At 49.1% G+C, this 72,089-nt stretch overlaps 1 protein-coding gene across 1 annotated transcript; it reads right to left on the bottom strand.

The window, feature by feature from the left end:
- Positions 1-16,357: 16,357 nt before the first annotated feature.
- LOC143801177 (uncharacterized) lies at positions 16,358-33,670 on the bottom strand. The gene is made up of 5 exons (XM_077281232.1): positions 33,063-33,670; positions 19,235-20,989; positions 16,934-17,217; positions 16,488-16,720; positions 16,358-16,437 (listed from the first exon to the last, which is right to left on the bottom strand). The coding sequence occupies exons 2-5, from the start codon at positions 20,081-20,083 to the stop codon at positions 16,358-16,360; spliced, it is 1,446 nt and encodes a 481-aa protein (XP_077137347.1). The 5' UTR covers positions 20,084-20,989; positions 33,063-33,670.
- Between the last annotated feature and the right edge of the window lie 38,419 nt (positions 33,671-72,089).

Below are 72,089 nucleotides of genomic sequence, written 5' to 3' on the forward strand. Positions count from 1 at the left end.
CTCTGCTGTTGCCGTGTGTAATAAAGCTGATATCTGGGAAAAAATAGCCACATATTGCTAGATACAGAGAATTTGTACATAACACTTCTGTGAGAGTATTTGTGAAAAATAAAGCCAGGAAATTATTTATACATAACGCATTCAATATGAGAAAGGGTGATGTTAAGGAACAGGGACGTGGATGTGGTGGTGCCCGCCAAGACCGTGTGACAGATCAGAAGGTGACTGTATCTCGTTCTAGCTTCCTGTTGACAAGCAGCACCACAAAGTCTTCAACACAGTCCAGTCTCAGTAGCCAAGAGGGTGGGACTCTGAACCCACAACCCGGTTCTCTTTCCTCCCCCCCATCAAGAGTCCCAGGAGACATATGACCCCAACGCTGGCCACTCTGAGGAACTGTTTAGGCTCCCTTGTAATTTGTCAGGCCTCTCAACATGTGCCATTAAAGAGGCCCATGAAGAGGTGGAGTGCAATGACGCCCAAACATTTGAGCACCCATGGCCAGGAGAAAGGGGAAGGTCAATTAATGTCTGAAAAGATGGAGGATAATGATGACGCACAGTTGCCATCAGGACAGTCTAAAATAGCAACTCAGAAGGAGGATCAGATTGAGGAATTGGAAGACATAGGAGTATAATACAGCCTGTGAGGCTGTATTTTACTCCTATGGGGGCTGCATTATAATTCTGTGGGGATGTATCATACTCCTATGGGGTGTCTGCATTATATTGTGTTATGATCTGGTGGCCTAAGAGCAGCATGAGACGTACTCTGGAGAAGGTGGTACCTGTACACAGATAACAGAAATTTAGGTTGTACAGTACTGATGGTAGCAGAACTAGCGATTCTCTTGGTACGCTTAGGGCAATCAGAAATAACATGAGCAGAATCACCGCAGTAAAAACACAACCTATTCTGACGTCTGAATCCTTGTCGTTCAGCTCTAGACACAATCCTATCACACTGCATAGGCTCAGGACTCCGCTCGGAAGACAACGCCATAGTGTGCACAACTCTGCGCTCGTGCAAGCGCCAATCAATCTGAATGGCCAGAGACATAGAATCACTCAGACCAGCAGGCGTGGGGAACCCCACCATAACATCTTTAACGGATTCAGAAAGACCCTTTCTGACGATTGCCGCCAAGGCATCCTCATTCCATTTAGTCAGTACAGACCATTTTCTAAACTTCTGGCAATATGATTCTGCCGCTTCTTGACCCTGACACAGGGCCAACAAGGTCTTCTCAGCATGATCCACTGAATTAGGTTCGTCATACAATAACCCAAGCGCCTGAAAAAAGGTGTCTACATTAAGCAACGCCGGATTCCCAGGTTCCAGGGCAAATGCCCAATCCTGGGGGTCACCACACAGCAGAGATATAACAATTTTAACCTGCTGGATGGGATCACCAGAGGAACGGGGTTTCAGAGCAAAAAACAGTTTACAGTTATTTTTAAAGCTCAGAAATTTGGACCTCTCCCCAAAAAACAAATCAGGAGTTGGAATTCTAGGCTCTAAAACTGGAGTATGAACGATATAATCGGAAATACCCTGTACTCTAGCAGCAAGTTGATCCACACGAGAAGCCAATCCCTGAACATCCATACCAGCGCCGAACTCCTGAGCCACCCAGAGGCAAAGAGGGAAGAGAAAAAAAAAACACAACAGACTACAGAAAAAACAATGGCTCAGCACTTTCTTTCCCTTCTTCTGAGATGCGGTTAACTCATTGTTGGCCAGTTGTACTGTTGTGATCTGGTGGCCTAAGAGCAGCATGAGATGTACTCTGGAGAAGGTGGTACCTGTACTGACCCTGAACCTAACACCGCAACTAGAAGTAGCCGTGGAATGTACCTAGCGCTCCCTAGACATCTCGACACAGCCGGAGGACTAATTACCCCTAGAGATAGAAAAGGGAAAACTATCTTGCCTCAGAGAAAATCCCCAAAGAACAGGCAGCCCCCAAAAAATATTGACTGTGAGAGGAGAGGGAAAAAACATACACATACTGAAATGAGAATTTAGCAAAGGAGGCCACTTCTAGCTAAATAGAAAGGACAGGACAGATTACTATGCGGTCAGTATTAAAACACTAGAAAATATCCACCACAGAAAATACAAAACTCCACAGCTAACTAAAGATATGGAGGGTTTATCTGCATCTCCAGAGATACCAGCTTGGCTAAAAAAATCCTTATACAGACCAAGCTGGACAAGACAAAACATAGAAAAGTACTGAACAATAAGACCACAGCATGTGGACAGCAAAATCAAGGCCAGAACTTATCTTTGTTGAAAAGAACTGCAAAGCAGAAGAGACCAGGCAGGGATGTAAATCCTCCAGGAACAATGGACAACTGGCACTGACTAAAGGGTGAAGCAAGACTAAATAGCCCAGTCCAAATTGCAAAAAGTGAAAACACCTGATAAATGCTGTGATTCAGAGACAGCAGCGCTACCACTTACAACCACCGGAGGGAGCCCAAGAGCAGAATTCACAACAATATTGTATGGAGGACTATGTTGTGCGTTCTACTATATGGAAGACTATAGCGTGCATTATATTATATGGAGGACTATGGGGAGTGCATTATACTATATGGAAGACTATGGTGTGCATTATACTATATGGAGGACTCTGAGGTGCATTATACCATATAGAGCGGAGGTGTCAAACTGCATTCCTCGAGGGCCGCCAACAGGTCATGTTTTCAGGATTTCCTTGTATTGCACAGGTGATAATTGAATCACCTGCACAGAATGATTCCAGCACCTTGTGGAATGCTAAGGAAATCCTGAAAACATGACCTGTTGGCGGCCCTCGAGGAATGCAGTTTGACACCTCTGATATAGAGCACTATGAGGAGTGTATGATACTATATGGAGGACTATGGGAAGTGTATTAAACTATATGGAGGACTATGAGGTACATGATACCGTATAGAGCACTATGAGAAGTGTATTATTATTATTATTATTATTATTATTATTATTATTTATTTATATAGCACCATTGATTCCATGGTGCTGTACATGAGAAGGGGTTACATACAGGTTACAGATATCACTTACAGTATACAAACTTACAATGACAGACTGATACAGAGGGGCGAGGACCCTGCCCTTGCGGGCTTACATTCTGCAGGATTATGGGGAAGGAGACAGTAGGTTGGGGGTTGCAGGAGCTCCGGTGTTGGTGAGGCAGTAGCTTCGGTAGTGATGAGGAGGCAGCGGGGTCAGTGCAGGCTGTAGGCTTTCCTGAAGAGATGGGTTTTCAGGCTCCGTCTGAAGGATCCGAATGTGGTGGATAACCGGACGTGTTGGGGCAGAGAATTCCAGAGGATGGGGGATATTCGGGAGAAGTCTTGGAGGCGATTGGATGAGCGAGTAAGTGTGGAGGAGAGAAGGAGGTCTTGGGAGGACCGGAGATTACGTGAGGGAAGATATATGGAGATTAGTTCAGAGATATATGGAGGAGACAGGTTATAGATGGCCTTGTAGGTCAGTATTAGTAATTTGAACTGGATACGCTGAGGGAATGGGAGCCAGTGAAGAGATTTGCAGAGGGGGGAAGCAGAGGAGTAGCGAGGAGAGAGATGGATTAGTCAGCAGCAGAGTTAAGGATGGACTGGAGAGGTGCAAGGGTGTTAGCAGGGAGGCCGCAGAAAAGGATGTTGCAGTAGTCAAGGCGGGAGATGATGAGGGCATGCACAAGCATTTTAGTAGATTGAAGGTTGAGGAAAGGACGAATTCTGGAAATATTTTTGAGCTGGAGGCGACAGGAGATGGAAAGAGCTTGGATGTGCGGTTTGAAGGACAGGGCAGAGTCGAAGGTTACTCCGAGGCAGCGGACTTCCGGTACGGGGGAAAGCATGATGTCATTGATTGCGATAGATAGGTCAGGTAAGGAAGATCTGGGGGCTGGAGGAAAGATGATGAGTTCAGATTTGTCCACATTGAGTTTGAGGAAGCGAGAGGAGAAGAAGGAGGATATGGCTGATAGGCACTCTGGGATTCTGGACAGCAGAGCGGTGACGTCTGGGCCAGAGAGGTAGATCTGAGTGTCATCAGCATAGAGGTGGTACTGGAATCCATGGGACTTTATGATTTGTCCCAAGCCAAGTGTATAGATTGAGAAGAGTAGGGGTCCTAGAACAGAGCCTTGGGGGACTCCAACAGAGAGAGGGTGGGATGAGGAGGTAGTGTGGGAGTGGGAGACGCTGAAAGTGCGGTTGGAAAGGTACGAGGTGATCCAGGATAGGGTGAGGTCTTTTTTGCCAAAGGAGGAGAGGATCTGTAGTAGGAGGCAGTGGTCAACTGTGTCAAAAGCAGAGGACAGGTCTAGAAGGAGGAGTACAGAGTATTGTCCAGTAGCTTTGGCGGTAAGTAGGTCGTTAGTGATTTTGGTCAGGGCTGTCTCAGCTGAGTGATGGGGGCGGAAACCATATTGTAGATTGTCGAACAACAAGTTAGATGAGAGGTGGGAGGAAAGTTCAGCGTGGACGTACTGCTCCAGAAGTTTGGAAGCGAATGGGAGCAGCGATATTGGGCGATAGCTGGACATAGCAGTTGGATCGAGGGTTGACTTTTTAAGGATAGGTGTGATTGTGGCATGTTTGAACGCAGAGGGGAAGGTGCCAGAAGTTACTGATAGGTTGAACATGTGGGTTAGGGATGGGATAAGTGTGGTGGTGAGGTTGGGGAAGAGGTGGGATGGGATGGGGTCGAGCGCACAGGTGGTGAAGTGCGATTTGGACAGGAGACAGTTAAGCCCCCCTTCAGTGATGTTGGATAGGGATGTTATGGGGTTTGGGCATTGGTCTGGTATACAAAGGGGTTGTGGTGGTTGAACAATGAAGACTTGCCTTGTCTGGTCGATCTTATTTTTAAAGTGTGTGGCAAAGTCCTCAGCAGAGATGAGGGAGGTTGGAGGGGGCAGTGGAGGGAGGAGGAGGGAGTTAAAGGTTTTGAATAACTGTTTGGGATTGTAGGATAGGGAGGATACGAGGGTTGTGAAGTAGGCCTGTTTAGCAGAGGTGAGAGCAGATTTGAATGCGAGTGTTGTATTATAGTATATGGAGGACAATGGGGTGTATATTACTATATGGAGGACTATGGGGTGTATTATACTATTTGGAGGACTATAGGGCACATTATACTTAACAAGCAAAATGCTGCCTATTCATCAAGGGATTGGATTGTTTATGTTGGAACAAATCATTGTTCTCAGCAGCACATCATCTGGTGAAAAACTTCAGACATGCTGCTAATAATATGATCCTGTATGTGGACAGATTGATCGAGTGATGGTTCTGTCCCCATCATTCTTCCTCAGCCGGTGTAAAGAGGCCAGGAAACAAGAGCCAGTGACTTCAATATCATTGATCACATTAATTAACGGCCTGAACTCAGCACATGTAAATACAACGAAATGTTTCTGTGTGATGGTTCAATGTGTCAGCAAATGGGGCCCCATTTTAAACTTTTGCCCAGGGCCCCACTTTGTCTAAAATTGGCCCTGACAGAGTGACACAGGGAAAAACACCAGGTTTTTACAGACTGTCTGTAAATTTATGTACATTTGGCAACCATTCTCCACAGTGGTACACTGCACTACATCTCCTCCACATCTCCGTCTTATCCACAGTGCTGTGTAAGGAGGTGGCGGAGACCCTCAGTGCTCCCTCTCTTCCATATGCCGGGCTTGAGTGACCCGTGCAGTGCCCTGATGTTTTGCCTACATTTCACTGTTTCATCAATACTATGTGTACTGTGTGATGCCCTTTTTTCCATGCCCTTGCATTGTATATACTGTGTTGTAATGAGCAGGTTAACATTAGGGTTTATTTGGTAGGCTGTGTCAGCAGCCTCAACGGGGCAGGAAGTTCCTGTCTCCCTAGCAGAGCCCGGGCAGGATTGCCCAAGGCAGGACGTGTGTCCCCATCTGGGACAGAAAGGACCCCCGGCTGGGGAAAAAATTGCCCCAGGACTGTTGGGCAATAAGAATGGGCACTAGGACTGAGGAGGTGCCCTCTAAGAGACTTTTAGCTCCCAGAAGCCGATTGGGAGCTTATGCTTCTGCTGCTGCTGTGCTGATGGAGCAGCATCTTTGAATAGGGACAGCTCAGGATTTGTTATCACATTTACTGAATTTACCTCGTGTTCATTAAAAGTTCAAATGTTGGGAAAGAACTGTGACTCCATGGTGATTCATGGACCAGATTACCAGCAGACACCGCGAGTACCCATTTCTCCATGCGCAAGATGCCGAGGTGGTCACTGACTGTTGCCTAATAGACTCGCCCATGACTACCACCCCGTGCCACCTTGTTACAGCTGCACCACCCTACATCTTCTCCACATCTCTGTCTACCACGCTACCTGTCCTATCCAGTGCTGCACTGCCCTACATCTCCTAATCATCTCTGTCTACCACCCTAGCCATCCTATCCACATTGCTGCACTGCCCTACATCTCCAAATCATCTCTGTCTATCACCCTACCCGTCCTCTCCACGTTGCTGCACCACTCTACATCTCCTCCTCATCTCTATCACCCTACCCGTCCTCTCCACAGTGTTGCACCGCCCCACATCTCCTCTCTATCTCTGTCTATCACCCTACTTGTCCTCTCCACAAAGCTGCACCGCCCCACATCTCCTCTCCATCTGTCATCCACCCTACCTGTCCTATCCACAGTGCTGCACCATCCTAAATCTCCTCCCCATCACTGTATATCACCCCACTTGTCCTCTCCTCTCCATGGTGCTGTACTGCCCTACATCTCCTCTTCTCTGTATATGACCTATACGTCCTCTCCACAGTGCTGCATTGTCCAACATCTTCTCCCTGTCTCTGCCTACCACCTTCCTGTTCTCACCACATTGCTGCACCACCCCAAATCTCCTCCCCATCTGTCTACCACATACCCATCCTATCCACAGTGCTGCTCCGCCCTACATCTCCTCCTCATCTCTGTCTACCGCCTACCTGTCCTCTCCACAGTGCTGCACCATCCTACATATACTCCTTATCACTGATGTTAGGATTGGTAATAATGTCACGCTTGGACACAGGTAAGTCCAACGCATGACACTGCAAACAAAAACGACTAGATGGAAAAGGGAGAGGAAGGCCCTAACGATAGGGAGTGAGGGATGGGACATCTCCTATCTACAACCTGTGCATGTCTTTAAGCTCCCCTAATGCCCTATGCAGGTCCTTTTCCCCACTGCCGTCACGTTCCTGGTCACTGATTGTCTCCTCAGTGTACCCTGTCTAGTGCACTGGCTAGCAAGGACGCTAGCCTCACCACTGCAGATGGTAAAACACAGGACAGACAAAGAAAAAGGAAAAAATGTTCAGCTACAGGCACTGCTGCTAAGCTCCACAGCAGAAGAGAATACGACACCAGGAATCTGCACACCCACAGAAGTCACACCACCGACACATTAGAGCTCCAGACTCCTAGCTGATCTGCATAGAAGAACTCTATAACCAACGATCAGCAGATGGGCCATGTGACTATTTAAAGGGAGGTGGGACTGGTCACCAAACAGCATCAGCTGACCAGCCTAAAAGCAGCTGCCAGCAAGAGACTGACATTAACCCTTGCTGGACCAAAAGGAAAGAACTACATTTAAATTTCAGCAGAACCAGAGCTGCCACGAATCCCATAATGAATCGTGACACTCAGCTGTTGCCGATTGCACTGGTCATGGTTTTTGGGGTTAGAAACGGAGAGGTGTCAGTCAGACTCTTCTATTACTAAGCAAGTAGTAAATATAAATTAACACAGAGAAAAAAACTTTCATTGATTAAATGCTTCCCCACTCCAGCTCGTTCAGTAATTTATTAATCAAATGATCCCACAACATCAACTACAGTCATGACATCACCTGCTCAAGAGATGACCACAGAACAAGCAGATCCTGCCCCATACAGGGGAGGACATACCATTGGTGCAACCTGAGCTGCCGTCTCAAACTCAAAAATATCTCCCGGATCCGTGCATTCCTTGACCGCGACACCACAAAAACACTAGTGCATGCCCTTATCATCTCCCGCCTTGACTACTGCAACCTCCTGCTCTCTGGTCTCCCCTCTAGCACTCTGGCACCACTCTAATCCATTGTACACTCTGCTGCCCGACTAATCCACCTGTCCCCCCGCTATTCTCCGGCCTCTCCCCTATGCCAAGCCCTTCACTGGCTTCCCATCACCCAGAGACTCAGGTTAAAAACCCTTACAATGACCTACAAAGCCATCCACAACCTGTCTCCTCCATACATCTGTGACCTCGTCTCCTGGCACTTACCTACACGCAATCTCCGATCCTCTCAAGATCTCCTTCTCTACTCCCCTCTCATCTCTTCTTCCCACATCTGCATCCAAGACTTCTCCCGTGCTTCCCCCCTCCTCTGGAACTCTCTACCCCAACACATCAGACTCTCGCTTACCATAGAAACCTTCAAAAAGAACCTGAAGACCCACCTCTTCCGACAAGCCTACAGCCTGCAGTGATCCTCAACCTACTGAACCGCCGCACAACCAGCTCTACCCTCTCCTAGTGTATCTGGAGCGCCCCCACACCGCCGCAGGGCCGAGGGGTACCCGGAGCCGGGCCTCTGAGTCTCAGTTCTGGGGTTGTCACGGTGGCTAGACCCGGTCCGTGGCCCTGTCTGTCAGTGGGGAATGTCCAGTGCAATAAGTGGTGATATGGTGCAGTTGTGGGGTGCAGGTCGCGATAAATAACGAGGACACCAGGTTGCAGTCTCTTTACCTCTTTACTGAAGATCTCTGGGTCCTCAGTCCAGAATACGGTTCACCAGGCTGCGCAAGTCCGGCCGGTCCAATGGCACCTCCAGAGTTCTCTTCACAGGTGGAAATCTGTGCCTTCCTGCTTGCGCTATGTGTTGTGGTCCTTCCCTGCTGTGCTTACGGAAAGTCCCCACAACTGTTGTGTCTGTTTCTTAAGTTCCCTCACAACTCGATTAGATGATGTTCTGCTAATCCTCCGTCCCTCCCTGATGTTCTGGTTGGAACGGCACCCGTTTGACGGGTAGGCTCGGAGCTCTTCTGGGACCCTAGAGTCGCCCCTCTCCACAAGTTGCCCCCCAAGACTGCATAGGTGATTTAGGTGAGACAGCCCGCCTTAGACTGACTGTCCTGCCGCTGTTTAGAGTATTGCTTGAAGCTGAATGTTATAATACTCCCTCGGCATTCCGGCCACCGGTTGTGCGCCTCAGTAGGATGTTGCCTCGGTCTTACAGCACGACTCCTACTGGTATTCTCCTATCGCTTTGATCTCGTTTCTCACTCAGCACAATCTATCTCGCTTCTAGTCCCTCCTTGGGCACCGCCGCTATCCTGAGCAGGCACGGACCCGTTACGTTCGCTCAAGTTGCCAAGCCTCTGTCAGGATCCCACCCCTGACAGAGACCCTACTGTATCTTCCCCCACAACACCCTCTGCCACAAGGTGTTGCCTGGTTCCAACCCAGTCAGCTTCTGACTAACTTCCTGCCTGACCCCCAGTTTACCCACTATGGTGGGGAGTGGCCTAGTGAATAGAACCCTTAGCTCCCCCCGGAGGCCCGGCTGTGAAATGTATTGGTGTCTATGATACCTGATCAGATGAACTTCTTCAGTGCCATCAGACGTACCATAGCTCCCCATAGTGGCGGAGCCACAGTACTGCAACGACCAGGACTCTGGGGCGCTGCACTCCCCCCTGGTTAAACACAGTACTCCGGGACTGGGAAGAAAACAACAATACAAGTTAGCAAAAAGACATACAGTTTTGTTGAGTGCAATAACAGTAAGTATACTTGAACAGGCTTCCCTTTATGGGAGGTGAGGACACTTGAACGTTACAAACATGGTTAAATATCATAGCAACATGCTATAAACAACTCTTCTTACCCAACCGGGTATTCTACTTAGTGCAAAATTGTTGAACAATAATTTAACTTTGCCTTTAAGGACATACACTCTAAATCCACTAAAGACCTTCCTATAATCACATTATAAGGTAATTTAACTTTTTCATCCTCCTTCTTTAATCTGCAGGACCGCCTGTCCTATCGGCACCAGACCTACTGCCTCTCCTTTCTTACAGGACCGCTCCTTTCAGCCCAAGCCTTCTGTCTCTCAACTACTATACACAGTATAGAACATAACATTACTTTCAATTTAAGGGCACTGAGCCATCTCTATATGGCTCCTATGAGGACTCAGGGTTTACCTTCTATCCTAACTATCTGTCAACATTATTAAACATTTTCTATTGACATTAAGCCTTCTCATTATCTTTCTCTTTCTCATGCATGCTGGACACCACGTCTACCTCTACGGGCCCACTGCATCTTTCTGCTATCTTTCATTTTTTTTCTTTTCAGGGAACATCATCAGCATTTTCTCACAATTAACCAGTTAAATACATATAACTTTTACATGTAAACAGTGTCATTTTCTTTTAAAGCATCATCATCACTTTACTGTTTTAAGGCAGTATTACTCATAAGTACGTAGATGAACATCCCCTTTAAGAGGGGATCAAGTCTCTATGAGGTAGCGTGTCGTCTCAAGCTACCAGTCCATACTCAACAAAGGTTCCAGTGTGGTATCTTCACAAAGAGTCCTTCTTTAAGTAAAACCAGTAGGGAGCACCTTTAATAAGGTGCAAACTATGTACAAGAAGTTTGTATCATGCTCTGTTCATGATTGCGGCAGTTTTTAAGACTTGTGCAAAAACTTAGAAAAAATAAACAAAACAACAACAGGGATCCCGGGTCAACAAAGGGATCCATAAAGAATTAACCCTGGACGGGTTTAGCAGCAAACAGTAAACAAACAGTTAAAGGAAGAACTATTTACATTGTCAAAGCATTCATGCTTACTCATTTGGCGCAGCAGGTGGTTTCCTCCCGGGCCTCACCAGGCCAACGGGCCGCGCTGCCGATCCGGGAAGTGGCTCCGGTCCCAGCAACGACAAGATCCCCCGCCGTGATGCTCTTCTCACCGAGGATCCTGCACGCCCCCAAGGCACATGGTGGGTCCGGGTTCTCTGCTGTTCTGCCGAGTCAGGTTCTTTGGCCTTTTCGGCGGGAGGTTCATCTTCGGATGTTTCAGCGGTGGCCTGGAGCGCAACGCATCGCTGGACGCCCCGCGCCATCCAGCCGGCTTCACCCGTTGCCCTCCTCCACCTGGTATAGGTTACGGCATCACCGGGCTCCAGGTCGTGAGCAAACCTTCCTCCGCAGTGCTCGACCTCCTTCCGGTCCACGTGGACCTGTAGCGGCTCCCCGATCTCCTGTATAACCCCTCTTCCATATCGGGGGTTGAAGTAGACCACTACACCCCAGTGGGACGATGGGACCTCCGTGACGGTGGTCAAATCAACTTGGGCTGCCGGTTGTGGTCGGTTCCGCCATGCAGCCATCAAGCGCCGCAGGTGTTCGGCCCCTGGCACAATCTTCAGGCCTTGTGTCTGCAGCGCACCTTCAGCCGGGGCCGGGTCGGAAGGAGCAGGGGACACCGGGGTCAATCGGACCTCCGTGGGTTGGCCCATCCAAGCGAGCACGCGGGCCTCGGCCTCCATGCGGCGCGCTATCTGGCGGGCCTCGGCTGCAGCTACATACTCCTCCGACGGTGGCAAGGGGGGTCGGCCCATCGGTAGCTCCGTGAGGGCCAGTCCCTGCAACGCCGACGCATCTGGGGCTGTGTCGGGCGGTACAGCCTCAGGCTGGATCGGGTCAGTCCCACGCGGTGTTCTCGGTGTCGCCATCTTTTCTCCTTCTTCGGTGTCCTCTTCCCGCGGTCTTTTTCGTGGGCGGCCCCGTCTCCATGGTCTCCACCCTCCAAACAGGATCAGGAGGCGGACCTCGGCTGTTGACGGACACGTCCTCAGGACACAGAAATATTTAGACTGGGCGGCCATTGTGGTTCGCGCTCTCCAGCTTACCTACGCCCACTCCACGCCCCTCTTCTCTTCCTGCGCTCTCCTCAGCGCTGCAATGGCGGCGGATTTTGGCGGCAAGTGGCGCAGCACACAGTCTTTGTTATAAAGTACAGTCCAAGCACAATAAATCACAGTTCCAAGGCACACATGACCTGGTTCTTCAGGTTTAAGTAGATCCTGTTCGTGACACCAAATTGGAGCGCCCCCACACCGCCGCAGGGCCGAGGGGTACCCGGAGCCGGGCCTCTGAGTCTCAGTTCTGGGGTTGTCACGGTGGCTAGACCCGGTCCGTGGCCCTGTCTGTCAGTGGGGAACGTCCAGTGCAATAAGTGGTGATATGGTGCAGTTGTGGGGTGCAGGTCGCGATAAATAACGAGGACACCAGGTTGCAGTCTCTTTACCTCTTTACTGAAGATCTCTGGGTCCTCAGTCCAGAATACGGTTCACCAGGCTGCGCAAGTCCGGCCGGTCCAATGGCACCTCCAGAGTTCTCTTCACAGGTGGAAATCTGTGCCTTCCTGCTTGCGCTATGTGTTGTGGTCCTTCCCTGCTGTGCTTACGGAAAGTCCCCACAACTGTTGTGTCTGTTTCTTAAGTTCCCTCACAACTCAATTAGATGATGTTCTGCTAATCCTCCGTCCCTCCCTGATGTTCTGGTTGGAACGGCACCCGTATGACGGGTAGGCTCGGAGCTCTTCCGGGACCCTAGAGTCGCCCCTCTCCACAAGTTGCCCCCCAAGACTGCATAGGTGATTTAGGTGAGACAGCCCGCCTTAGACTGACTGTCCTGCCGCTGTTTAGAGTATTGCTTGAAGCTGAATGTTATAATACTCCCTCGGCGTTCCGGCCACCGGTTGTGCGCCTCAGTAGGATGTTGCCTCGGTCTTACAGCACGACTCCTACTGGTATTCTCCTATCGCTTTGATCTCGTTTCTCACTCAGCACAATCTATCTCGCTTCTAGTCCCTCCTTGGGCACCGCCGCTATCCTGAGCAGGCACGGTCCCGTTACGTTCGTTCAAGTTGCCAAGCCTCTGTCAGGATCCCACCCCTGACAGAGACCCTACTGTATCTTCCCCCACAACACCCTCTGCCACAAGGTGTTGCCTGGTTCCAACCCAGTCAGCTTCTGACTAACTTCCTGCCTGACCCCCAGTTTACCCACTATGGTGGGGAGTGGCCTAGTGAATAGAACCCTTAGCTCCCCCTGGAGGCCCGGCTGTGAAATGTATTGGTGTCTGTGATACCTGATCAGATGAACTCCTTCAGTGCCATCAGACGTACCATAGCTCCCCATAGTGGCGGAGCCACAGTACTGCAACGACCAGGACTCTGGGGCGCTGCATATCCTCACCCATCCCCTGCAGACTGTGAGCCCTCGCGGGCAGGGTCCTCCCTCCTTCTGTACCTGTGTGCCTTGTATTGCTCATGTTTATTGCATTTGTCTATATTTGCCCCCTTTTCACATGTAAAGCGCCATGGAATAAATGGCGCTATAAAAATGTATAATAATAATAATAATAATAATAAACGGTAAGGGGCCCAATATCCATCTCCAAAGCAGGTGGAATTGTGCATTATGATGACCTATTGGACTGCAAAGAGCCCATATATTGTTGTTGCACAGGGGCCATTTTCTGCCTGTGTCCTTCAGGTACCCCATAGGATCACATTTCTTACACTCTGTATCACTGAGACCAACATCCTCCTAATCTGATGACATGACCTCCTTGGTACCCATTGACTCTTCCCTGTTCTTGTCCTTCACAAAATCAACATCCCTGAATTGGATGACAGTTGTTCTGTGTGGGAAATGGCCTGAGCCCCTTGCAGCCCTGATTGCCACCTCGAGATTCGCTCTGGCCAAAAAGGGCTACTAGCACTGCCGATTGCCCCATAACCTTGGCTTGTAGACTCAGTAAAATAGCTTGGCATTCATTTTGGGTTCTCAATTCCCTCCGGCCCCAAGTGTTGTGAGTACAAAGCCTGACTGTTCAGTTCTCCCAATAAATCAACTAGAAGACGTTTTTATTGTGTACTAAGTTCTTTAGCCCCCGAGGTTCTGTGGGTTCGGTAAATATAAGGCACAACAGAAGCAGGCGCCATCGATATATTGGAAATTATGCTCTATACAACACTAAGTTTTATGGCAGGGGACATAAAGTGAGCAGAACACTGCCTCAAGCTGATGGTGTTGTACATGGAAGCACAAGACCTATTTGTGACACTAGTCACTACTCACGGATAGACTGTGAAGCAGAAGCGTCAGACGTTCCGGGGTCAATATCAAGAGAGTACGTAGATAGCCAAGGGAAAAGACAAAGGCGTAAGTCAGGCCACAGTCCAGGGTCAATAACAAGAGATAGCGGATCAAAAGCCAAAGGACAAAACACAGGGATAGTCAGAACACGGTCCAAAGGGTCCAACAGCAGAAGATCAGAACTACGAGCAACAGAATCTGGCTACCTCACCAAGAAGCACAAACTACGTCTGGCAGGGATAGGGGCAGACATCTAAATTAAGTAGCTGGACAGTCACCAGAACACTGAACACCTGGAGCTGTCAATCAAGGCACCGACAGCCCAGAAAGCCCATCACAGGATTGGACAGCCAAGCTGTCAATCAAGACACAGACAACTCAGCAAGACACTTTCCATAGAACAGCATAGCAATCACTCACTGAGCGGAGGAATCGTGACACTATTATTCTTATTTAATAGAATACACTTGACACAATAAATGTGTGTATTGAAAATAGGCCGTGATGTATTTATTAAGAGTCAGGCTGCCGTCACACTAGCAGTGTTTGGTCAGTATTTTACATCAGTATTTGTAAGCCAAAACCCTGCTGTAATCCAATAAGTAAAAAGCAAAAGTGCATTTAACTAACACAGTTCTTAGTAATATTGTTTTTGATTTTAAAAAAATAGCATAAAAGTCATCCCGCCGCGACAAGGTGACTCTGATCGGGAGGTCCTACAGTGTCTAAAATTAAAAAACTTACCATGTGTCAGTGTTGACCCCAGTGTGAATAAGGGTACCGTCACACAGTGCAATTTTGATCGCTACAACGGCACGATTTGTGACGTTCCAGCGATGCATTTACGATATCGTTGTGTCTGACACGCTACTGCGATCCGGATCCCCGCTGAGAATCGTACGTCGTAGCAGATCGTTTGAAACTTTCTTTCGTCGTCTAGTGTCCCGCTGTGGCGGCATGATTGCATTGTGTGACACAGGTTGTATACGATGTGCGCACAGTAACCAACGGCTTCTACATCGCAAATACGTCATGAAATTATCGCTCCAGCGCCGTGTATTGCAACGTGTGACCGCAGTATACGACGCTGAAGCGATACTTATACGACGCTGCAACGTCACGAATCGTGCCGTCGTAGCAATGAAAATGGCACTGTGTGACGGTACCCTAAGGGCAGACAAAAAGGACCTGATCCCAACCAGAGTAAGATGCTCTCCTTTAGCTTTAAAGGGATTGTCCACTATTGTACATCCCTTTCTGAAGTGCCCATCATAGCATAGTTCTGCAACTTTGCTACAATAATAGCTTGCTACTTCCAGTAGGTGGCACTAGCGTACACGTGGTACTTACCTCCTGGAGCGGTGCCGTTCCTGGGATGTCGACGTTGTGATTTCCGGTGGTAACATGACGCTGTTATGTCACATGACCGCTGCAGACTATCAGAATTTGGTCGTCTGGGAATCCACATTGGTCAGTGGTGAATGATGCTGTAGAGACAAACATTTGTATTGCGCTTTTCTTACAGTGGACTCACAGTGCAGTCAGGGGAGTGAATGGATCAGTTTGGTATCATGTCCAGTAATGTAGAGGGTCTACGTGATATTTATCTTTAAATTTAAGACTACACGGGAGGGGGATCTGGAATTGTAAATGTGTCCAGAGATGAGATCTCTCTGATTGATGCAGGTAATGAGTTCCAGAGGGCGGAGGCCGGATAACAAAGGCTCGGCCTCCAAGTGTGCGCTGAATCCTGGGTACGGACAGCTCACTCCTCCCTGCCAACTGGATTAGTCAGCTTCTGGAGATCCCTCAAGTAGCTGGGTCCTAACTCATTCATGGCTTTCAGGACACGACTGGAGAGTCAACATTATTGGAGAATGTCGAAGCTGATTTGTTGGTGACCCGGCTGCGGTTTATTACTTTATCAGGGAGGCCTGTGTGGGGGGCATTAGAATAGTCCAGCCGAGAGGATATAATGGTATGACCCAGAGATAAAAGGTCTTCTGCTGGGGTGAGGGGTCTAATTTTGGCAATTTTCCTCAGATTAAAAAAGGCCTTAATGAAGGCCGATACTTGGATTCAGTATGATGTTTCCCGTCAATAACTGCACCCAGATTGTGCACTAGGTGTGATATTTAAGGGGTTGGGTTCCCGATCCAGTAGTATCTTATCATGACAGTAGGACATGAAGTAGAAGCAGTGATGGTGATTTCATCTGGAACAATTTATTGAAACAAAAGCCAAGAATTGTGGGTATATCCCAACCATTGTCCTCAATTCTCCTACTGTCCACAAGTGGAGATATTGTCTGCTGAAACATTGCGTCCCACTCTTCATGAAGGGCGGCCCTCAGGTCATTGTGGGGTACAGAGTTACGAGCCTCTACACGGTGACTCAGCTGATCCCAGAGGTTTTCTATGGGATTCAGGTCTGGAGAAACTGAGGTCGCTCCATCTGAGGCCCCCCAGTCTCCAGTAGCCATTCCCCAATGATGTGACCTGGATGAGATGGAACATGGTCATCCATGAAAATGACATTAGGCCTGTGTTGTTCCTGCAGAAGCTCAATGACTGGATCAATGATGTTATTCCAGTAGTAGGGGCTTGTCAAAAAGTGTACACTAGTTCTGTATAACTACACTCACCTGCCCACACTGTGACACCACCATCAAAGGCTTGTGTGGTGACAGAAGTGGCTGATATATAGCGCACTCCTTGACATCTCCAACATCGTTGGCGCCATAATTTCTGATCAGTGTGTATCGCCTTTCATCAGTGAACAGCACTGAGGTCACTGGTCCCTCGTCCAGTGTAGATGCTCCCTGGCCCATGAAGACGATGAAGCCTGTGTCTGGTGGTGCGGTCAGGTACCTTGCAAGTTGTCTAGCTCGCAGACCACGCTGATGTGTGTGGTTTCGAATGCTCTGACGTGGCACTTCGGGGCCTCTCTCCTCCCTTACGTATGTCTGGAGTTTTGTGACGTTCATCATCCAGTTCTGAAGGACATTGTTTACAATGAAGGGTCATCAGTGTGGAATGCTGAAAAAAATAGAGGGCATTGTAGGATCATCCTGAAATTTCACCCGAAAGCCAAATATTCCCAACATTTTGTGAGTGTGCATATTAATGATTTCTGGCACAAGCCGTCGGGACTCTCCAGCCTCAGTGATGTCTGTCCTGGTCCAGGTGGCATGTCATTCTATGGAGACGCTGGAGGATTGCTGTGATCTCTGGTTCACCTAGCAGATCAATCTTCAGCCATTGAGTTGATGTAGTAACTTGATGTTTCTGGATGTCAGACCTAATAGCAGAACCGCAAAGTAATGGAGACATGTTGTGGCGATGATGGCAGCAGCCGTGTGGCTGCGGAGTTTACTTTGTGGAGCAGCTGCTCTGGACGGTTTCTTGGATTCATTATTTCTCATGACCACAGTGGATGTTTCCTTATTTATGGATGTGGAGCGCCCCCAAACGCAGGGCAACGGGGTACTCGGTACCGGGTCTCTCTCTCTGTTCTGGGGATGTCACGGTGGCCTGACCCGGTCCGTGGCCCTGCTAAGGGGCGCCCAATTAAAGATGTAGGTGACGGTGTAGGTCGCAGTAAATAACGAGGACACAGGGTTGCAGTCTCTTTACCTCTTTACTGAAGACTTCGGCATCTGCAATCCAGAGCACTGCTAACAGGGCTGGCTGAGACCGGCCGGTCCAAAGGCACCTCCAGAGTTCCCTTTACAGGTGGAAATCAGTGGCCTTCCTACCAGCGCCTGTGTGTTGTAGTACTTCCTTGCTGAGCACCACGGGATAGCCCTCACAACTGTCGTGTATGTTTCTGTTCTTTCTCTCCGTCCCCCAGATGATATGGACAGGACACACCCGTATGACGGGGTAGGCCTGGAGTTATTTTATAGGGACCCTAGAGACGCCCCTCTCCCACAATTGCCTCCGTTGTCTTCGTTAGGTGTAAAGGTGAGACAGCCAACCTAAAGTTAACTGCCCGGCCGTAGTTCAAAGTAATGCGTAGAGTCTCTTACTTCCTCGGCGTTTCGGCCGCCGGCTACACGCCTCAGAAGGATGTTGCTGATCTTGGGGCACGACTCCTTCTGGTTCTATCTCCTTTATGCTGTGATCCCATTTCTCACTTCTCCACAATATGCTTTGCTTCGTGTCCTTTCTTAGGAGTCTGCCGCTAAAGGCACAAGCATGGCTCCGTAATGATCTGTCTGTTCTAGGCCGCTGTCAGGATCCCACCCCTGACAGGTCCTCTCTCGAACTCTCCCCAGCTACTTTTCCACCTAACTTCCTATCCAACCCCCAGTTTTACCCATGTGTGAAGAGTGGCCTAGTAGATAGGACCTTTTGCTCCCCCTGGCGGCCGGAGTGTGAAGTGTAATGTGTGTCTGTGATACCTGCAAGGTGAACTCTATTAGTGCAATCAGACGCACCATCACTCCCCCTGGTGGATGAGCGACATTACTGCAACGACCAGACTCTGGGGCGCTGCACTCCCCCCCCCCCCGTTAAATCCAGTACTCCCGGACTGGGAAGAGAAGAACAACAATACATGTTAACAAAAGACATACAAAATGTTGAAATGCTATGAACAAGTAAATATACCAGTGCTTCCCTTTATGGGAGGTGAGGACGCTTGAACGTTGCGAAAGTTTGGTCATGCACAGTTCATGACTCCCAGTTCAGTGGGTGCAACCTTGAAACAGCAGGGACCCCGGGTAAACAAAGGGGTCCCTGTGAAAGTTTTGGAGCAATTCACTGTCCATTACTCCGTTGTCCATTTTTAAACCTGTAACAAAGATATTTACACAAACATTTTCAACCAAATAGCAACTATCGTTAATATCTCCAAGTTTTGTAGCGAAGTGGAGTTTGGTTCTTGATGCTACGTGTAGACCTTCACAGTGCAGGGGTTGCTATTGGCCTAACAGGGCCCGCTATGCTTGCTATCACTGGTGTAGTGCACTGCCTTCTAGCTACACTTCTAGTGAGTCTGGGTAGCACTGGCATGCTGGAGCTCTCAGGACTGCTGCTACTAATGGTGGGCATGGCAGATTCACCGATAGCAGAGGGAGGACTTGCCGGTTCAACGGTTGGCATGGCATCCTCTGGTGGGGTCTGCTGTGATTGCGGGTCCGGATGATCTGGCACCACATTTAGCTCTGGCGGTTTCAGTTGACGAAACGTTAAGACAGGTACCACGATGGCTTGATTTATTTGAGTCCAGGACTGGGGAAAATCGCCAAGAACAGTGTGTATCATCTTCTCCTCTTCTACAGGAGAAGAGGTTCTTGGATCTGCTTCCTTTTCTCTCAACTTATCAGGGCATATTTTAAGGTGATCTCTGGATATTGCCGTTGAGGTTTCCCCTCCATCTTTGCTGATGAGACAGACCTTTATATTGTCGAAATCGGATGGCAGGATGGTATACGGTTCCGCTTCCCATTGGTCATCAAGCTTGTGTAATCTCCTCTTCCGTTTGAGTACTTGCTCACCGGGTGACAAGGGAATCGCAGGAGCATGCTGGTTGTAGTCCCTTTCTTGTTTTTGTCTGGCTTGGGCTAGACTTCTTTCCACGCACTCCTGTATTTGGTGGTACCTTTGCTGCCTTTCCGTATCCCAATCAGCATCTGGCGAGGTATCTTCAGGGGTTAGGACCCTCATGTCTAGATCAACAGGTAACTTGCTAGATCTTCCTCGCATCAGGTACGCTGGGGTGCAGTTGGTGGAATTCACTGGGATGTGGTTGTACATGTCTACCAAGTCAGGCAACTTTGTTGGCCACAAGTTCCGTTCCTCCACAGGCAAGGCCTTCAGTAAGTCGATTACCACTAGGTTCATCTTCTCACACATCCCGTTAGTTTGTGGATGGTACGGTGTGGTTCTGATCTTTTTACACCCGTACAGATTGCAGAACTCCTGGAACACCTCCGCTTCAAATGCTGGCCCCTAGTCAGTCAGTACCTTCTCCGGGTACCCATGTGGTCTACAGAAGTACTGCTGGAAGGTTTTGGCGGCTGTCCTGGCCGTTAGATATTTGACCGGCACAACTACCAGGAATCTAGAGTAGTGATCCACGATGGTAAGAACGTAGACATAGCCTGACCGGCTAGGTGTTAGCTTCACATGATCTAGCGCGACCAGTTCGAGCGGCCGGTTGGTGATGATAGGCTGCAAGGGAGCCCGTTGGCTGTCACGGTCCCTCCTGCATAGGCTACATGGGCCACACTCTCGACACCACTTCTCAATGGCTTTCTTCATGCCAATCCAGTAGAACCTCCCACGGAGTAGCCTCTCCAACTTCCTCCATCCGAAGTGGCCTGCCCCATCGTGGTACGCTCCCAGAACCATTGGCACATCTTGCCTTGGGACCACTATCTGCCATACCAATTCATGGGTGCGGGGGTCGATGCTTCTCCGGCACAGCTTACCGTTGTGAATAAACAGTTTGCTTCTCCCCTTCCACAGCTGTTGTGTCTCTTGTAGGTCATCCGGGCCGGGATGCAAACCTGCCTGCGTAAGAAGCTCTTTCACCCGACGGACCGCAGGGTCACCATCCTGGGTTTCTGCCCATCCATGGTGGGGCAGGGGATTCAGCGTGGCGTCCTGCTTGTTCTGGCGCCTGTTCTTCACATGATGGGAACACTGGGTGGCCTTGGGGCGATGGAAAGCGGGCAGCTCTACCTCTTCAAGTGCCTCCGGATCTTCCCCCGTTTCTGGCAAGTTGGGCATCCGGGACAATGCATCGGCATTCACATTCTTGTGTGTTGTGAATTTGGATTCTGGGCTCCCCCGGTGGCTACTGGTGGAATTGAACTGGTGTCTTCATCTTCTCTGTTCACCTGTTCCCATCAAGATGTGGGAGTCGCTATATAACCTTGCTGCTCTGTTAGTTGCTTGCCGGTCAACAATGTTATCAGAAGCCTCTCTGTGCTTGTTCCTGCTCCTAGACAACTACTAGATAAGTTGGACTCTTGTCCATGTTTGTTTTTGCATTTTTGTTCCAGTTCACAGCTGTAGTTTCGTTACTGTGTCTGGAAAGCTCTTGTGAACAGGAATTGCCACTCTGGTGTTATGAGTTAATGCCAGAGTTTTAAAGTAATTTCTGGATGGTGTTTTGATAGGGTTTTCAGCTGACCATGAAAGTGTCCTTTCTGTCTTCTGCTATGTAGTAAGTGGACCTCAAATTTGCTAAACCTATTTTCATACTACGTTTGTTATTTCATCTTTATTCACCGCCAATACATGTGGGGGGCCTCTGTCTCCTTTCGGGGTATTTCTCTAGAGGTGAGCTAGGACTAATTGTCATGATCTCCATGGCCAGAGAACTAGCATAAGCCTCTATAGGAACAAGCTCTTGGAAGATGTAACTATACTGACCATGAACTAAACCTACCGCATCATCTAGAAGTAGCCAGGTAGCATGTCCTACTTTTTATCCCTATATGCCCAGCGCCGGCCGGAGAACTAAATAATGCTAGCAGAGGGAAATATAAGACCTGACTCACCTCTAGAGAAATGCCCAAAAAAAGGAGACAGAAGCCCCCCACATATATTGGCGGTGATATGAGATGAAACAACAAACGCAGCAGGAAAATAGTTTTAGCAAATTTGAGGTCCGCTTTCTAGATAGCAGAAGACAGAAAGCATACTTTCATGGTCAGTAGAAAACCCTAACAAAACACATCCAGAAATTACTTTAGGACTCTGGCATTAACTCATAATACCAGAGTGGCAATTCCTGATCAACAAGAGCTTTCCAGACACAGTAACGAAACTGCAGCTGTGAACTGGAACCAAAATACAAAAACAAAACATGGACGAATGTCCAACTTATCTAGTAGATGTCTGGGAGCAGGAACAAGCACAGAGAGGCTTCTGATAACATTGTTGACCGGCAAGCATCTAACAGAGAAGCCAGGTTATATAGCGACACCCAGATCTAATCAGAACAGGTGAACAGGGAAGATGATGTCACAAGTTCAATTCCACCAGTAGCCACCGGGGGAGCCCAGAATCCAAATTCACAACAGTACCCCCCCCTCAAGGAGGGGGCACCGAACCCTCACCAGAACCACCAGGGCGATCAGGATGGGCCCTATGAAAGGCACGAACCAGATCAGAGGCATGAACATCAGATGCAGTGACCCAAGAATTATCCTCCTGGCCATATCCCTTCCACTTGACCAGATACTGGAGTCTCCGTCTGGAAACACGGGAGTCTAGGATTTTTTCCACAACGTACTCCAACTCACCCTCAACCAACACCGGAGCAGGAGGCTCAACGGAAGGCACAACCGGTGCCTCATACCTGCGCAATAACGACCGATGAAAAACGTTATGAATAGAAAAGGATGCAGGGAGGTCCAAACGGAAGGAAACAGGGTTAAGAATCTCCAATATTTTATACGGACCGATGAACCGAGGCTTAAACTTAGGAGATGAGACCCTCATAGGGACAAAACGAGAAGACAACCACACCAAATCTCCAACACAAAGCCGAGGACCAACACGACGGTGACGGTTGGCAAAAAGCTGAGTCTTCTCCTGGGACAACTTTAAATTGTCCATCACCTGCCCCCAGATATGATGCAATCTCTCCACCACCGCATCCACTCCAGGACAATCCGAGGATTCCATCTGACCGGAGGAAAATCGAGGATGGAACCCCGAATTACAGAAAAACGGGGAAACCAAGGTGGCAGAGCTGGCCCGATTATTGAGGGCGAACTCCGCCAATGGCAAAAAAGCAACCCAATCATCCTGGTCAGCAGACACAAAACACCTCAGATATGTCTCCAGGGTCTGATTAGTCCGCTCGGTCTGGCCATTAGTCTGAGGGTGAAAAGCAGACGAAAAAGACAAATCTATGCCCATCCTAGCACAAAATGCCCGCCAAAATCTAGACACAAATTGGGTTCCTCTGTCAGAAACGATATTCTCAGGAATACCATGCAAACGAACAACATTTTGAAAAAACAGGGGCACCAACTCGGAAGAAGAAGGCAATTTGGGCAGGGGAACCAAATGAACCATCTTAGAAAAACGGTCACACACCACCCAGATGACAGACATCTTCTGAGAAACAGGCAGATCTGAAATAAAATCCATCGAGATGTGTGTCCAAGGCCTCTTAGGAATAGGCAAGGGCAACAATAATCCACTAGCCCGAGAACAACAAGGCTTGGCCCGAGCACAAACGTCACAAGACTGCACAAAGCCTCGCACATCTCGTGACAGGGAAGGCCACCAGAAGGATCTTGCCACCAAATCCCTGGTACCAAAAATTCCAGGATGACCTGCCAACGCAGAAGAATGCACCTCAGAGATGACTTTACTGGTCCAATCATCAGGAACAAACAGCCTATCAGGCGGACAACGATCCGGTCTATCCGCCTGAAACTCCTGCAAGGCCCGCCGCAGGTCTGGAGAAACGGCTGACAAGATAACTCCCTCCTTAAGAATACCTGTGGGGTCAGAGTTGCCAGGTGAATCAGGCTCAAAACTCCTAGAAAGGGCATCCGCCTTAACATTCTTAGAACCTGGTAGGTACGATACCACAAAATTAAACCGAGAAAAAAATAATGACCAGCGCGCCTGTCTAGGATTCAGGCGCCTGGCGGTCTCAAGATAAATCAAATTTTTGTGGTCAGTCAATACCACCACCTGATGTCTGGCCCCCTCGAGCCAATGGCGCCACTCCTCAAACGCCCACTTCATGGCCAAAAGCTCCTGATTCCCAACATCATAATTCCGCTCAGCGGGCGAAAATTTACGGGAAAAGAAGGCACAAGGCCTCATCACGGCGCAGTCAGAACTTTTCTGCGACAACACTGCCCCAGCTCCGATCTCAGAAGCGTCGACCTCAACCTGAAAAGGAAGAGTCACATCAGGCTGACGCAACACAGGGGCAGAAGAAAAACAGCGCTTAAGCTCCTGAAAGGCCTCCACAGCATCAGGGGACCAATTAGCAACATCAGCACCCTGTCTAGTCAAATCGGTCAATGGCTTAACGACATCCGAAAAACCAGAAATAAATCGACGATAAAAGTTGGCAAAGCCCAAAAATTTCTGAAGACTTTTAAGAGAAGAGGGCTGCGTCCAATCACAAATAGCTTGAACCTTGACAGGATCCATCTCAATGGAAGAGGGAGAAAAAATATATCCCAAAAAGGAAATTCTCTGAACCCCAAAAACGCACTTAGAACCCTTGACACACAGAGAATTAGACCGCAAAACCTGAAAAACCCTCTTAACTTGCCGGACATGAGAGTCCCAGTCATCCGAAAAAATCAGAATATCATCCAGATACACTATCATAAATTTATCCAAAAAATCGCGGAAAATATCATGCATAAAGGACTGGAAGACTGAAGGGGCATTAGAAAGACCAAAAGGCATCACCAAATACTCAAAGTGGCCCTCGGGCGTATTAAATGCGGTTTTCCACTCATCCCCCTGCCTGATCCGCACCAAATTATACGCCCCACGGAGATCAATCTTAGAGAACCACTTGGCCCCCTTTATGCGAGCAAACAAATCAGTCAGCAACGGCAATGGGTATTGATATTTAACCGTGATTTTATTCAAAAGCCGATAATCAATACATGGTCTCAAAGAGCCGTCTTTTTTTGACACAAAGAAAAAACCGGCTCCTAAGGGAGATGACGATGGACGAATATGTCCCTTTTCCAAGGACTCCTTTATATATTCTCGCATAGCAGCATGTTCAGGCACAGACAGATTAAATAAACGACCCTTTGGGTATTTACTACCCGGAATTAAATCTATAGCACAATCGCACTCACGGTGCGGAGGTAGTGAACCAAGCTTGGGTTCTTCAAAGACGTCACGATAGTCAGACAGGAACTCAGGGATTTCAGAGGGGATAGATGATGAAATGGACACCAAAGGTACGTCCCCATGAGTCCCCTTACATCCCCAGCTCAACACAGACATAGCTCTCCAGTCAAGGACTGGGTTGTGAGACTGCAGCCATGGCAATCCCAGCACCAAATCCTCATGTAGATTATACAGCACTAGAAAACGAATAGTCTCCTGGTGATCCGGATTAATACACATAGTCACTTGTGTCCAGTATTGTGGTTTATTATTAGCCAATGGGGTGGAGTCAATCCCCTTCAGAGGAATAAGAGTTTCCAAAGGCTCTAAATCATACCCACAACGATTGGCAAAGGACCAATCCATAAGACTCAAAGCGGCGCCAGAGTCGACATAGGCGTCAGTAGTAATAGATGACAAAGAGCAAATCAGGGTCACAGACAAAATAAATTTAGACTGTAAAGTGCCAATGGAAACAGATTTATCAAGCTTTTTAGTACGTTTAGAGCATGCTGATATAACATGAGTAGAATCCCCACAATAGAAACACAACCCATTTTTCCGTCTAAAATTCTGCCGCTCGCTTCTGGACAGAATTCTATCACACTGCATGCTTTCTGGCGTCTTCTCAGTGGACACCGCCAGATGGTGCACTGGTTTGCGCTCCCGCAGACGCCTATCGATCTGAATGGCCATTGTCATGGACTCATTCAGACCCGCAGGCACAGGGAACCCCACCATAACATCCTTAATGGCATCAGAGAGACCCTCTCTGAAAGTAGCCGCCAAGGCACACTCATTCCACTGAGTAAGCACAGACCATTTACGGAATCTTTGGCAGTAAATTTCAGCTTCATCTTGCCCCTGCGATAGGGACATCAAAGTTTTTTCTGCCTGAAGTTCCAAATGAGGTTCCTCATACAGCAAGCCCAAGGCCAAAAAAAACGCATCCACATTGCGCAACGCAGGATCCCCTGGTGCCAATGCAAAAGCCCAGTCTTGAGGGTCGCCGCGGAGCAAGGAAATCACAATCCCAACCTGCTGTGCAGGGTCTCCAGCAGAACGAGATTTCAGGGACAAAAATAGCTTACAATTATTTCTAAAATTCTGAAAGCTAGATCTATTCCCTGAGAAGAATTCCGGCAAAGGAATTCTCGGCTCAGATACCGGAGCATGAATAATAAAATCTTGCAAATTTTGTACTTTCGTGGTGAGATTATTCAAACCTGCAGTTACACTCTGAAGATCCATTATTAACAGGTGAACACAAAGCCATTCAAAGATTATAAGGAGAGAGAAAAAAAAGAAAGACTGCAGCATAGACAGACTGGCAAGTGATCCAATTAAGAGCACAGAAAAAAAAAAAAAAAAAACTCTCAGCAGACTTCTTATTTCTCTCCTTTCTCAGCCAAGGATTTTAACCCTTTAGTGGGCCGGTCAAACTGTCATGATCTCCATGGCCAGAGAACTAGCATAAGCCTCTATAGGAACAAGCTCTTGGAAGATGTAACTATACTGACCATGAACTAAACCTACCGCATCATCTAGAAGTAGCCAGGTAGCATGTCCTACTTTTTATCCCTATATGCCCAGCGCCGGCCGGAGAACTAAATAATGCTAGCAGAGGGAAATATAAGACCTGACTCACCTCTAGAGAAATGCCCAAAAAAAGGAGACAGAAGCCCCCCACATATATTGGCGGTGATATGAGATGAAACAACAAACGCAGCAGGAAAATAGTTTTAGCAAATTTGAGGTCCGCTTTCTAGATAGCAGAAGACAGAAAGCATACTTTCATGGTCAGTAGAAAACCCTAACAAAACACATCCAGAAATTACTTTAGGACTCTGGCATTAACTCATAATACCAGAGTGGCAATTCCTGATCAACAAGAGCTTTCCAGACACAGTAACGAAACTGCAGCTGTGAACTGGAACCAAAATACAAAAACAAAACATGGACGAATGTCCAACTTATCTAGTAGATGTCTGGGAGCAGGAACAAGCACAGAGAGGCTTCTGATAACATTGTTGACCGGCAAGCATCTAACAGAGAAGCCAGGTTATATAGCGACACCCAGATCTAATCAGAACAGGTGAACAGGGAAGATGATGTCACAAGTTCAATTCCACCAGTAGCCACCGGGGGAGCCCAGAATCCAAATTCACAACAACTAATATTTTCCTCTGCTAGCATTATTTAGTCCTCCGGCTGGTGCTGGGCATCTAGAATCAACGTAGGCATGCTACCCGGCCACTGCTAGTTGTGCGTTAGGTTTAGTTCATGGTCAGCTCAGTTCCCATCTTCCAAGAGCTAGTTCCTATATATGCTGATGCTATGTTCTCTTGCCATTGAGAACATGACAGTTTGACCGGCCCACTAAAGGGTTAAAATCCTTGGCTGAGAAAGGAGAGAAATAAGAAGTCTGTTGAGATTTTTATTTTTTTTTTTCTCTCCTTCTAATCTTTGAATGGCTCTGTGTCCACCTGTTTATAATGGATCTTCAGAGTGTAACTGCAGGTTTGAATAATCTCGCCACGAAGGTACAAAATTTGCAAGACTTTGTTTGTCATGCACCTGTATCTGAGCCGAGAATTCCTTTGCCGGAATTTTTCTCGGGGAATAGATCTGGGTTTCAGAATTTTCGAAATAATTGCAAATTATTTTTGTCCCTGAAATCTCGCTCTGCCGGAGACCCTGCACAGCAGGTCAGGATTGTGATTTCCTTGCTCCGGGGCGACCCTCAAGACTGGGCTTTCTCATTGACACCAGGGGATCCTGCGTTGCTCAATGTGGATGCGTTTTTTCTGGCCTTGGGGTTGCTTTATGACGAACCTCATTTGGAGCTTCAGGCAGAAAAAACTTTGATGTCCCTATCTCAGGGGCAAGATGAAGCGGAAATTTACTGCCAAAGATTCCGTAAATGGTCTGTGCTTACTCAGTGGAATGAGTGCGCCCTGGCGGCGACTTTCAGAGAGGGTCTCTCTGATGCCATTAAGGATGTTATGGTGGGGTTCCCTGTGCCTGCGGGTCTGAATGAGTCCATGACAATGGCTATTCAGATCGATAGGCGTTTGCGGGAGCGCAAACCAGTGCACCATCTGGCGGTGTCCACTGAGAAGTCGCCAGAGAGTATGCAGTGTGATAGAATTCTGTCCCGAAGCGAGCGGCAGAATTTTAGACGGAAAAATGGGTTGTGTTTCTATTGTGGTGATTCTACTCATGTTATATCAGCATGCTCTAAGCGCACTAAAAAGCTTGATAAATCTGTTTCCATTTGCACCTTACCGTCTAAGTTTATTCTATCTGTGACCCTGATTTGCTCTTTGTCATCTATTACCACGGACGCCTTTGTCGACTCTGGCGCCGCTTTGAGTCTTATGGATTGGTCCTTTGCCAAACGCTGTGGGTATGATTTAGAGCCTTTGGAGACTCCTATTCCTCTGAAGGGGATTGACTCCACCCCATTGGCTAATAATAAACCACAATACTGGACACAAGTAACTATGCGTATTAATCCGGATCACCAGGAGATTATTCGCTTTCTGGTGCTGTATAATCTACATGATGATTTGGTGCTAGGATTGCCTTGGCTGCAATCTCACAACCCAGTCCTCGACTGGAGAGCTATGTCTGTGTTGAGCTGGGGATGTAAGGGGGCTCATGGGGATGTACCTGTGGTTTCCATTTCATCATCTATTCCCTCTGAAATTCCTGAGTTCCTGTCTGACTATCGTGACGTCTTTGAAGAATCCAAGCTTGGTTCATTACCTCCGCACCGAGAGTGCGATTGTGCCATAGATTTAATTCCGGGTAGTAAATACCCAAAGGGTCGTTTATTTAATCTGTCTGTGCCTGAACATGCTGCTATGCGAGAATATATAAAGGAGTCCTTGGAAAAGGGACATATTCGTCCATCGTCATCTCCCTTAGGAGCCGGTTTTTTCTTTGTGTCAAAAAAAGACGGCTCTTTGAGACCATGTATCGATTATCGGCTTTTGAACAAAATCACTGTTAAATATCAATACCCATTGCCGTTGCTGACTGATTTGTTTGCTCGCATAAAGGGGGCCAAGTGGTTCTCTAAGATTGACCTTCGTGGGGCGTATAATTTGGTGCGAATCAGGCAGGGGGATGAGTGGAAGACCGCATTTAATACGCCCGAGGGCCACTTTGAGTATTTAGTGATGCCTTTTGGTCTTTCAAATGCTCCGTCAGTTTTCCAGTCCTTTATGCATGATATTTTTCGCGATTATTTGGATAAATTTATGATTGTGTATCTGGATGATATTCTGATTTTTTCGGATGACTGGGACTCTCATGTCCAGCAAGTCAGGAGGGTTTTCCAGGTTTTGCGGTCTAATTCTTTGTGTGTGAAGGGTTCTAAGTGTGTTTTTGGGGTACAGAGGATTTCCTTTTTGGGATATATTTTTTCTCCCTTTTCCATTGAAATGGATCCTGTCAAGGTTCAAGCTATTTGTGATTGGACGCAGCCCTCTTCTCTTAAGAGTCTTCAGAAATTTTTGGGCTTTGCTAACTTTTATCGTCGATTTATTGCTGGTTTTTCGGATATTGCTAAACCATTGACCGATTTGACTAAGAAGGGTGCTGATGTTGCTGATTGGTCCCCTGACGCTGTGGAGGCCTTTCGGGAGCTTAAACGCCGTTTTTCCTCTGCCCCTGTGTTGCGTCAGCCTGATGTTGCTCTACCTTTTCAGGTTGAGGTCGACGCTTCTGAGATCGAAGCTGGGGCAGTGTTGTCGCAGAAAAGTTCTGACTGCTCCGTGATGAGGCCTTGTGCCTTCTTTTCCCGTAAATTTTCGCCCGCTGAGCGGAATTATGATGTTGGGAATCGGGAGCTTTTGGCCATGAAGTGGGCTTTTGAGGAGTGGCGCCATTGGCTTGAGGGGGCCAGACATCAGGTGGTGGTATTGACTGACCACAAAAATTTGATTTATCTTGAGACCGCCAGGCGCCTGAATCCTAGACAGGCGCGCTGGTCATTATTTTTCTCTCGGTTTAATTTTGTGGTGTCATACCTACCGGGTTCTAAGAATGTTAAGGCGGATGCCCTTTCTAGGAGTTTTGAGCCTGACTCGCCTGGTAACTCTGAGCCCACAGGTATCCTTAAGGATGGAGTGGTATTGTCAGCCGTTTCTCCAGACCTGCGGCGGGCCTTGCAGGAGTTTCAGGCGGATAGACCGGATCGTTGCCCACCTGATAAACTGTTTGTTCCTGATGATTGGACCAGTAGAGTCATCTCTGAGGTTCATTCTTCTGCGTTGGCAGGTCATCCTGGCATTTTTGGTACCAGGGATTTGGTGGCAAGGTCCTTCTGGTGGCCTTCCCTGTCACGAGATGTGCGAGGCTTTGTGCAGTCTTGTGACGTTTGTGCTCGGGCCAAGCCTTGTTGTTCTCGGGCTAGTGGATTATTGTTGCCCTTGCCTATTCCTAAGAGGCCTTGGACGCACATCTCGATGGATTTTATTTCAGATCTGCCTGTTTCTCAGAAGATGTCTGTCATCTGGGTGGTGTGTGACCGTTTCTCTAAGATGGTCCATTTGGTTCCTCTGCCCAAGTTGCCTTCTTCTTCCGAGTTGGTTCCTCTGTTTTTTCAAAATGTTGTTCGTTTGCATGGTATTCCGGAGAATATCATTTCTGACAGAGGGACCCAATTCGTGTCTAGATTTTGGCGGGCATTCTGTGCTAGGATGGGCATAGATTTATCTTTTTCGTCCGCTTTCCATCCTCAGACGAATGGCCAGACCGAGCGGACTAATCAGACCCTGGAGACATATCTGAGGTGTTTTGTGTCTGCTGACCAGGATGATTGGGTTGCTTTTTTGCCATTGGCAGAGTTCGCTCTCAATAATCAGGCCAGCTCTGCCACTTTGGTGTCCCCGTTTTTCTGTAATTCGGGGTTTCATCCTCGATTTTCCTCTGGTCAGGTGGAATCTTCGGATTGTCCTGGAGTGGATGCTGTGGTGGAGAGATTGCATCAGATCTGGGGGCAGGTGGTGGACAATTTGAGGTTGTCCCAGGAGAAGACTCAGCTTTTTGCCAACCGCCACCGTCGTGTTGGTCCTCGGCTTTGTGTTGGGGATTTGGTGTGGTTGTCTTCTCGTTTTGTCCCTATGAGGGTCTCTTCTCCTAAGTTTAAGCCTCGGTTCATCGGCCCGTATAAGATATTGGAGATTCTTAACCCTGTTTCCTTCCGTTTGGACCTCCCTGCATCCTTTTCTATTCATAACGTTTTTCATCGGTCATTATTGCGCAGGTATGAGGTACCGGTTGTGCCTTCCGTTGAGCCTCCTGCTCCGGTGTTGGTTGAGGGTGAGTTGGAGTACGTTGTGGAGAAAATCTTAGACTCTCGTGTTTCCAGACGGAGACTCCAGTATCTGGTCAAGTGGAAGGGATACGGCCAGGAGGATAATTCTTGGGTGAATGCGTCTGATGTTCATGCCTCTGATTTGGTTCGTGCCTTTCATAGGGCCCATCCTGATCGCCCTGGTGGTTCTGGTGAGGGTTCGGTGCCCCCTCCTTGAGGGGGGGGTACTGTTGTGAATTTGGATTCTGGGCTCCCCCGGTGGCTACTGGTGGAATTGAACTGGTGTCTTCATCTTCTCTGTTCACCTGTTCCCATCAAGATGTGGGAGTCGCTATATAACCTTGCTGCTCTGTTAAGGTACCTTCACACGAAACGACATCGCTAGCGATCCGTGACGTTGCAGCGTCCTGGCTAGCGATATCGTTTCGTTTGACACGCAGCAGCGATCAGGATCCTGCTGTGATATCGCTGGTCGCTGAATAAAGTCCAGAACTTTATTTGGTCGTCCGATCGCCGTGTATCGTTGTGTTTGAAAGCAAAAGCAACGATACCAGCGATGTTTTACACTGGTAACCAGGGTAAACATCGGGTTACCAAGCGCAGGGCCGCGCTTAGTAACCCGATGTTTACCCTGGTTACCAGCATAAAAGTAAAAAAAACAAACAGCACATACTTACATGCGTCCCCCAGCGTCTGCTTCCTGACACTTACTGAGCGCCGGCCCTAAAGTGAAAGTGAAAGCAGAGCGGTGACGTCACCGCTCTGCTGTTAGGGCCGGAGCTCAGTCAGTGTCAGGAAGCAGACGCTGCGGGACGCGCAGGTGAGTATGTACTGTTTGTTTTTTTTTACTTTTACGCTGGTAACCAGGGTAAACATCGGGTTACTAAGCGCGGCCCTGCGCTTAGCAACCCGATGTTTACCCTGGTTACCCGGGGACCTCGGCATCGTTGGTCGCTGGAGAGCGGTCTGTGTGACAGCTCTCCAGCGATCAAACAGCGACGCTGCAGCGATCGGCATCGTTGTCGCTATCGCTGCAGCGTCGCTTCGTGTGAAGGTACCTTTAGTTGCTTGCCGGTCAACAATGTTATCAGAAGCCTCTCTGTGCTTGTTCCTGCTCCTAGACAACTACTAGATAAGTTGGACTCTTGTCCATGTTTGTTTTTGCATTTTTGTTCCAGTTCACAGCTGTAGTTTCGTTACTGTGTCTGGAAAGCTCTTGTGAACAGGAATTGCCACTCTGGTGTTATGAGTTAATGCCAGAGTTTTAAAGTAATTTCTGGATGGTGTTTTGATAGGGTTTTCAGCTGACCATGAAAGTGTCCTTTCTGTCTTCTGCTATGTAGTAAGTGGACCTCAAATTTGCTAAACCTATTTTCATACTACGTTTGTTATTTCATCTTTATTCACCGCCAATACATGTGGGGGGCCTCTGTCTCCTTTCGGGGTATTTCTCTAGAGGTGAGCTAGGACTAATATTTTCCTCTGCTAGCATTATTTAGTCCTCCGGCTGGTGCTGGGCATCTAGAATCAACGTAGGCATGCTACCCGGCCACTGCTAGTTGTGCGTTAGGTTTAGTTCATGGTCAGCTCAGTTCCCATCTTCCAAGAGCTAGTTCCTATATATGCTGATGCTATGTTCTCTTGCCATTGAGAACATGACACTTGTGCCCTGCCCGGTACTTGATGGTGAAGTCGTAATTGGACAGCCGGGCCATCCACCGCTGTTCCAAGGCACCGAGTTTTGCTGTGTCCAAATGCGTTAGTGGATTATTATCCGTGAAGACGGTGAATTTCGCTGAGGCCAGGTAGTGCTTGAACCTCTCCGTCACTGCCCAAACAATGGCGAGGAACTCCAGCTTAAAGGAACTATAGTTGTCAGGGTTCCTTTCAGTGGGACGAAGCTTCCTGCTGGCGTAAGCAATTACCCTCTCCTTGCCTTTCTGGACCTGGGACAACACGGCTCCCAACCCCACGTTGCTGGCATCCGTGTACAGCACAAATGGTTGGTCATACTCAGGGTAGGCCAGTACCTCTTCTCCCATCAACGCCGACTTTAAACAAGAGAAGGATCCCTCCAGTCCATCGTTCCAGTCAAATGGAGTAGTCCTACACTTGGTCTTCTTGGACTGGCCCACCAACAGGTCTTGCAAGGGCGCAGCTTTCTTGGTGAAGTCCTTGATAAATCACCTGTAGTAGCCTACCAACCCGAGGAACTGCCGGACTTCATGGAGGTTGTTGGGCTTCGGGCAGTCTTTGATCACAGTAACCTTGTCGGGGTCTGGGGCCACTCCTTCAGCACTCACCACATGGCCCAGGTACTGCACTTTGGGTTTTAGCAGATGGCATTTGGATGGTTTCACCTTTAAGCCAAAGTTGGACAGGGCTTCAAACACCTCAGCCAGGTGCTTCAGATGGTCTTCATAGGTCTTGGAGAAGACAATGACATTGTCCAGATATAGCAGCACGGTTTCAAAGTTCTTGTGTCCCAGACAGCACTCCATCATCCTCTGGAATGTTCCCGGGGCATTGCACAGCCCGAATGGCATGTAGTTGAACTCGCAGAGACCCATCGGCGTCGTGAAGGCCGTGTTTCCTTGTCCGCCTCTGCCACCGGAACCTGTCAGTACCCACTGGTGAGATCCAAGGTAGAAAAGTAGTTAGCAGACTTTAAAGCAGCCAAGGATTCCTCTATCCTGGGCAGTGGATATGCATCCTTATGTGTAATGTGATTCTCCAGAGTATCGTGGGAGCCAGGCTGCTCCAGGTAGGTACGGCATGGAGAAGGGCATTATGGCTGCTGTAGCTGCGGCAGTATCAGGCTGGCTGATGGGGGCAGCAAGCTCTGCGGCAACCGGCGGTGGTACAAGGCCCGCAGCTGCGTCTACTGCGGGGCCCGGAGCAACCCCTGGGTCTGCGGCTGCGACCGCCGCCTCCGCTCCTCCCAAATCAGACATGGCCGTTCCTTCCCCCTGCTAACCTGCTGGAATTCGGGGGTTTCTCTTCCGGAATCGGCACCTCACCGTGTCTTCTTGTCCCGCGCTCTTTTCGGCCGGCTCCGCCCACGAAGCTATGGCTCCTCCCCTCGTGCTCCGCACGGCGCGGCAATGGCGGATTTTGGCGGCAAATAGCAATACACAGTCTTTGCAATAAATCACTATTCAAGCACAATTCAGTCACAGTTCCAAGGCACACATGACCTGATTTTTCAGGCTTAAGTAGATCCTGTTCGTGACACCAAGTTGGAGTGGCCCCCAAATGCAGGGCAGCGGGGTACTCGGTACCGGGTCTCTCTGTTCTGGGGATGTCACGGTGGCCTGACCCGGTCCGTGGCCCTGCTAAGGGGCGCCCAATTAAAGATGTAGGTGACGGTGTAGGTCGCAGTAAATAACGAGGACACAGGGTTGCAGTCTCTTTACCTCTTTACTGAAGGCTTCAGCATCCGCATTCCAGAGCACTGCTAACAGGGCTGGCTGAGACCGGCCGGTCCGAAGGCACATCCAGAGTTCCCTTTACAGGTGAAAATCAGTGGCCTTCCTACCAGCGCCTGTGTGTTGTAGTACCTCCCTGCTGAGCACCACGGGATAGTCCTCACAACTGTCGTGTATGTTTCTGTTCTTTCTCTCCATCCCCCAGATGATATGGATAGGACGCACCCGTATGACGGGGTAGGCCTGGAGCCATTTTATAGGGACCCTAGAGACGCCACTCTCCCACAATTGCCTCCGTTGTCTTCGTTAGGTGTAATGGTGAGACAGCCAACCTAAAGTTAACTGCCCTGCCGTAGTTCAAAGTAATGCGTAGAGTCGCTTACTTCCTCGGCGTTCCGGCCGCCGGCTACGCGCCTCAGAAGGATGTTGCTGATCTTGAGGCACGACTCCTTCTGGTTCCATCTCCTTTGTGCTGTGATCCCGTTTCTCACTTCTCCACAATATGCTTCGCTTTGTGTCCTTTCTTAGGAGACTGCCGCTAAAGGCACAGGCACGGATCGGTCTGTGCTAGGCCGCTGTCAGGATCCCACCCCTGACAGGTCCTCTCTCGAACTCTCCCCAGCTACTTTTCCACCTAACTTCCTATCCAACCCCCACTTTTACCCATGTGTGAGGAGTGGCCTAGTAGATAGGACCTTTTGCTCCCCCTGGTGGCCGGAGTGTGAAGTGTAATGTGTGTCTGTGATACCTGCAAGGTGAACTCTTTTAGTGCAATCAGACGTACCATCACTCCCCCTGGTGGATGAGCGACATTACTGCAACGACCAGACTCTGGGGCGCTGCAGATGACTAGTAGTTGTTGAGGAGGTCGGAGAATGAGTTCTTGACCTATGAGGATTGGTGTTTCACCATTGAAGTTTAAGTCTCGACATCATCTTGTAAGCTCCTTGATGGAGGGTGCATGATGTTTTGGGGTGAAGGTTTTGTGCAATAGACAGAAATTATATCAAATGCAGAGGCACAGACTTGTCTTACTGTGGCAATAGAGTGAGGGTCGGAAAAATGTCCGTCTGTCCCTATAAACTGAGGCTGCTCGTTATAACTTAGGACGAGAGACCCGCGGATCAGGCAAAATTCACATTCACCTGTTTGTGTGGTTTTCCCCAGGAAGTTTGATTTGTGGAGAAGTTATTCTCCATGAGGTTAATGTCCCTCATTATGCTGTAATTCTCTCAAGACCCCGGAGCATAAGAAACGTGATGTGCGAAAAATAGAAGAAATCGTTCCACTCAGCTCTCCGGCCTCCTCCTCTACACACCACCACGAGGCCGGTCTTCACTGCATCGTCTCATCCCCAGACCCTCATATCGGATTCTTCAGGACTCTTTCACAGCACCTGATTTCTGGGCATCATGGCGTCCAGTAGGGTTCTGCGCGAGGGAGGTCATGGCACAGGTCATGAAATCATGACACCATGGACCTCTTGTGGCGCCATGATACCCTTAAATCTGTGCATGAGGCCCAAGATTGCATTGCCAGTGATGGGGAATCAAAAGATGCGGCGAGGACTGGATAGCTGGCTGTGAGTAGTGGAGGGGCCGTAGATGGGATTAGTAAGGATTTTTTTTTTAACCTTTTGATGGACCAGTACGGTTAAAAAAATTAAAAAAATGGTGACCAGGTGCCGCCATATTGCTTAATCCACACAAAAGCGAGTTACAAATAATCTGCATGTTGGCACATGTGAATTTTTGTAAAATTTGAGCAGAATTCACTTTAATTTATGAGCTCATCTCTGATGAGAATACTTTAAGAACTTGGAGTTTTATGAGTTCTTTGTTTTGGTGCTTGACAGCCGGAGGAATCGTTATTGTGATGGTCAAACCATAGACCGGAGATGTCCAATGCTGTGGAATATGGAGCAGAGCCGGCGTCGCTCCACCGATTTACTGCCATATAGAGCCGCTGTGACCAGAACTGGTGCTCGTGACCGATGGAAGTGTACAGCGGTGACAGATGGAAGTGTACAGTGGTGACAGATGGAAGTGTGGAGCGGTGACAGATGGAAGTGTGCAGCGGTGACAGATGGAAGTGTGCAGCGGTGACAGATGGAAGTGTGCAGCGGTGACAGATGGAAGTGTGCAGCAGAGACAGATGGAAGTGTGCAGCGGTGACAGATGGAAGTGTGCAGCGGAGACAGATGGAAGTGTGCAGCGGTGACAGATGGAAGTGTGCAGCGGAGACAGATGGAAGTGTGCAGCGGTGACAGATGGAAGTGTGCAGCGGTGACAGATGGAAGCGTGGAGCGGTGACAGATGGAAGTGTGGAGCGGTGACAGATTGAAGTGTGCAGTGGTGACAGATGGAAGCGTGCAGCGGTGACAGATGGAAGTGTGGAGCGGTGACAGATGGAAGTGTGCAGCGGTGACAGATGGAAGCGTGCAGCGGTGACAGATGGAAGTGTGGAGCGGTGACAGATGGAAGTGTGGAGCGGTGACAGATGGAAGTGTGCAGTGGTGACAGATTGAAGTGTGCAATGGTGACAGATGGAAGTGTGGAGCGGTGACAGATGGAAGTGTGCAGCGGTGACAGATGGAAGTGTGGAGGGGTGACAGATGGAAGCGCGCAGCGGAGACAGATGGAAGTGTGCAGCGGAGACAGATGGAAGTGTGCAGCGGTCACAGATGGAAGTGTGCAGCGGTGACAGATGGAAGTGTGGAGCGGTGACAGATGGAAGTGTGCAGCGGTGACAGATGGAAGTGTGCAGCGGTGACAGATGGAAGTGTGCAGCGGTGACAGATGGAAGCGTGCAGCGGTGACAGATGGAAGTGTGGAGCGGTGACAGATGGAAGTGTACAGCGGTGACAGATGGAAGTGTGCAGTGGTGACAGATGGAAGTGTTCAGCGATGACAGATGGAAGTGTGAAGCGGTGACAGATTGAAGTGTGGAGGGGTGACAGATGGAAGCGTGCAGCGGAGACAGATGGAAGTGTGCAGCGGAGACAGATGGAAGTGTGCAGCGGTGACAGATGGAAGTGTGCAGCGTTGACAGATGAAAGTGTGCAGCGGTGACAGATGGAAGTGTACAGCGGTGACAGATGGAAGTGTGCAGTGGTGACAGATGGAAGTGTTCAGCGATGACAGATGGAAGTGTGAAGCGGTGACAGATTGAAGTGTGCAATGGTGACAGATGGAAGTGTGGAGCGGTGACAGATGGAAGTGTACAGCGGTGACAGATGGAAGCGTGCAGCGGTGACAGATGGAAGTGTGCAGCGGTGACAGATGGAAGTGTACAACGGTGACAGATGGAAGTGTGCAGTGGTGACAGATGGAAGTGTTCAGCGATGACAGATGGAAGTGTGAAGCGGTGACAGATGGAAGTGTGGAGCGGTGACAGATGGAAGTGTGGAGCGGTGACAGATGGAAGTGTGCAGCGGTGACAGATGGAAGTGTGGAGGGGTGACAGATGGAAGCGTGCAGCGGAGACAGATGGAAGTGTGCAGCGGTGATAGATGGAAGTGTGCAGCGGTGACAGATGGAAGCGTGCAGCGGTGACAGATGGAAGTGTGCAGCGGTGACAGATGGAAGTGTGCAGCGGTGACAGATGGAAGCGTGCAGCGGTGACAGATGGAAGTGTGCAGCGGTGACAGATGGAAGTGTACAGCGGTGACAGATGGAAGTGTGCAGTGGTGACAGATGGAAGTGTGCAGCGGTGACAGATGGAAGCGTGCAGCGGTGACAGATGGAAGTGTGGAGCGGTGACAGATGGAAGTGTACAGCGGTGACAGATGGAAGTGTGCAGTGGTGACAGATGGAAGTGTTCAGCGATGACAGATGGAAGTGTGAAGCGGTGACAGATTGAAGTGTGCAATGGTGACAGATGGAAGTGTGGAGCGGTGACAGATGGAAGTGTGCAGCGGTGACAGATGGAAGTGTGGAGGGGTGACAGATGGAAGCTTGCAGCGGAGACAGATGGAAGTGTGCAGCGGTGACAGATGGAAGTGTGCAGCGGTGACAGATGGACGTGTGCAGCAGTGACAGATGGAAGTGTGGAGCGGTGACAGATGGAAGTGTGCAGCGGTGACAGATGGAAGTGTGCAGCGGAGACAGATGGAAGTGTGCAGCGGAGACAGATGGAAGTGTGGAGTGATGACAGATGGAAGTGTGCAGCAGTGACAGATGGAAGCGTGCAGTGATGACAGATGGAAGTGTGGAGCGGTGACAGATGGAAGTGTGGAGCAGTGACAGATGGAAGTGTTCAGCGGAGACAGATGGAAGTGTGCAGCGGAGACAGATGGACGTGTGGAGCGATGACAGATGGAAGTGTGCAGCGGTGACAGATGGAATCGTGCAGCGGTGACAGATGGAAGTGTGGAGCGGTGACAGATGGAAGTGTGCAGCGGAGACAGATGGACGTGTGGAGCGATGACAGATGGAAGTGTGCAGCGTTGACAGATGGAAGCGTGCAGCGGTAACAGATGGAAGTGTGGAGCGGTGACAGATGGAAGCGTGGAGCGGTGACAGATGAAAGTGTGCAGCGGAGACAGATGGAAGTGTGGAGCGGTGACAGATGAAAGTGTGCAGCGGAGACAGATGGAAGTGTGCAGTGGTGACAGATGGAAGTGTGGAGCGGTGACAGATGGAAGTGTGGAGTGGTGACAGATGGAAGTGTGCAGCGATGACAGATGGAAGTGTGCAGCGGTGACAGATGGAAGTGTGGAGCTGTGACAGATGGAAGTGTGCAGTGGTGACAGATGGAAGTGTGGAGCGGTGACAGTTGGAAGCGTGCAGCGGTAACAGATGGAAGTGTTCAGGGATGACAGATGGAAGTGTGGAGCGGTGACAGATGGATGTGTGGAGCGGTGACAGATGGAAGTGTGCAGCAGTGACAGATGGAAGTGTGGAGCGGTGACAGATGGAAGTGTGGAGCGGTGACAGATGAAAGTGTACAGTGGTGACAGATGGAAGTGTGGAGCGGTGACAGATGGAAGTGTGGAGCGGTGACAGATGGAAGTGTGGAGCGGTGACAGATGGACGTGTGGAGCGGTGACAGATGGAAGCGTGGAGCGGTGACAGATGGAAGCATGCAGCGATGACAGATGGAAGTGTGCAGCGATGACAGATGGAAGCGTGCAGCGATGACAGACGGAAGTGTGGAGCGGTGACAGATGGAAGTGTGGAGCGGTGACAGATGGAAGTGTGCAGCGATGACAGATGGAAGTGTGGAGCGGTGACAGATGGAAGTGTGGAGCAGTGACAGATAGAAGTTTGGAGCGGTGACAGATGGAAGCGTGAAGCGATGACAGATGGACGTGTGGAGCGGTGACAGATGGACGTGTGGAGCGGTGACAGATGGAAGCGTGGAGCGGTGACAGATGGAAGCATGCAGCGATGACAGATGGAAGTGTGCAGCGATGACAGATGGAAGCGTGCAGCGATGACAGACGGAAGTGTGGAGCGGTGACAGATGGAAGTGTGCAGGGGTGAGAGATGGAAGTGTGGAGGGGTGACAGATGGATGTGTGGAGCGGTGTCAGATGGAAGTGTGCAGCGATGACAGATGGAAGCGTGCAGCGATGACAGATGGAGGTGTGGAGCGGTGACAGATGAAAGTGTGGAGCAGTGACAGATGGAAGTGTGGAGCGGTGACAGATGGAAGTGTGGAGCGGTGACAGATGGAAGTGTGGAGCGGTGACAGATGGAAGTGTGGAGCGGTGACAGATGGACGTGTGGAGCAGTTACAGATGGAAGTGTGGAGCGGTGACAGATGGACGTGTGGAGTGGTGACAGATGGAAGTGTGGAGCGGTGACAGATGGACGTGTGGAGCCGTGACAGATGGAAGTGTGCAGTGGTGACACATGGAAGTGTGGAGCGGTGACAGATGGAAGTGTGGAGCAATGACAGATGGAAGTGTGGAGCGGTGACAGATGGACGTGTGGAGCGGTGACAGATCGAAGTGTGGAGCGGTGACAGATGGAAGTGTGCAGTGGTGACACATGGAAGTGTGGAGCGGTGACAGATGGAAGTGTGAAGCGATGACAGATGGAAGTGTGGAGCGGTGACAGATGGACGTGTGGAGCGGTGACAGATGGAAGTGTGGAGCGATGACAGATGGACGTGTGGAGCGATGACAGATGGAAGTGTGGAGCGGTGACAGATGGACATGTGGAGCGGTGACAGATGGACGTGTGGAGCAGTGACAGATGTAAGTGGAGCGCCCCCACTGTCACAGGGCCGAGGGGTACCCGGGAACCGGGCCTCTCTGTCTCGGTTCTGGGATTGTCACGGTGGCTAGACCCGGTCCGTGACCCTGCTGAGGGGTGTCCAGTAGAAGATGAGAGTGATGATGTGTGGTGCAGGGTGCGATGAATAACGAGGACACAAGGTTGCAGTCTCTTTACCTCTTTACTGAAGGTTTCAGGATCCTCAATCCGGAGTACGGTTAACAGGGCTGTCTGAGACCGGCCGGTCCGATGGCACCTCCAGAGTTCCCTTTGCAGGTGGAAATCTGTGCCTTCCTTCTAGCGCTTGTGTGTTGTAGTCCTTCCCTGCTGAGCACCACGGGATAGTCCCCACAACTGTTGTGTCTGTTTCTGATGTTCCCTCACAACTGATTCTGATGTTCTTCTCCGTCCCCCAGATGATATGGCTAGGACGCACCCGTATGACGGGTAGGCCTGGAGTTCTTCCGGGACCCTAGAGTCGCCCCTCTCCCACTGTTGCCCCCTATGTCTGCTTAGGTGATTTGGGTGAGACAGCCCGCCTATAACTGACTGTCCTGCCGTTGGTTTGAAGTAAGGCTTGGAGCTCAATACTTCCTCGGCGTTCCGGCCACCGGCTACACGCCTCAGTAGGATGTTGCCTCGGTCTTACAGCACGACTCCTACTGGCGTTATCTCCTTGTTGTGTTGATCTCGTTTCTCACTCTTCACAATAAACCTCGCTTCTTGTCCTTTCTTGGGGTACCGCCGCAATGAAGTGCAGGCGCGGTCCCATAACGTTCCTTCTGTTCGCTAGGCCTCTGTCAGGATCCCACCTCTGACAGGGACCCCCCTGAATCTTCCCCTGCAACACCCTCTGCCACAGGATGTTGCCTGTTTCCAACCCAGTCAGCTTCTGTCTAACTTCCTATCTAACCCCCAGTTTTACCAGATTGTGAGGAGTGGCCTAATACATAGCACCCTTAGCTCCCCCTGGAGGCCAGACTGTGAAGTGTATTGGTGTCTGTGATACCTGGTCAGGTGAACTCCTTCAGTGCCATCAGACGTACCATAGCCCCCTTAGTGGCGGAGCAACAGTACTGCAACGACCAGGACTCTGGGGCGCTGCACTCCCCCCCGGTTAAATCCAGTACTCCTGGACTGGGAAGAAAACAACAATACATGTCAGCAAAAAGACATACAATTTCTAGAAATGCAAAAACAAGTAAACTTTAACAGAGCTTCCCTTTATGGGAGGTGAGAACACTTGAACGTTACAAACATGGTTAAATATTTTAAATAACATACTATAAATAACTTCTCTTACCCAACCAGGTATTCTACTTAGTGAAAATTCTGAACAATAATTTAACTTTGCCTCTAATGACATATAAGCTGAATCCACTAAAGGCTTACTACAAAACACTACAATGCTAATCAACTTTTCTTCATTTTTCCAACTTTACATTCGCAGGACCACCTGTCTATCTGCCCCAGGCCTACTGCCTCTGGCTCTTTTGCAGGACCGCCTCGTTCCTCGTCTGGGCCTACAGCCTTTCTCTTTCTATACACAGTATAGGAATTACCAACCTTCTCTCAGCACAAGGCCACTGAGCCATCTCTGTATGGCTCCTAGGAGGACTCACCAACTAACCCCATACGGGTTCACTTCCTGTCCTCATTCTCTAACACATTATTAAACATTTCCCTTTAAGAGGGAACCAAGTCTCTCTGAGGTAGCGCAACCTCTCAGGCTGCAAATCCGTTTGCAGCAGGAATTTCTGTACTGTTTCCAGGAACAGTTTCTTCGCAAAGAGTTCTCTTTGTTGTAAAACCAGTAGGGGGCACCTTTAAGAAGGTGCAAACTATTTACAATAAGTTTGTAATCATGCAGTGTTCATGATCCAGCAGTTCTTTTCAACAGTGATAAACAGGAAACAAAAACAAAAAGATCAAAAATAGGGATCCCGGGTAAACTAAGGGATCCCTTTAAGAGTTAACCCTAGTCGGGTTGTAGTAGCAGAAACACATGGAAGGACAAACAGTTAACTATATACATTGTGTCGAGCTGTAGAGCTTCATAGTAAGTTGCAAGACATCAGCCGGTAGTGGACGTCTCCTGACCGTGGAGGCTTCAGTCCCTGGCCCCCAGCTGAGGCGGTGTCAATGTCAGTGGTTCGTCTCTCAGGTGCAGTCAGGTCACCCGGTGTCTGGATTCGAAGGCTAACCCTGGTTGCAAGCTCGGTAGCAGCAACAAGGCGTACGGTGGCGATAGTAGCAAGATCTCTCAAGTCCGGATTGGTCATGTTCGGGGCAACAGGTGACACCTCTGCAGGCCCACAACGTTGAACGTTCCGAGCGCACCATCCTTGTGCACTCCGGTGGCGAGTGTAGGTCACCTGGTCCCCTCTTTGTAATAATGGGTCACCATATTGGTTGCGGAAGGGAGTCTTCACATTGTAGCTGGTAGCGAAGACATCAGTCGGAAGAGTCCCGGTGTTATGATCTGGTGACCTTGGAGCCGCATGAAAACTTTCTCTGGAGTCGGTGGAACCTGTACTGACCGCAAATCCTGAACTAACACTGCAACTAGAAGTAGCCGTGGGGTGTGCCTAACAAACCCTAGACACCTCGACACAGCCAGAGGACTAAATACCCCTATAGATGGAAATAGGAATGCTATCTTGCCTCAGAGCAGACCCCCAAAGGATAGGCAGCCCCCAACGAATAATGACTGTGAGTAGGAGAAGAATAGACACACGCAGGTAGAAAACAGGATTTAGCAAAAGAGGCCACTCTAGCTAAATAGGAAAGTATAGGACAGATTACTAGGCGGTCAGTATTAAATCCCTTCCAAAAATATCCACAACAGATAATACAAAAAGTTCCACAATCTAACTAAAGACATGGAATGTATATCTGCCACTCCAGAGAATCCAACAAGACTGAGAAAATACTGACACAATCTAAGCTGGACAAGAAAACACAAAGAATAGCACTGAATTGTGAAGCACACAGCATGTGTGCCACAGGAAAAAAAAAACAGACACTTATATTTGCTGATTTGGCAGAAAGGCAGGAGGAACCAGGCAGAGGTCCAACACCTCCCAACAACAATTGTCAACTGGCAAGGACTAATGAATCCTGCACACTTAAATACCCCAGTCAGAACTGCAATCAGCAGACACACCTGAAAAGGACTGCAACCCAGGGACAACTGCATTACCACCTACTACCACCGGAGGGAGCCCAAAAGCAGAATTCACAACATCCCGGTTCCTGTATGGAGCCCCAACCCCGCTTTGGGTGAAAGGCCAGCACAGTTCCCCGCTTTACCACGTCTTTCCTGCCGTGCGCAGGCTTTAGGTGTTGCACTTTTGGTGGGTCAATTTGTTCTGACTCTTTTCGGTTTTTCCAATGTAGAATTAAGCATTGTTTGTATTGTTCCCAAGTGAGCACAGCAAGGGTGAGGCCCTCCTCCCGGGCTCCATCTGGCCCACTCTGGGGAGTGTCCCACTGGAAGATCACCCCCTCTGAGCTCACATCTAAGGGTTCCCCCATCTTGGTCAGTAGCGGAGGCACCAGCTTCTCCATCATGTCGGGGGAGCCGGGACGTTTTCCATACCTGCGTCTGATGTGATTCCACCGATGTCGATCGGTTCCGTTGACAAGGACACTGGAATCGGCTGCAGCCCGGACCGCGGCTCCTCCAAGGTGGCCTCCTGGCATGGCTCCGCTCCCCATTGCTTCGCATCGGCTGGCTCCGTAGTCTGGATAGGTGGACTCAGCTCCTCCACCGGCGGCTCCCCGGAGTTCGGGTCCTTCAACTGCTGTAGGTTCGGACCTGCCCCCAGCTGGTGGGGACAATCCTGGATCACTACGTCACCGCTCAGGTACTCGCTGGTCACCTTCGCTGTCTCAAGATCGGCAGCCGTGCATGCACCTGACTCCGCCATTTCTTCGAGGCCGAGGCCACTCTGGTCTCGGCTCTTGCCGTTGCAAGCCAGGGGGCGATTCCTCTCTGTTTCTGGGCAGGTCGTCATCTCGCAGCAAAAGTCAGAGGGGTGGTCACCACTTTTGGCGCCGTTTTGATAGTCTCCGCCCATGGCACGCCCTTCTTCTTCTTCGGCGCAGCAATGGTGGCGGTTTTGGCAGGAATTTTTGGCGGCAAGGGCAATACACAGTCTTTGCAATAAGTTACAGTCCAAGCACAATCAATCACAGTTCCAAGGCACACATGACCTGATTCTTCAGGCTTAAGTACATCCTGTTCGTGACGCCAAGTTGGAGCGTCCCCACTGTCGCAGGGCCGAGGGGTACCCGGTACCGGGCCTCTCTGTCTCGGTTCTGGGATTGTCACGGTGGCTAGACCCGGTCCGTGACCCTGCTGAGGGGCGTTCAGTAGAAGTTGAGAGTGATGATGTGTGGTGCAGGGTGCGATGAATAACGAGGACACAAGGTTGCAGTCTCTTTACCTCTTTACTGAAGGTTTCAGGATCCTCAATCCGGAGTACGGTTAACAGGGCTGTCTGAGACCGGCCGGTCCTATGGCACCTCCAGAGTTCCCTTTGCAGGTGGAAATCTGTGCCTTCCTTCTAGCGCTTGTGTGTTGTAGTCCTTCCCTGCTGAGCACCACGGGATAATCCTCACAACTGTTGTGTCTGTTTCTGATGTTCCCTCACAACTGATTCTGATGTTCTTCTCCGTCCCCCAGATGATATGGCTAGGACGCACCCGTATGACGGGTAGGCCTGGAGTTCTTCCGGGACCCTAGAGTCGCCCCTCTCCCACTGTTGCCCCCTATGTCTGCTTAGGTGATTTAGGTGAGACAGCCCGCCTATAACTGACTGTCCTGCCGTTGGTTTGAAGTAAGGCTTGGAGCTCAATACTTCCTCGGCATTCCGGCCACCGGCTACACGCCTCAGTAGGATGTTGCCTCGTCTTACAGCACGACTCCTACTGGCGTTATCTCCTTGTTGTGTTGATCTCGTTTCTCACTCTTCACAATAAACCTCGCTTCTTGTCCTTTCTTGGGGCACCGCCGCGATGAAGTGCAGGCGCGGTCCCGTTACGTTCCTTCTGTTCGCTAGGCCTCTGTCAGGATCCCACCTCTGACAGGGACCCCCCTGAATCTTCCCCTGCAACACCCCCTGCCACAGGATGTTGCCTGGTTCCAACCCAGTCAGCTTCTGTCTAACTTCCTATCTAACCCCCAGTTTTACCAGATTGTTAGGAGTGGCTTAATACATAACACCCTTAGCTCCCCCTGGAGGCCAGACTGTGAAGTGTATTGGTGTCTGTGATACCTGGTCAGGTGAACTCCTTCAGTGCCATCAGACGTACCATAGCCCCCCTTAGTGGCGGAGCAACAGTACTGCAATGACCAGGACTCTGGGGCGCTGCACTAGCGTGCAGCGATGACAGATGGAAGTGTGGAGCGGTGACAGATGGAAGTGTGCAGAGGAGACAGATGGAAGTGTGGAGCGGTGACAGATGGAAGTGTGGAGTAGTGACAGATGGAAGTGTGGAGCGTTAACAGATGGAAGTGTGTAGCGGTGACAGATGGACGTGTGGAGTAGTGACAGATGGAAGTGTGGAGCGTTAACAGATGGACGTGTGGAGCGGTGACAGATGGAAGTGTGCAGCGGTGACAGATGGAAGTGTGGAGCGGTGACAGATGGAAGTGTGCAGTGGTGACACATGGAAGTGTGGAGCGGTGACAGATGGAATTGTGGAGCGGTGACAGATGGACGTGTGGAGCGGTGACAGATAGAAGTGTGGAGCGGTGACAGATGGACATGTGGAGCGGTGACAGATGGAAGCGTGCAGTGATGACAGATGGACGTGTGGAGCGATGACAGATGGAAGTGTGGAGCGCTGACAGATGGAAGTGTGGAGCGGTGACAGATGGAAGTGTGGAGCGGTGACAGATGGACGTGTGGAGCGGTGACAGATGGAAGTGCAGTGCCCCAGAGTCCTGGTCGTTGCAGTACTGTGGCTCCGCCACTATGGGGAGCTATGGTGCGTCCGATGGCACTGAAGGAGTTCATCTAATCAGGTATCACAGACACCAATACATTTCACAGCCGGGCCTCCGGGGGGAGCTAAGGGTGCTATTCATTAGGCCACTCCCCACCATAGTGGGTAAACTGGGGGTCAGGCTGGAAGTTAGATCAGAAAGCTGACTGGGTTGGAACCAGGCAACACCTTGTGGCAGAGGGTGTTGTAGGGGAAGATACAGTAGGGTCTCTGTCAGGGGTGGGATCCTGACAGAGGCTTGGCAACGAGAACGAACGTAACGGGACCGTGCCTGCTCCAGGTAGCGGCGGTGCCCAAGAAAGGATTAGAAGAGAGATAGATTGTGCTGAGTGAGAAACGGGATCACGCAAAGGAGAAATACCAGTAGGGGTCGTGCTGTAAGACCGAAGCAACATCCTACTGAGGCGCACTACCGGTGGCCGGAACGCCGAGGGAGTAGAATAACATTCAGCTTCAAGCAATACTCCAAACAGCGGCAGGACAGTCAGTCTCAGGCGGGCTGTCTAACTCAAATCACCTATGAAGTCTTGGGAGGCAATTGTGGGAGAGGGGCGTCTCTAGGGTCCCGGAAGAACTCCAGGCCTACCCGTCAAACGGGTGCCGTTCCTACCCGAACCTCAGGGAGGGACGGAGGATTAGCAGAACATCATCTAGTCGAGTTGTGAGGGAACATCAGAAACAGACACAACAGTTGTGGGGTACTTTCCGTAAGCACAGCAGAGAAGGACTACAACACATAGCGCTAGGGGGAAGGCACAGATTTCCTCCTGTGAAGAGAACTCTGGAAGTGTCATTGGACCGGCCGGACTTGCGCAGCCTGGTGAGCCGTATTCTGGATTGAGGACTCAGAGATCTTCAGTAAAGAGGTAAAGAGACTGCAACCTGGTGTCCTCGTTATTTATTGCGACCTGCACCCCACAACTGCACCGTTACAACACCACTTATTGCACCGGACGTCCCCCACTGACAGGCAGGGCCACGGACCGGGTCTAGCCACCGTGACAACCCCAGGACTGAGACCTAGAGGCCCGGCTCCGGGTACCCCTCGGCCCTGCGGCAGTGTGGGGGCGCTCCAGAAGCGTGCAGCGGTGACAGATGGAAGTGTGGAGCGGTGACAGATGGAAGTGTGCAGTGGTGACAGATGGAAGTGTGCAATGGTGACAGATGGAAGTGTGGAGCAGTGACAGATGGAAGTGTGGAACGGTGACAGATGGACATGTGGAGCGGTGACAGATGGAAGCGTGCAGCGATGACAGATGGAAGTGTGGAGCGGTGACAGATGGAAGTGTGCAGTGGTGACAGATGGAAGTGTGCAATGGTGACAGATGGAAGTGTGGAGCAGTGACAGATGGAAGTGTGGAACGGTGACAGATGGACATGTGGAGCGGTGACAGATGGAAGCGTGCAGCGATGACAGATGGAAGTGTGGAGCGGTGACAGATGGAAGTGTGCAGTGGTGACAGATGGAAGTGTGCAATGGTGACAGATGGAAGTGTGGAGCAGTGACAGATGGAAGTGTGGAGCGGTGACAGATGGAAGTGTGCAATGGTGACAGATGGAAGTGTGGAGCAGTGACAGATGGAAGTGTGCAGTGTTGACAGATGGAAGTGTGCAGCGGTGACAGATGGAAGTGTACAGCGGTGACAGATGGAAGTGTGGAGCGGTGACACATGGAAGTGTGCAATGGTGACAGATGGAAGTGTGGAGCAGTGACAGATGGAAGTGTGCAGTGTTGACAGATGGAAGTGTGGAGCGGTGACAGATGGAAGTGTGCAGGGGAGACAGATGGAAGTGTGGAGCGGTGACAGATGGAAGTGTGCAGCGGTGACAGATGGAAGTGTGGAGCGGTGACACATGGAAGTGTGCAATGGTGACAGATGGAAGTGTGGAGCAGTGACAGATGGAAGTGTGCAGCGGTGACAGATGGAAGTGTGGAGCGGTGACAGATGGAAGTGTGGAGCGGTGACAGATGGAAGTGTGCAGTGGTGACAGATGGAAGTGTGCAGCGGTGACAGATGGAAGTGTGGAGCGATGACAGATGGAAGTGTGGAGCGGTGACAGATGGAAGTGTGGAGCGGTGACAGATGGAAGTGTGGAGCGGTGACAGATGGACGTGTGGAGCGGTGACAGATGGAAGTGTGCAGCGATGACAGATGGAAGTGTGGAGCGGTGACAGATGGAAGTGTGCAGTGGTGACAGATGGAAGTGTGCAGTGGTGACAGATGGAAGTGTGGAGCGGTGACAGATGGAAGTGTGGAGCGGTGACAGATGGACATGTGGAGCGGTGACAGATGGAAGCGTGCAGCGATGACAGATGGAAGTGTGGAGCGGTGACAGATGGAAGTGTGCAGTGGTGACAGATGGAAGTGTGCAGTGGTGACAGATGGAAGTGTGGAGCGGTGACAGATGGAAGTGTGGAGCGGTGACAGATGGAAGTGTGGAGCGGTGACAGATGGAAGTGTGGAGCAGTGACAGATGGACGTGTGCAGTGGTGACAGATGGAAGTGTGCAGTGGTGACAGATGGAAGTGTGCAGCGGTGACAGATGGAAGTGTGGAGCGTTGATATCTCAGCCCCAATGACAGGCGACAGGTAAAAGGCAGACGCAAAAGTCTGTGTGGCTTCCACTGAAAGTGCTGAGATATGGACAGAGTTACAGGAAGACCCCACAAAACATCGCTGGGAGACCTGCGGTTGCCTTACGTGTCGTAGTCAGGTGTCTGCATCGCCGTCCCATAACCAGCACCAACACGCCGGCGAGATCAGCACAGATTAGGAGCGTTTGCTGCAGATCCCAGGATCTCTCCTCAGGACTAAACCTTTTCCATTTTGTTCCTAGATCTCTTGATGTTCTAGATGGGATTGATCTGATGGTCATCATCATCATGACCAGAAGAAGATGGAGGAGAAGAGAAGACATCCTGGACCATGATAAGGAATGAGGCCATGATTAGGGAACATGAAAGCAAAAAGTGGAATTATGAGGTTTGTACCACAGAAAATGGGGCTTCTGTAGGACTAGAGGCGTATGTGCCCGGAGGGAAGTCTGCCGGTCACCAGGACCAGACGTCGGTAAAGCCGTGAGTGTCTTCTCCGCATTCTTCCCCAAGACTTTGCCAGATTTCCATAGAATCAGAGCAGCAGTAATTGGCTGCAGACATCTCAGGAGGAGCGGCACAGGGACGGGCGGAAATGATCTCCTCTGTCAGAGATGATTGTTGAGGAAGGTTATGGAGGTGTAAGAAGTGACTGACAAAGGGATAAAATTACTGCAGAGGAGACCACATAAAGGAAAATCAGCGATGGTGCTGAAGCCGCCATGTAACCTCCTCTGCAGGCACAATGTCCACCCACAGAACCCCCACAGTTACATCCGTCCGCTGACGCTGCAATGTATCTCCAGGACACTGGGCCTATAGCCACTTTGGGGGCAAAAGTCTACCCAGGCCTTCATTAACCAGATTTTTATCTTAAGGCCAGAGCTTTGTCTGATAAACCAAAAAAAAAAAAAAATCAAGCTTTAATGCAAAATCTGTAATGGGCCCGTCACTACCATGTGCCATTTATTACTGAAGCCTTGGTGCAACTTTACCTTTACTTTTCCATATGAAACTTATAGTTATATGCAGAACACTGTAGTACTGAAAAAGAGCCACATGAGGGCGCCATGGCACTGAACAAAAAGCCGATTTCTTCCCAGCTCACAATCCAAGCAATAGCGCCACCTATTGGAAGTAGCGGTCCTACAAGTCACAATCAACCCTCTAACGAGTCGTGCAATATGACCTAGGGTAAGAGCCAAATCAGTATCTCAGTTCGCAGACACGGTGTTTCGGGCTGTTGGCCCTCGTCAGTGCAAAGCATGAGAACTGATTTGGCTAGGTGAGAGGCTCCGGACTGGGGTCTAAGGGGTAACGTTTCTCCTTATGGAGAGTGACATACCATCTCTGGCTTGTCAAGGTAAGGAGGCTTATTCGCCGTCCAATGCTCCTCTGGGAATTTAAATATGCAAATTGCCTCTTCTGAGAAAAAGAGGACTTACTCACTGCACTGCCAATGTCTTAGGTAAACTATGCCTGACCAACTCACTGCAATCCAAGCAATAGACATTTTCGGATTCATCAAACAATAAATGATAAAACTAAGACACATTTTGTTTGTTTTATTTTTTTAGCTGAAAGGCTGCTTTTTACAGTACCAGCAGAAACTCTAATATTTCAGAAATCTCCTGCACGCGTTCGGTTATTTTTTTTCCAGACTGAATTGGGAACCTGCCACATGTCACTTCTTCCAGAGTTTTTGCAGTGTTTCTCACACAAAGAAAGCAATTAGTAAGTGCAACAACGCAGCAAAAAAATATTGCCATCAGCTTTTGAAGCATTTTTGATGAAAAAAAACACACAGGTACAGCGGAATGTGAAACCCATTTATTTGTGATTTTCCTAAGTATAAACCAAAATGTCTTGGTGTCATCACCTGAAAAATCGCAGCGTAGGATCAGTACAGTTTAATTAAATTAGTGATATGTGCTACAGTGAAAAATGCCTGACCAACTAACTGCACTGCCAGCGTCTCAGGTAAACTATGTCCGAGCACATCGCTACACTGCCATCCTCTTAGGTAAACTATGCCCAACCAACTCACTGCACTGCCAACATCTTAGGTAAACTATGCCCGACCAACTCACTGCACTGCCAACATCTTAGGTAAACTATGCCCAACCAACTCACTGCACTGCCGACATCTTAGGTAAACTATGCCCAACCAACTCACTGCACTGCCAACATCTTAGGTAAACTATGCCCGACCAACTCACTGCACTGTCAACATCTTAGGTAAACTATGCCCAACCAACTCACTGCACTGCCAACATCTTAGGTAAACTATGCCCAACCAACTCACTGCACTGCCAACATCTTAGGTAAACTATGCCCAACCAACTCACTGCACTGCCAACATCTTAGGTAAACTATGCCCGACCAACTCACTGCACTGCCAACATCTTAGGTAAACTATGCCCAACCAACTCACTGCACTGCCGACATCTTAGGTAAACTATGCCCAACCAACTCACTGCACTGCCAACATCTTAGGTAAACTATGCCCGACCAACTCACTGCACTGTCAACATCTTAGGTAAACTATGCCCAACCAACTCACTGCACTGCCAACATCTTAGGTAAACTATGCCCAACCAACTCACTGCACTGCCAACATCTTAGGTAAACTATGCCCAACCAACTCACTGCACTGCCAACATCTTAGGTAAACTATGCCCAACCAACTCACTGCACTGCCAACATCTTAGGTAAACTATGCCCAACCAACTCACTGCACTGCCAACATCTTAGGTAAACTATGCCCAACCAACTCACTGCACTGCCAACATCTTAGGTAAACTATGCCCAACCAACTCACTGCACTGCCAACATCTTAGGTAAACTATGCCCAACCAACTCACTGCACTGCCGACATCTTAGGTAAACTATGCCCAACCAACTCACTGCAATGCCGACATCTTAGGTAAACTATGCCCAACCAACTCACTGCAATGCCAACGTCTTAGGTAAACTATGCCCAACCAACTCACTGCACTGCCATCCTCTTAGGTAAACTATGCCCAACCAACTAACTTCACTGCCAGCCTCTTAGGTAAACTATGCCCAACCAACTCACTGCAATGCCAACGTCTTAGGTAAACTATGCCCAACCAACTCACTGCACTGCCATCCTCTTAGGTAAACTATGCCCAACCAACTAACTGCACTGCCAGCCTCTTAGGTAAACTATGCCCAACCAACTCACTGCAATGCCAACGTCTTAGGTAAACTATGCCCAACCAACTCACTGCACTGCCATCCTCTTAGGTAAACTATGCCCAACCAACTCACTGCACTGCCAGCCTCTTAGGTAAACTATGCCCAACCAACTCACTGCACTGCCAGCCTCTTAGGTAAACTATGCCCAACCAACTCACTGCACTGCCAACATCTTAGGTAAACTATGCCCAACCAACTCACTGCACTGCCAGCCTCTTAGGTAAACTATGCCCAACCAACTCACTGCACTGCCAACATCTTAGGTAAACTATGCCCAACCAACTCACTGCACTGCCAACATCTTAGGTAAACTATGCCCAACCAACTCACTGCACTGCCAACATCTTAGGTAAACTATGCCCAACCAACTCACTGCACTGCCAACATCTTAGGTAAACTATGCCCAACCAACTCACTGCACTGCCAACATCTTAGGTAAACTATGCCCAACCAACTCACTGCACTGCCAACATCTTAGGTAAACTATGCCCAACCAACTCACTGCACTGCCAACATCTTAGGTAAACTATGCCCAACCAACTCACTGCACTGCCGACATCTTAGGTAAACTATGCCCAACCAACTCACTGCAATGCCAACGTCTTAGGTAAACTATGCCCAACCAACTCACTGCACTGCCATCCTCTTAGGTAAACTATGCCCAACCAACTAACTTCACTGCCAGCCTCTTAGGTAAACTATGCCCAACCAACTCACTGCAATGCCAACGTCTTAGGTAAACTATGCCCAACCAACTCACTGCACTGCCATCCTCTTAGGTAAACTATGCCCAAACAACTAACTGCACTGCCAGCCTCTTAGGTAAACTATGCCCAACCAACTCACTGCAATGCCAACGTCTTAGGTAAACTATGCCCAACCAACTCACTGCACTGCCATCCTCTTAGGTAAACTATGCCCAACCAACTCACTGCACTGCCAGCCTCTTAGGTAAACTATGCCCAACCAACTCACTGCACTGCCAACATCTTAGGTAAACTATGCCCAACCAACTCACTGCACTGCCAACATCTTAGGTAAACTATGCCCGACCAACTCACTGCACTGCCAACATCTTAGGTAAACTATGCCCAACCAACTCACTGCACTGCCAGCCTCTTAGGTAAACTATGCCCAACCAACTCACTGCACTGCCAACATCTTAGGTAAACTATACCCAACCAACTCACTGCACTGCCAACATCTTAGGTAAACTATGCCCAACCAACTCAATGCACTGCCATCCTCTTAGGTAAACTATGCCCAACCAACTCACTGCACTGCCAACATCTTAGGTAAACTATGCCCAACCAACTCACTGCACTGCCAGCCTCTTAGGTAAACTATGCCCAACCAACTCACTGCACTGCCATCCTCTTAGGTAAACTATGCCCAACCAACTAACTGCACTGCCAGCCTCTTAGGTAAACTATGCCCAACCAACTCACTGCAATGCCAACGTCTTAGGTAAACTATGCCCAACCAACTCACTGCACTGCCATCCTCTTAGGTAAACTATGCCCAACCAACTCACTGCACTGCCAGCCTCTTAGGTAAACTATGCCCAACCAACTCACTGCACTGCCAGCCTCTTAGGTAAACTATGCCCAACCAACTCACTGCACTGCCAACATCTTAGGTAAACTATGCCCAACCAACTCACTGCACTGCCAACATCTTAGGTAAACTATGCCCAACCAACTCACTGCACTGCCGACATCTTAGGTAAACTATGCCCAACCAACTCACTGCACTGCCAACATCTTAGGTAAACTATGCCCAACCAACTCACTGCACTGCCAACGTCTCAGGTAAACTATGCCCGACCAACTCACTGCACTGCCAACATCTTAGGTAAACTATGCCCAACCAACTCACTGCACTGCCAACATCTTAGGTAAACTATGCCCAACCAACTCACTGCACTGCCAACATCTTAGGTAAACTATGCCCAACCAACTCACTGCACTGCCAACGTCTCAGGTAAACTATGCCCGACCAACTCACTGCACTGCCAACATCTTAGGTAAACTATGCCCAACCAACTCACTGCACTGCCAACATCTTAGGTAAACTATTCCCAACCAACTCACTGCACTGCCAACATCTTAGGTAAACTATGCCCAACCAACTCACTGCACTGCCAACATCTTAGGTAAACTATGCCCAACCAACTCACTGCACTGCCAACATCTTAGGTAAACTATGCCCAACCAACTCACTGCACTGCCGACATCTTAGGTAAACTATGCCCAACCAACTCACTGCAATGCCAACGTCTTAGGTAAACTATGCCCAACCAACTCACTGCACTGCCATCCTCTTAGGTAAACTATGCCCAACCAACTAACTTCACTGCCAGCCTCTTAGGTAAACTATGCCCAACCAACTCACTGCAATGCCAACGTCTTAGGTAAACTATGCCCAACCAACTCACTGCACTGCCATCCTCTTAGGTAAACTATGCCCAACCAACTAACTGCACTGCCAGCCTCTTAGGTAAACTATGCCCAACCAACTCACTGCAATGCCAACGTCTTAGGTAAACTATGCCCAACCAACTCACTGCACTGCCATCCTCTTAGGTAAACTATGCCCAACCAACTCACTGCACTGCCAGCCTCTTAGGTAAACTATGCCCAACCAACTCACTGCACTGCCAGCCTCTTAGGTAAACTATGCCCAACCAACTCACTGCACTGCCAACATCTTAGGTAAACTATGCCCAACCAACTCACTGCACTGCCAGCCTCTTAGGTAAACTATGCCCGACCAACTCACTGCACTGCCAACATCTTAGGTAAACTATGCCCAACCAACTCACTGCACTGCCAACATCTTAGGTAAACTATGCCCGACCAACTCACTGCACTGCCAACATCTTAGGTAAACTATGCCCAACCAACTCACTGCACTGCCAGCCTCTTAGGTAAACTATGCCCAACCAACTCACTGCACTGCCAACATCTTAGGTAAACTATACCCAACCAACTCACTGCACTGCCAACATCTTAGGTAAACTATGCCCAACCAACTCAATGCACTGCCATCCTCTTAGGTAAACTATGCCCAACCAACTCACTGCACTGCCAACATCTTAGGTAAACTATGCCCAACCAACTCACTGCACTGCCAGCCTCTTAGGTAAACTATGCCCAACCAACTCACTGCACTGCCATCCTCTTAGGTAAACTATGCCCAACCAACTAACTGCACTGCCAGCCTCTTAGGTAAACTATGCCCAACCAACTCACTGCAATGCCAACGTCTTAGGTAAACTATGCCCAACCAACTCACTGCACTGCCATCCTCTTAGGTAAACTATGCCCAACCAACTCACTGCACTGCCAGCCTCTTAGGTAAACTATGCCCAACCAACTCACTGCACTGCCAGCCTCTTAGGTAAACTATGCCCAACCAACTCACTGCACTGCCAACATCTTAGGTAAACTATGCCCAACCGACTCACTGCACTGCCAACATCTTAGGTAAACTATGCCCAACCAACTCACTGCACTGCCAACATCTTAGGTAAACTATGCCCAACCAACTCACTGCACTGCCAACATCTTAGGTAAACTATGCCCAACCAACTCACTGCACTGCCGACATCTTAGGTAAACTATGCCCAACCAACTCACTGCAATGCCAACGTCTTAGGTAAACTATGCCCAACCAACTCACTGCACTGCCATCCTCTTAGGTAAACTATGCCCAACCAACTAACTTCACTGCCAGCCTCTTAGGTAATCTATGCCCAACCAACTCACTGCAATGCCAACGTCTTAGGTAAACTATGCCCAACCAACTCACTGCACTGCCATCCTCTTAGGTAAACTATGCCCAACCAACTAACTGCACTGCCAGCCTCTTAGGTAAACTATGCCCAACCAACTCACTGCAATGCCAACGTCTTAGGTAAACTATGCCCAACCAACTCACTGCACTGCCATCCTCTTAGGTAAACTATGCCCAACCAACTCACTGCACTGCCAGCCTCTTAGGTAAACTATGCCCAACCAACTCACTGCACTGCCAGCCACTTAGGTAAACTATGCCCAACCAACTCACTGCACTGCCAACATCTTAGGTAAACTATGCCCAACCAACTCACTGCACTGCCAGCCTCTTAGGTAAACTATGCCCAACCAACTCACTGCACTGCCAACATCTTAGGTAAACTATGCCCAACCAACTCACTGCACTGCCAACATCTTAGGTAAACTATGCCCGACCAACTCACTGCACTGCCAACATCTTAGGTAAACTATGCCCAACCAACTCACTGCACTGCCAGCCTCTTAGGTAAACTATGCCCAACCAACTCACTGCACTGCCAACATCTTAGGTAAACTATACCCAACCAACTCACTGCACTGCCAACATCTTAGGTAAACTATGCCCAACCAACTCAATGCACTGCCATCCTCTTAGGTAAACTATGCCCAACCAACTCACTGCACTGCCAACATCTTAGGTAAACTATGCCCAACCAACTCACTGCACTGCCAGCCTCTTAGGTAAACTATGCCCAACCAACTCACTGCACTGCCATCCTCTTAGGTAAACTATGCCCAACCAACTAACTGCACTGCCAGCCTCTTAGGTAAACTATGCCCAACCAACTCACTGCAATGCCAACGTCTTAGGTAAACTATGCCCAACCAACTCACTGCACTGCCATCCTCTTAGGTAAACTATGCCCAACCAACTCACTGCACTGCCAGCCTCTTAGGTAAACTATGCCCAACCAACTCACTGCACTGCCAGCCTCTTAGGTAAACTATGCCCAACCAACTCACTGCACTGCCAACATCTTAGGTAAACTATGCCCAACCAACTCACTGCACTGCCAACATCTTAGGTAAACTATGCCCAACCAACTCACTGCACTGCCAACATCTTAGGTAAACTATGCCCAACCAACTCACTGCACTGCCAACATCTTAGGTAAACTATGCCCAACCAACTCACTGCACTGCCGACATCTTAGGTAAACTATGCCCAACCAACTCACTGCAATGCCAACGTCTTAGGTAAACTATGCCCAACCAACTCACTGCACTGCCATCCTCTTAGGTAAACTATGCCCAACCAACTAACTTCACTGCCAGCCTCTTAGGTAAACTATACCCAACCAACTCACTGCAATGCCAACGTCTTAGGTAAACTATGCCCAACCAACTCACTGCACTGCCATCCTCTTAGGTAAACTATGCCCAACCAACTAACTGCACTGCCAGCCTCTTAGGTAAACTATGCCCAACCAACTCACTGCAATGCCAACGTCTTAGGTAAACTATGCCCAACCAACTCACTGCACTGCCATCCTCTTAGGTAAACTATGCCCAACCAACTCACTGCACTGCCAGCCTCTTAGGTAAACTATGCCCAACCAACTCACTGCAATGCCAACGTCTTAGGTAAACTATGCCCAACCAACTCACTGCACTGCCATCCTCTTAGGTAAACTATGCCCAACCAACTAACTGCACTGCCAGCCTCTTAGGTAAACTATGCCCAACCAACTCACTGCAATGCCAACGTCTTAGGTAAACTATGCCCAACCAACTCACTGCACTGCCATCCTCTTAGGTAAACTATGCCCAACCAACTCACTGCACTGCCAGCCTCTTAGGTAAACTATGCCCAACCAACTCACTGCACTGCCAGCCTCTTAGGTAAACTATGCCCAACCAACACACTGCACTGCCAACATCTTAGGTAAACTATGCCCAACCAACTCACTGCACTGCCAACATCTTAGGTAAACTATGCCCAACTAACTCACTGCACTGCCAACATCTTAGGTAAACTATGCCCAACCAACTCACTGCACTGCCAACATCTTAGGTAAACTATGCCCAACCAACTCACTGCACTGCCGACATCTTAGGTAAACTATGCCCAACCAACTCACTGCAATGCCAACGTCTTAGGTAAACTATGCCCAACCAACTCACTGCACTGCCATCCTCTTAGGTAAACTATGCCCAACCAACTAACTTCACTGCCAGCCTCTTAGGTAAACTATGCCCAACCAACTCACTGCAATGCCAACGTCTTAGGTAAACTATGCCCAACCAACTCACTGCACTGCCATCCTCTTAGGTAAACTATGCCCAACCAACTAACTGCACTGCCAGCCTCTTAGGTAAACTATGCCCAACCAACTCACTGCAATGCCAACGTCTTAGGTAAACTATGCCCAACCAACTCACTGCACTGCCATCCTCTTAGGTAAACTATGCCCAACCAACTCACTGCACTGCCAGCCTCTTAGGTAAACTATGCCCAACCAACTCACTGCACTGCCAGCCTCTTAGGTAAACTATGCCCAACCAACTCACTGCACTGCCAACATCTTAGGTAAACTATGCCCAACCAACTCACTGCACTGCCAGCCTCTTAGGTAAACTATGCCCAACCAACTCACTGCACTGCCAACATCTTAGGTAAACTATGCCCAACCAACTCACTGCACTGCCAACATCTTAGGTAAACTATGCCCAACCAACTCACTGCAATGCCAACGTCTTAGGTAAACTATGCCCAACCAACTCACTGCACTGCCATCCTCTTAGGTAAACTATGCCCAACCAACTAACTTCACTGCCAGCCTCTTAGGTAAACTATGCCCAACCAACTCACTGCAATGCCAACGTCTTAGGTAAACTATGCCCAACCAACTCACTGCACTGCCATCCTCTTAGGTAAACTATGCCCAACCAACTCACTGCACTGCCAGCCTCTTAGGTAAACTATGCCCAACCAACTCACTGCAATGCCAACGTCTTAGGTAAACTATGCCCAACCAACTCACTGCACTGCCATCCTCTTAGGTAAACTATGCCCAACCAACTCACTGCACTGCCAGCCTCTTAGGTAAACTATGCCCAACCAACTCACTGCACTGCCAGCCTCTTAGGTAAACTATGCCCAACCAACTCACTGCACTGCCAACATCTTAGGTAAACTATGCCCAACCAACTCACTGCACTGCCAGCCTCTTAGGTAAACTATGCCCAACCAACTCACTGCACTGCCAACATCTTAGGTAAACTATGCCCAACCAACTCACTGCACTGCCGACATCTTAGGTAAACTATGCCCAACCAACTCACTGCAATGCCAACGTCTTAGGTAAACTATGCCCAACCAACTCACTGCACTGCCATCCTCTTAGGTAAACTATGCCCAACCAACTAACTTCACTGCCAGCCTCTTAGGTAAACTATGCCCAACCAACTCACTGCAATGCCAACGTCTTAGGTAAACTATGCCCAACCAACTCACTGCACTGCCATCCTCTTAGGTAAACTATGCCCAACCAACTAACTGCACTGCCAGCCTCTTAGGTAAACTATGCCCAACCAACTCACTGCAATGCCAACGTCTTAGGTAAACTATGCCCAACCAACTCACTGCACTGCCATCCTCTTAGGTAAACTATGCCCAACCAACTCACTGCACTGCCAGCCTCTTAGGTAAACTATGCCCAACCAACTCACTGCACTGCCAGCCTCTTAGGTAAACTATGCCCAACCAACTCACTGCACTGCCAACATCTTAGGTAAACTATGCCCAACCAACTCACTGCACTGCCAGCCTCTTAGGTAAACTATGCCCAACCAACTCACTGCACTGCCAACATCTTAGGTAAACTATGCCCAACCAACTCACTGCACTGCCAACATCTTAGGTAAACTATGCCCGACCAACTCACTGCACTGCCAACATCTTAGGTAAACTATGCCCAACCAACTCACTGCACTGCCAGCCTCTTAGGTAAACTATGCCCAACCAACTCACTGCACTGCCAACATCTTAGGTAAACTATACCCAACCAACTCACTGCACTGCCAACATCTTAGGTAAACTATGCCCAACCAACTCAATGCACTGCCATCCTCTTAGGTAAACTATGCCCAACCAACTCACTGCACTGCCAACATCTTAGGTAAACTATGCCCAACCAACTCACTGCACTGCCAGCCTCTTAGGTAAACTATGCCCAACCAACTCACTGCACTGCCATCCTCTTAGGTAAACTATGCCCAACCAACTAAGTGCACTGCCAGCCTCTTAGGTAAATTATGCCCAACCAACTCACTGCAATGCCAACGTCTTAGGTAAACTATGCCCAACCAACTCACTGCACTGCCATCCTCTTAGGTAAACTATGCCCAACCAACTCACTGCACTGCCAGCCTCTTAGGTAAACTATGCCCAACCAACTCACTGCACTGCCAGCCTCTTAGGTAAACTATGCCCAACCAACTCACTGCACTGCCATCATCTTAGGTAAACTATGCCCAACCAACTCACTGCACTGCCAACATCTTAGGTAAACTATGCCCAACCAACTCACTGCACTGCCAACATCTTAGGTAAACTATGCCCAACCAACTCACTGCACTGCCAACATCTTAGGTAAACTATGCCCAACCAACTCACTGCACTGCCGACATCTTAGGTAAACTATGCCCAACCAACTCACTGCAATGCCAACGTCTTAGGTAAACTATGCCCAACCAACTCACTGCACTGCCATCCTCTTAGGTAAACTATGCCCAACCAACTAACTTCACTGCCAGCCTCTTAGGTAAACTATGCCCAACCAACTCACTGCAATGCCAACGTCTTAGGTAAACTATGCCCAACCAACTCACTGCACTGCCATCCTCTTAGGTAAACTATGCCCAACCAACTAACTGCACTGCCAGCCTCTTAGGTAAACTATGCCCAACCAACTCACTGCAATGCCAACGTCTTAGGTAAACTATGCCCAACCAACTCACTGCACTGCCATCCTCTTAGGTAAACTATGCCCAACCAACTCACTGCACTGCCAGCCTCTTAGGTAAACTATGCCCAACCAACTCACTGCACTGCCAGCTTCTTAGGTAAACTATGCCCAACCAACTCACTGCACTGCCAACATCTTAGGTAAACTATGCCCAACTAACTCACTGCACTGCCAGCCTCTTAGGTAAACTATGCCCAACCAACTCACTGCACTGCCAACATCTTAGGTAAACTATGCCCAACCAACTCACTGCACTGCCAACATCTTAGGTAAACTATGCCCGACCAACTCACTGCACTGCCAACATCTTAGGTAAACTATGCCCAACCAACTCACTGCACTGCCAGCCTCTTAGGTAAACTATGCCCAACCAACTCACTGCACTGCCAACATCTTAGGTAAACTATACCCAACCAACTCACTGCACTGCCAACATCTTAGGTAAACTATGCCCAACCAACTCAATGCACTGCCATCCTCTTAGGTAAACTATGCCCAACCAACTCACTGCACTGCCAACATCTTAGGTAAACTATGCCCAACCAACTCACTGCACTGCCAGCCTCTTAGGTAAACTATGCCCAACCAACTCACTGCACTGCCATCCTCTTAGGTAAACTATGCCCAACCAACTAACTGCACTGCCAGCCTCTTAGGTAAACTATGCCCAACCAACTCACTGCAATGCCAACGTCTTAGGTAAACTATGCCCAACCAACTCACTGCACTGCCATCCTCTTAGGTAAACTATGCCCAACCAACTCACTGCACTGCCAGCCTCTTAGGTAAACTATGCCCAACCAACTCACTGCACTGCCAGCCTCTTAGGTAAACTATGCCCAACCAACTCACTGCACTGCCAACATCTTAGGTAAACTATGCCCAACCAACTCACTGCACTGCCGACATCTTAGGTAAACTATGCCCAACCAACTCACTGCACTGCCAACATCTTAGGTAAACTATGCCCAACCAACTCACTGCACTGCCAACATCTCAGGTAAACTATGCCCGACCAACTCACTGCACTGCCAACATCTTAGGTAAACTATGCCCAACCAACTCACTGCACTGCCAACATCTTAGGTAAACTATGCCCAACCAACTCACTGCACTGCCAACATCTTAGGTAAACTATGCCCAACCAACTCACTGCACTGCCAACGTCTCAGGTAAACTATGCCCGACCAACTCACTGCACTGCCAACATCTTAGGTAAACTATGCCCAACCAACTCACTGCACTGCCAACATCTTAGGTAAACTATGCCCAACCAACTCACTGCAATGCCAACGTCTTAGGTAAACTATGCCCAACCAACTCACTGCACTGCCATCCTCTTAGGTAAACTATGCCCAACCAACTAACTTCACTGCCAGCCTCTTAGGTAAACTATGCCCAACCAACTCACTGCAATGCCAACGTCTTAGGTAAACTATGCCCAACCAACTCACTGCACTGCCATCCTCTTAGGTAAACTATGCCCAACCAACTAACTGCACTGCCAGCCTCTTAGGTAAACTATGCCCAACCAACTCACTGCAATGCCAACGTCTTAGGTAAACTATGCCCAACCAACTCACTGCACTGCCATCCTCTTAGGTAAACTATGCCCAACCAACTCACTGCACTGCCAGCCTCTTAGGTAAACTATGCCCAACCAACTCACTGCACTGCCAGCCTCTTAGGTAAACTATGCCCAACCAACTCACTGCACTGCCAACATCTTAGGTAAACTATTCCCAACCAACTCACTGCACTGCCAGCCTCTTAGGTAAACTATGCCCAACCAACTCACTGCACTGCCAACATCTTAGGTAAACTATGCCCAACCAACTCACTGCACTGCCAACATCTTAGGTAAACTATGCCCGACCAACTCACTGCACTGCCAACATCTTAGGTAAACTATGCCCAACCAACTCACTGCACTGCCAGCCTCTTAGGTAAACTATGCCCAACCAACTCACTGCACTGCCAACATCTTAGGTAAACTATGCCCAACCAACTCACTGCACTGCCAGCCTCTTAGGTAAACTATGCCCAACCAACTCACTGCACTGCCATCCTCTTAGGTAAACTATGCCCAACCAACTAACTGCACTGCCAGCCTCTTAGGTAAACTATGCCCAACCAACTCACTGCAATGCCAACGTCTTAGGTAAACTATGCCCAACCAACTCACTGCACTGCCATCCTCTTAGGTAAACTATGCCCAACCAACTCACTGCACTGCCAGCCTCTTAGGTAAACTATGCCCAACCAACTCACTGCACTGCCAGCCTCTTAGGTAAACTATGCCCAACCAACTCACTGCACTGCCAACATCTTAGGTAAACTATGCCCAACCGACTCACTGCACTGCCAACATCTTAGGTAAACTATGCCCAACCAACTCACTGCACTGCCAACATCTTAGGTAAACTATGCCCAACCAACTCACTGCACTGCCAACATCTTAGGTAAACTATGCCCAACCAACTCACTGCACTGCCGACATCTTAGGTAAACTATGCCCAATGTTGTGAAATTAGATTCTGGGCTCCCCCGGTGGCCACTTGTGGAATTGTACTTGTGTGCATCATCCCCTCTGTTCACCTGCTCCTATCAGGATGTGGGAGTCGCTATATAACCTTTCTCCTCTGTCAGTTTCATGCCGGTCAACAATGTAATCAGAAGCCTTCTGTGCATGTTCCTGCTACTAGACAACTCCTAGCTAAGTTGGACTTTTGTCCTTGTGTGTTTTTGCATTTTGTTCCTGTTCACAGCTGCTGTTTCGTTACTGTGTCTGGAAAGCTCTTGTGAGCGGAAATTGCCACTCTGGTGTTATGAGTTAATGCTAGAGTCTTAAAGTAATTTCTGGATGGTGTTTTGATAGGGTTTTCTGCTGACCATGAAAGTGCCCTTTCTGTCTTCATGCTATCTAGTAAGCGGACCTCGATTTTGCTAAACCTATTTTCATACTACGTTTGTCATTTCATCTAAAATCACCGCCAATATATGTGGGGGCCTCTGTCTGCCTTTTGGGAAAATTTCTCTAGAGGTGAGCCAGGACTGTCTTTTCCTCTGCTAGGATTAGGTAGTTCTCCGGCTGGCGCTGGGCATCTAGGGATAAAAAACGTAGGCATGCTACCCGGCCACTTCTAGTTGTGCGGCAGGTTTAGTTCATGGTCAGTATAGTTTCCATCTTCCAAGAGCTAGTTCTCATATATGCTGGGCTATGTTCTCTTGCCATTGAGAATCATGACAGTTTGACCGGCCCAAAAAAGGGTTAAATTACTGGCTGAGAAAGGAGAGAAAAAAGAAGTCTGCTACAATTTTTTTTTTTTTTTTTTTTTTTCCCTCTTGTTCTGAGTGTGCTCTTAATTGAATCACTTGCTAGTTTGCCTATGCTGCAGCCTTCCTCTCTTTCTCTCCTTCTAATCCTTGAATGGCTCTGTGTTCACCTGTTTCAAATGGATCTTCAGAGTGTAGCTACAGGTTTGAATAATCTCGCCACAAAGGTACAAAATTTGCAAGATTTTGTTGTTCATGCACCTATGTCTGAGCCTAGAATTCCTTTGCCTGAATTCTTCTCGGGGAATAGATCTCACTTTCAAAATTTTAAAAATAATTGCAAATTGTTTTTGTCCCTGAAGTCTCGCTCTGCCGGAGACCCTGCACAGCAGGTCAGGATTGTAATTTCCTTGCTCCGGGGTGACCCTCAGGACTGGGCTTTTGCATTGGCACCAGGGGATCCTGCGTTGCTCAATGTGGATGCGTTTTTTCTGGCCTTGGGGTTGCTTTATGAGGAACCTGATTTAGAGCTTCAGGCGGAAAAGGCCTTGATGTCCTTGTCTCAGGGGCAAGATGAAGCTGAAATATACTGCCAAAAATTCCGCAAATGGTCTGTGCTTACTCAGTGGAATGAGTGCGCCCTGGCGGCGATTTTCAGAGAAGGTCTCTCTGATGCCATTAAGGATGTTATGGTGGGGTTCCCTGTGCCTGCGAGTCTGAATGAGTCCATGACGATGGCTATTCAGATCGATAGGCGTCTGCGGGAGCGCAAACCTGTGCACCATTTGGCGGTGTCTACTGAGAAAACGCCAGAAAATATGCAATGTGATAGAATTCTGTCCAGAAGCGAGCGGCAGAATTTTAGACGAAAAAATGGGTTGTGCTTCTATTGTGGTGATTCAACTCATGTTTTATCAGCATGCTTTAAGCGTACTAAGAAGCCTGACAAGTCTGTTTCAATTAGCACTTTACAGTCTAAGTTTATTCTATCTGTGACCCTGATTTGTTCTTTGTCATCTATTACCGCGGACGCCTATGTCGACTCTGGCGCTGCTTTGAGTCTTATGGATTGGTCCTTTGCCAAACGCTGTGGGTATGATTTGGAGACATTGGAGGCTCCGATACCTCTGAAAGGGATTGACTCCACCCCATTGGCTAGTAATAAACCACAATACTGGACACAAGTGACTATGCGTGTTAATCCGGATCACCAGGAGGTTATTCGCTTTCTGGTGCTGTATAATCTACATGATGTTTTGGTGCTGGGATTGCCATGGCTGCAATCTCATAACCCAGTCCTCGACTGGAGAGCTATGTCTGTGTTAAGCTGGGGATGTAAAGGAACTCATGGGGACGTACCTTTGGTTTCCATTTCATCATCTATTCCCTCTGAGATTCCTGAATTCTTGTCTGACTTTCGTGACGTTTTTGAAGAACCCAAGGTTGGTTCACTACCTCCGCACCGGGAGTGCGATTGTGCCATAGACTTGATCCCGGGTAGTAAATACCCTAAGGGTCGTTTATTTAATCTGTCTGTGCCTGAACACGCGGCTATGCGAGAATATATAAAGGAGTCCTTGGAAAAGGGACATATTCGTCCTTCGTCATCTCCCTTAGGAGCCGGTTTTTTCTTTGTGTCTAAGAAAGACGGCTCTTTGAGGCCGTGTATTGATTATCGTCTTTTGAATAAAATCACGGTTAAATATCAATATCCGTTACCACTGCTTACTGATTTGTTTGCTCGTATAAAGGGGGCCAAGTGGTTCTCTAAGATTGATCTCCGTGGGGCGTATAATTTGGTGCGAATCAAGCAGGGGGATGAGTGGAAAACCGCATTTAATACGCCCGAGGGCCATTTTGAGTATTTGGTGATGCCTTTTGGTCTTTCTAATGCCCCTTCAGTCTTCCAGTCCTTTATGCATGACATTTTCCGCGATTATTTGGATAAATTTATGATTGTGTATCTGGATGATATTCTGATTTTTTCGGATGACTGGGACTCTCATGTCCAGCAGGTCAGGAGGGTTTTTCAGGTTTTGCGGTCTAATTCCTTGTGTGTGAAGGGTTCTAAGTGTGTTTTTGGGGTTCAAAAGATTTCCTTCTTGGGATACATTTTTTCCCCCTCTTCCATCGAGATGGATCCTGTCAAGGTTCAGGCTATTGGTGATTGGACGCAACCCTCTTCTCTTAAGAGTCTTCAGAAATTTTTGGGCTTTGCTAACTTTTATCGTCGATTTATTGCTGGTTTTTCTGATGTTGTAAAACCATTGACTGATTTGACTAAGAAGGGTGCTGATGTTGCTGATTGGTCCCCTGATGCTGTGGAGGCCTTTCGGGAGCTCAAGCGCCGCTTTTCTTCCGCCCCAGTGTTGCGTCAGCCTGATGTTGCTCTTCCTTTTCAGGTTGAGGTCGACGCTTCTGAAATTGGAGCTGGGGCGGTGTTGTCGCAGAGAAGTTCCGACTGCTCCGTGATGAGACCTTGTGCCTTTTTTTCCCGTAAATTTTCGCCCGCCGAGCGGAATTATGATATTGGGAATCGGGAGCTTTTGGCCATGAAGTGGGCTTTTGAGGAGTGGCGTCACTGGCTTGAGGGGGCCAGACATCAGGTGGTGGTATTGACTGACCACAAAAATTTAATTTACCTTGAGTCTGCCAGGCGCCTGAATCCTAGACAGGCGCGCTGGTCGTTGTTTTTCTCTCGGTTTAATTTTGTGGTGTCTTACCTACCGGGTTCTAAGAATGTTAAGGCGGATGCCCTTTCTAGGAGTTTTGAGCCTGACTCCCCTGGTAATTCTGAGCCCACAGGTATCCTTAAAGATGGAGTGATATTGTCTGCCGTTTCTCCAGACCTGCGGTGGGCCTTGCAGGAGTTTCAGGCGGATAGACCTGATCGTTGCCCACCTGGTAGACTGTTTGTTCCTGATGATTGGACCAGTAGAGTCATCTCTGAGGTTCATTCTTCTGCGTTGGCAGGTCATCCTGGAATCTTTGGTACCAGGGATTTGGTGGCAAGGTCCTTCTGGTGGCCTTCCCTGTCACGAGATGTGCGAGGCTTTGTGCAGTCTTGTGACGTTTGTGCTCGGGCCAAGCCTTGTTGTTCTCGGGCTAGTGGATTGTTGTTACCCTTGCCTATCCCGAAGAGGCCTTGGATGCACATCTCGATGGATTTTATTTCGGATCTGCCTGTTTCTCAGAAGATGTCTGTCATCTGGGTGGTGTGTGACCGTTTCTCTAAGATGGTCCATCTGGTTCCCTTGCCTAAGTTGCCTTCTTCTTCCGAGTTGGTTCCTCTGTTTTTTCAAAATGTTGTTCGTTTGCATGGTATTCCGGAGAATATCGTTTCTGACAGAGGGACCCAATTCGTGTCTAGATTTTGGCGGGCATTCTGTGCTAGGATGGGCATAGATTTGTCTTTTTCGTCTGCTTTCCATCCTCAGACTAATGGCCAGACCGAGCGGACTAATCAGACCTTGGAGACATATTTGAGGTGTTTTGTGTCTGCGGATCAGGATGATTGGGTTGCTTTTTTGCCTTTGGCGGAGTTCGCCCTCAATAATCGGGCCAGCTCTGCCACCTTGGTGTCCCCGTTTTTCTGTAATTCGGGGTTTCATCCTCGATTTTCCTCCGGTCAAGTGGAATCTTCGGATTGTCCTGGAGTGGATGCTGTGGTGGAGAGGTTGCATCAGATTTGGGGGCAGGTGGTGGACAATTTGAAGTTGTCCCAGGAGAAGACTCAGCTTTTTGCCAACCGCCGTCGTCGTGTTGGTCCTCGGCTTTGTGTTGGGGACTTGGTGTGGTTGTCTTCTCGTTTTGTCCCTATGAGGGTTTCTTCTCCTAAGTTTAAGCCTCGGTTCATCGGCCCGTACAAGATATTGGAGATTCTTAACCCTGTGTCCTTCCGTTTGGACCTCCCTGCATCCTTTTCGATTCATAATGTTTTTCATCGGTCATTGTTGCGCAGGTATGAGGTACCGGCTGTGCCTTCCGTTGAGCCTCCTGCTCCGGTGTTGGTTGAGGGTGAGTTGGAGTACGTTGTGGAAAAGATCTTAGACTCTCGTGTTTCCAGACGGAAACTCCAGTATCTGGTCAAATGGAAGGGATACGGTCAGGAGGATAATTCTTGGGTCACTGCCTCTGATGTTCATGCCTCCGATCTTGTCCGTGCCTTTCATAGGGCTCATCCTGATCGCCCTGGTGGTTCTGGTGAGGGTTCGGTGCCCCCTCCTTGAGGGGGGGGGTACTGTTGTGAAATTAGATTCTGGGCTCCCCCGGTGGCCACTTGTGGAATTGTACTTGTGTGCATCATCCCCTCTGTTCACCTGCTCCTATCAGGATGTGGGAGTCGCTATATAACCTTGCTCCTCTGTCAGTTTCATGCCGGTCAACAATGTAATCAGAAGCCTTCTGTGCATGTTCCTGCTACTAGACAACTCCTAGCTAAGTTGGACTTTTGTCCTTGTGTGTTTTTGCATTTTGTTCCTGTTCACAGCTGCTGTTTCGTTACTGTGTCTGGAAAGCTCTTGTGAGCGGAAATTGCCACTCTGGTGTTATGAGTTAATGCTAGAGTCTTAAAGTAATTTCTGGATGGTGTTTTGATAGGGTTTTCTGCTGACCATGAAAGTGCCCTTTCTGTCTTCATGCTATCTAGTAAGCGGACCTCGATTTTGCTAAACCTATTTTCATACTACGTTTGTCATTTCATCTAAAATCACCGCCAATATATGTGGGGGCCTCTGTCTGCCTTTTGGGAAAATTTCTCTAGAGGTGAGCCAGGACTGTCTTTTCCTCTGCTAGGATTAGGTAGTTCTCCGGCTGGCGCTGGGCATCTAGGGATAAAAAACGTAGGCATGCTACCCGGCCACTTCTAGTTGTGCGGCAGGTTTAGTTCATGGTCAGTATAGTTTCCATCTTCCAAGAGCTAGTTCTCATATATGCTGGGCTATGTTCTCTCGCCATTGAGAATCATGACAGCCCAACCAACTCACTGCAATGCCATCGTCTTAGGTAAACTATGCCCAACCAACTCACTGCACTGCCATCCTCTTAGGTAAACTATGCCCAACCAACTAACTTCACTGCCAGCCTCTTAGGTAAACTATGCCCAACCAACTCACTGCAATGCCAACGTCTTAGGTAAACTATGCCCAACCAACTCACTGCACTGCCATCCTCTTAGGTAAACTATGCCCAACCAACTAACTGCACTGCCAGCCTCTTAGGTAAACTATGCCCAACCAACTCACTGCAATGCCAACGTCTTAGGTAAACTATGCCCAACCAACTCACTGCACTGCCATCCTCTTAGGTAAACTATGCCCAACCAACTCACTGCACTGCCAGCCTCTTAGGTAAACTATGCCCAACCAACTCACTGCACTGCCAACATCTTAGGTAAACTATGCCCAACCAACTCACTGCACTGCCGACATCTTAGGTAAACTATGCCCAACCAACTCACTGCAATGCCAACGTCTTAGGTAAACTATGCCCAACCAACTCACTGCACTGCCATCCTCTTAGGTAAACTATGCCCAACCAACTAACTTCACTGCCAGCCTCTTAGGTAAACTATGCCCAACCAACTCACTGCAATGCCAACGTCTTAGGTAAACTATGCCCAACCAACTCACTGCACTGCCATCCTCTTAGGTAAACTATGCCCAACCAACTAACTGCACTGCCAGCCTCTTAGGTAAACTATGCCCAACCAACTCACTGCAATGCCAACGTCTTAGGTAAACTATGCCCAACCAACTCACTGCACTGCCATCCTCTTAGGTAAACTATGCCCAACCAACTCACTGCACTGCCAGCCTCTTAGGTAAACTATGCCCAACCAACTCACTGCACTGCCAGCCTCTTAGGTAAACTATGCCCAACCAACTCACTGCACTGCCAACATCTTAGGTAAACTATGCCCAACCAACTCACTGCACTGCCAGCCTCTTAGGTAAACTATGCCCAACCAACTCACTGCACTGCCAACATCTTAGGTAAACTATGCCCAACCAACTCACTGCACTGCCAACATCTTAGGTAAACTATGCCCGACCAACTCACTGCACTGCCAACATCTTAGGTAAACTATGCCCAACCAACTCACTGCACTGCCAGTCTCTTAGGTAAACTATGCCCAACCAACTCACTGCACTGCCAACATCTTAGGTAAACTATACCCAACCAACTCACTGCACTGCCAACATCTTAGGTAAACTATGCCCAACCAACTCAATGCACTGCCATCCTCTTAGGTAAACTATGCCCAACCAACTCACTGCACTGCCAACATCTTAGGTAAACTATGCCCAACCAACTCACTGCACTGCCAGCCTCTTAGGTAAACTATGCCCAACCAACTCACTGCACTGCCATCCTCTTAGGTAAACTATGCCCAACCAACTAAGTGCACTGCCAGCCTCTTAGGTAAATTATGCCCAACCAACTCACTGCAATGCCAACGTCTTAGGTAAACTATGCCCAACCAACTCACTGCACTGCCATCCTCTTCGGTAAACTATGCCCAACCAACTCACTGCACTGCCAGCCTCTTAGGTAAACTATGCCCAACCAACTCACTGCACTGCCAACATCTTAGGTAAACTATGCCCAACCAACTCACTGCACTGCCAACATCTTAGGTAAACTATGCCCAACCAACTCACTGCACTGCCAACATCTTAGGTAAACTATGCCCAACCAACTCACTGCACTGCCGACATCTTAGGTAAACTATGCCCAACCAACTCACTGCAATGCCAACGTCTTAGGTAAACTATGCCCAACCAACTCACTGCACTGCCATCCTCTTAGGTAAACTATGCCCAACCAACTAACTTCACTGCCAGCCTCTTAGGTAAACTATGCCCAACCAACTCACTGCAATGCCAACGTCTTAGGTAAACTATGCCCAACCAACTCACTGCACTGCCATCCTCTTAGGTAAACTATGCCCAACCAACTAACTGCACTGCCAGCCTCTTAGGTAAACTATGCCCAACCAACTCACTGCAATGCCAACGTCTTAGGTAAACTATGCCCAACCAACTCACTGCACTGCCATCCTCTTAGGTAAACTATGCCCAACCAACTCACTGCACTGCCAGCCTCTTAGGTAAACTAT

The sequence above is a fragment of the Ranitomeya variabilis genome, chromosome 1 (assembly GCF_051348905.1).
Source record: "Ranitomeya variabilis isolate aRanVar5 chromosome 1, aRanVar5.hap1, whole genome shotgun sequence".
Taxonomy (NCBI): Eukaryota; Metazoa; Chordata; class Amphibia; order Anura; family Dendrobatidae; genus Ranitomeya; species Ranitomeya variabilis.

Coding starts and splice junctions, on each gene's coding strand:
- LOC143801177 (XM_077281232.1), bottom strand. CDS start 20,083: ATGTGTGAGAAGATGAACCTAGTGGTAATCGACTTACTGAAGGCCTTG. Junction 17,218..19,234: donor CTGAGAGCTCCAGCATGCCA/GTGCTACCCAGA, acceptor AATGTCCTTCAG/AACTGGATGATGAACGTCAC. Junction 16,438..16,487: donor TAGGAGAATTGAGGACAATG/GTTGGGATATAC, acceptor AAATTGTTCCAG/ATGAAATCACCATCACTGCT.